This window comes from Salmo trutta, chromosome 2, assembly GCF_901001165.1.
Source record: "Salmo trutta chromosome 2, fSalTru1.1, whole genome shotgun sequence".
Classification (NCBI taxonomy): domain Eukaryota; kingdom Metazoa; phylum Chordata; class Actinopteri; order Salmoniformes; family Salmonidae; genus Salmo; species Salmo trutta.
Genome location: NC_042958.1, coordinates 34,903,249 through 34,964,196, shown reverse-complemented (window position 1 = coordinate 34,964,196; position 60,948 = coordinate 34,903,249). Strand labels below are relative to the sequence as shown.

The 60,948-nt window shown below is 41.3% G+C and overlaps 1 protein-coding gene and 10 non-coding genes across 15 annotated transcripts in view; all 11 read right to left on the bottom strand.

The window, feature by feature from the left end:
• Positions 1-694: 694 nt before the first annotated feature.
• On the bottom strand, positions 695-767 carry trnar-ccg (transfer RNA arginine (anticodon CCG)). The gene has a single exon. It is a non-coding gene; the product is annotated as a tRNA-Arg (tRNA).
• Positions 768-3,187: 2,420 nt separating this feature from the next.
• Positions 3,188-3,260, bottom strand: trnar-ccg (transfer RNA arginine (anticodon CCG)). The gene has a single exon. It is a non-coding gene; the product is annotated as a tRNA-Arg (tRNA).
• Positions 3,261-9,677: 6,417 nt separating this feature from the next.
• On the bottom strand, positions 9,678-9,750 carry trnar-ccg (transfer RNA arginine (anticodon CCG)). The gene has a single exon. It is a non-coding gene; the product is annotated as a tRNA-Arg (tRNA).
• A 2,456-nt stretch (positions 9,751-12,206) lies between these two features.
• Positions 12,207-12,279, bottom strand: trnar-ccg (transfer RNA arginine (anticodon CCG)). The gene has a single exon. It is a non-coding gene; the product is annotated as a tRNA-Arg (tRNA).
• Positions 12,280-14,735: 2,456 nt separating this feature from the next.
• Positions 14,736-14,808, bottom strand: trnar-ccg (transfer RNA arginine (anticodon CCG)). The gene has a single exon. It is a non-coding gene; the product is annotated as a tRNA-Arg (tRNA).
• Positions 14,809-17,264: 2,456 nt separating this feature from the next.
• trnar-ccg (transfer RNA arginine (anticodon CCG)) lies at positions 17,265-17,337 on the bottom strand. The gene has a single exon. It is a non-coding gene; the product is annotated as a tRNA-Arg (tRNA).
• A 2,453-nt stretch (positions 17,338-19,790) lies between these two features.
• On the bottom strand, positions 19,791-19,863 carry trnar-ccg (transfer RNA arginine (anticodon CCG)). The gene has a single exon. It is a non-coding gene; the product is annotated as a tRNA-Arg (tRNA).
• A 2,456-nt stretch (positions 19,864-22,319) lies between these two features.
• Positions 22,320-22,392, bottom strand: trnaq-cug (transfer RNA glutamine (anticodon CUG)). The gene has a single exon. It is a non-coding gene; the product is annotated as a tRNA-Gln (tRNA).
• Positions 22,393-29,919: 7,527 nt separating this feature from the next.
• Positions 29,920-29,992, bottom strand: trnar-ccg (transfer RNA arginine (anticodon CCG)). Its single transcript has one exon. It is a non-coding gene; the product is annotated as a tRNA-Arg (tRNA).
• A 2,456-nt stretch (positions 29,993-32,448) lies between these two features.
• On the bottom strand, positions 32,449-32,521 carry trnaw-cca (transfer RNA tryptophan (anticodon CCA)). The gene has a single exon. It is a non-coding gene; the product is annotated as a tRNA-Trp (tRNA).
• Positions 32,522-46,712: 14,191 nt separating this feature from the next.
• The window catches only part of LOC115154425 (rab effector MyRIP-like), a 171,998-nt gene continuing 157,762 nt past the window's right edge, over positions 46,713-60,948 (bottom strand). For 3 of the 5 annotated variants that reach the window (XM_029700621.1, XM_029700638.1, XM_029700629.1), the window contains exons 10-17: positions 60,313-60,948; positions 58,969-59,727; positions 58,411-58,473; positions 55,145-55,336; positions 51,655-51,816; positions 50,963-51,061; positions 50,823-50,883; positions 46,713-49,227 (exon numbers count right to left, since the gene is read on the bottom strand). The exon at positions 60,313-60,948 is cut by the window's right edge and continues 56 nt beyond it. In XM_029700621.1, coding sequence (XP_029556481.1) covers positions 49,187-49,227; positions 50,823-50,883; positions 50,963-51,061; positions 51,655-51,816; positions 55,145-55,336; positions 58,411-58,473; positions 58,969-59,727; positions 60,313-60,948 — 2,013 coding nt within the window. In that variant the 3' untranslated portion in view covers positions 46,713-49,186. Of the gene's footprint in view, positions 49,228-50,098; positions 50,368-50,822; positions 50,884-50,962; positions 51,062-51,654; positions 51,817-55,144; positions 55,337-58,410; positions 58,474-58,968; positions 59,728-60,312 lie in introns of those variants that run through there. The other 2 variants (XM_029700649.1, XM_029700657.1) reach the window with 2 other exon arrangements.

Here is a 60,948-nt window from a genome sequence, read left to right as displayed (position 1 = left end):
CTACATCTTATTATTTATTTTTTTCCAGACAGAGGTCCTTCCTTCCCAAAGAGGGCAAAGACTCCAGCCTGCCCATGTTCTTCTGTTCCAAGTGGAGTGTTGGAAAAGTAGAGGACTAAGCTGCCTCACTGGCCAGCCTCAAGAACAACAACAATGTACTAACAGCTAAGCTAAAAGAAAACAGCCACTAGCAGCAGGCTCCAAGTAGACAAACCTATTCTACTGTTATCATGATACAAATATGAATCAACATTCAAATCAACATTTATTATAATGTGTAGTTTCACAATCATGTTTGTCACAATACATTTGACAAAAAAAGGAGTCATGACTCACACACAGCACTGATTCTCTAGGTCTATTGGAGTCATTGGAATACTTTGAAGATGTTTTTATCTATTTATGACTTATAAAACTTTGATTTACAACAGTTTTACGTGCTCTTAATTTGCTTAGACAATAAATAGTAGATTGTTTTGTGAAGTACAGGGCTGGCAGTTTAGTCATGATCTGGAAGAAGGGTCACAATTGTCACTTTTCTGGTCTCCTACTATTGACTAATGTCTCTTTCATTTTGAATTCACTATTTGCATCAGGAATTTGGGAATTTAGTACTGATAGTGATTAAAGCTAACAAATTCATGCAAGCAGATCGTAGAATGAACTTTTGATCTAATGCTCAGCTGCTTTCAACAGACCCAGGTGGGACTTGAACCCACAATCCCCAGCTCCGGAGGCTGATGCCTTATCCATTAGGCCACTGGATCACTTTTTCACTAGAGAAAAATACATCTTGGTGGGGCAAACATTTTTACAAAGTTTTGATGCATGCCAGCAAAGCCATTACACAACACAATTGAACATTAAATAATACATTCATTGCACTATAACTGTGACAAACGGTACCCACATACAGTTAGGCCCTATATAAAGCTTTCCCAACAGCAGAGCTTTCTTTTCAGCACCATGGAGTGAATCCTTACCACTGCTACACCTGGCTATCAGAGGAGCCTTGTCTGGCAGCGAAACAGTTCATTCAGCCTCATTTACTGCCTTTTTTAAAAACAAACTGCAGCTGATATGGCTGACTTGCTTAAACAAATGTGGTTTCTACTGACAATTGAGATGTACAATCTATGCTGGGGACAATAAAAGGCCACTCTAAAATATGCCGTTTTTTCACACAACACAAAGCCACAGATGTCTCAAGTTTTGAAGGACAGTGCAACTAGAAGATTGTTTTGCTGACTGCAGGAATGTCCACCAGAGCTGTGGCCAGAGAATTGAATCTTCATTTCTCTACCATAAGCCACCTCCAATGTCGTTTTAGAGAATTTGCCAGTACTTCCAACCGGACTCACATACGCACGCTATGTGTAAACACGCCATCCCAGGACCTACACGTCCAGCTTCTTCACCTGCGGGATCGTGTGAGACCCACCAACCGGGCAGCTGATGAAACTGAGGAGTATTTCTGTCTGTAATAAAGACCTTTTGTAGGGAAAAATTCATTCTGATTGGCTGGACCTTGACCAGGGCCAAAAGGTCTCTGTTCAAAAGTTGTGAACTATATAGTAATAGGGTGCCATATGGGGCACATCAAGTATGTCTGAGGGTGTAGACATGAACTGTGATGGAGTTGTTCATAAATTGGGGTTGTGATATATAATGAAATGACCCAACAAGATAATACCTCATGCTGTTTTTTCCTTTGCTGTTAACAACAGCAGCTACTTATACTGTATGTCATTCTACACTGAGGCTTTCCAGCCAATTGTGTTGAAAATACATTATATAGAGTCGTGGCCAAAGGTTTTGAGAATGACACAAATATTCATTTTCACAAAGTCTGCTGCCTCAGTTTGTATGATGGCAATTTGCATATACTCCAGAATGTTATGAAGAGTGGTCAGATGAATTGCAATTCATTGCAAAGTCCCTCTTTGCCACGCAAATGAGCTGAATCCCTCCAAAAACATTTCCACTGCATTTCAGCCCTGCCACAGAAGGACCAGCTGACATCATGTCAGTGATTCTCTCATTAACACAGGTGTGAGTGTTGATGAGGACAAGGCTGGAGATCACTCTGTCATGCTGATTTAGTTTGAACAACAGACTGGAAGCTTCAAAAGGAGGGTGGTGCTTGGAATCATTGTTCATCCTCTGTCAACTATTGTTGCCTGCTATTTGTGTCATTCTCAAAACTTTTGGCCATGACTGTACAGTATAAAGCAAGGGTGCAACTTTGTTTTCGAAGTGGGGGGGACATAACTATTATTATAATTTTTTCCCCCCAGTTGGATAAACACTCCAAACAGCCTCCCCGACTGCTTGGAGGTGTCCGCATGGTCCTAAAGCACACCGTAGCCTCCTTTTCTATCACATTCCAAAGATAAAACTAAGGGGGACAAAAATGTAATTTCAAAATTTGGGGGGAGACATGTACTCCTCTGGTTTAAAGAATCAATGTCTTTTGGGGTGTTTTGCATTTTATTATATTTTATATACAAGTCTACATCTTATTATTTATTTTTTTCCAGACAGAGGTCCTTCCTTCCCAAAGAGGGCAAAGACTCCAGCCTGCCCATGTTCTTCTGTTCCAAGTGGAGTGTTGGAAAAGTAGAGGACTAAGCTGCCTCACTGGCCAGCCTCAAGAACAACAACAATGTACTAACAGCTAAGCTAAAAGAAAACAGCCACTAGCAGCAGGCTCCAAGTAGACAAACCTATTCTACTGTTATCATGATACAAATATGAATCAACATTCAAATCAACATTTATTATAACGTGTAGTTTCACAATCATGTTTGTCACAATACATTTGACAAAAAAAGGAGTCATGACTCACACACAGCACTGATTCTCTAGGTCTATTGGAGTCATTGGAATACTTTGAAGATGTTTTTATTTATTTATGACTAATAAAACTTTGATTTACAACAGTTTTACGTGCTCTTAATTTGCTTAGACAATAAATAGTAGATTGTTTTGTGAAGTACAGGGCTGGAAGACCGGTCACAATTGTCACTTTTCTGGTCTCCTACTATTGACTAATGTCTCTTTCATTTGGAATTCACTATTTGCATCAGGAAATTGGGAATTTAGTACTGATAGTGATTAAAGCTAACAAATTCATGCAAGCAGATCGTAGAATGAACTTTTGATCTAATGCTCAGCTGCTTTCAACAGACCCAGGTGGGACTTGAACCCACAATCCCCAGCTCCGGAGGCTGATGCCTTATCCATTAGGCCACTGGATCACTTATTCACTAGAGAAAAATACATCTTGGTGGGGCAAACATTTTTACAAAGTTTTGATGCATGCCAGCAAAGCCATTACACAACACAATTCAACATTAAATAATACATTCATTGCACTATAACTGTGACAAACGGTACCCACATACAGTTAGGCCCTATATAAAGCTTTCCCAACAGCAGAGCTTTCTTTTCAGCACCATGGAGTGAATCCTTACCACTGCTACACCTGGCTATCAGCGGAGCCTTGTCTGGCAGCGAAACAGTTCATTCAGCCTCATTTACTGCCTTTTTTAAAAACAAACTGCAGCTGATATGGCTGACTTGCTTAAACAAATGTGGTTTCTACTGACAATTGAGATGTACAATCTATGCTGGGGACAATAAAAGGCCACTCTAAAATATGCCGTTTTTCACACAACACAAAGCCACAGATGTCTCAAGTTTTGAAGGACAGTGCAACTAGAAGATTGTTTTGCTGACTGCAGGAATGTCCACCAGAGCTGTGGCCAGAGAATTGAATCTTCATTTCTCTACCATAAGCCACCTCCAATGTCGTTTTAGAGAATTTGCCAGTACTTCCAACCGGCCTCACATACGCACGCTATGTGTAAACACGCCATCCCAGGACCTACACGTCCAGCTTCTTCACCTGCGGGATCGTGTGAGACCCACCAACCGGGCAGCTGATGAAACTGAGGAGTATTTCTGTCTGTAATAAAGACCTTTTGTAGGGAAAAACTCATTCTGATTGGCTGGACCTTGACCAGGGCCAAAAGGTCTCTGTTCAAAAGTTGTAAACTTTATAGTAATAGGGTGCCATATGGGGCACATCAAGTATGTCTGAGGGTGTAGACATGAACTGTGATGGAGTTGTTCATAAATTGGGGTTGTGATATATAATGAAATGACCCAACAAGATAATACCTCATGCTGTTTTTTCCTTTGCTGTTAACAACAGCAGCTACTTATACTGTATGTCATTCTACACTGAGGCTTTCCAGCCAATTGTGTTGAAAATACATTATATACAGTCGTGGCCAAAAGTTTTGAGAATGACACAAATATTCATTTTCACAAAGTCTGCTGCCTCAGTTTGTATGATGGCAATTTGCATATACTCCAGAATGTTATGAAGAGTGGTCAGATGAATTGCAATTCATTGCAAAGTCCCTCTTTGCCACGCAAATGAGCTGAATCCCTCCAAAAACATTTCCACTGCATTTCAGCCCTGCCACAGAAGGACCAGCTGACATCATGTCAGTGATTCTCTCATTAACACAGGTGTGAGTGTTGATGAGGACAAGGCTGGAGATCACTCGGTCATGCTGATTTAGTTTGAACAACAGACTGGAAGCTTCAAAAGGAGGGTGGTGCTTGGAATCATTGTTCATCCTCTGTCAACTATTGTTGCCTGCTATTTGTGTCATTCTCAAAACTTTTGGCCATGACTGTACAGTATAAAGCAAGGGTGCAACTTTGTTTTTCGAAGTGGGGGGGACATAACTATTATTATAATTTTTTCCCCCCAGTTGGATAAACACTCCAAACAGCCTCCCCGACTGCTTGGAGGTGTCCGCATGGTCCTAAAGCACACCGTAGCCTCGTTTTCTATCACATTCCAATGATAAAACTAAGGGGGACAAAAATGTAATTTCAAAATTTGGGGGGAGACATGTACTCCTCTGGTTTAAAGAATCAATGTCTTTTGGGGTGTTTTGCATTTTATAATATTTTATATACAAGTCTACATCTTATTATTTATTTTTTTCCAGACAGAGGTCCTTCCTTCCCAAAGAGGGCAAAGACTCCAGCCTGCCCATGTTCTTCTGTTCCAAGTGGAGTGTTGGAAAAGTAGAGGACTAAGCTGCCTCACTGGCCAGCCTCAAGAACAACAACAATGTACTAACAGCTAAGCTAAAAGAAAACAGCCACTAGCAGCAGGCTCCAAGTAGACAAACCTATTCTACTGTTATCATGATACAAATATGAATCAACATTCAAATCAACATTTATTATAACGTGTAGTTTCACAATCATGTTTGTCACAATACATTTGACAAAAAAAGGAGTCATGACTCACACACAGCACTGATTCTCTAGGTCTATTGGAGTCATTGGAATACTTTGAAGATGTTTTTATTTATTTATGACTAATAAAACTTTGATTTACAACAGTTTTACGTGCTCTTAATTTGCTTAGACAATAAATAGTAGATTGTTTTGTGAAGTACAGGGCTGGCAGTTTAGTCATGATCTGGAAGACGGGCCACAATTGTCACTTTTCTTGTCTCCTACTATTGACTAATGTCTCTTTCATTTGGAATTCACTATTTGCATCAGGCAATTGGGAATTTAGTACTGATAGTGTTTAAAGCTAACAAATTCATGCAAGCAGATCGTAGAATGAACTTTTGATCTAATGCTCAGCTGTTTTCAACAGACACAGGTGGGACTTGAACCCACAATCCCCAGCTCCTGAGGCTTATGCCTTATCCATTAGGCCACTGGATCACTTATTCACTGGATCACTTATTCACTAGAGAAAAATACATCTTGGTGGGGCAAACATTTTTACAAAGTTTTGATGCATGCCAGCAAAGCCATTACACAACACAATTCAACATTAAATAATACATTCATTGCACTATAACTGTGACAAACGGTACCCACATACAGTTAGGCCCTATATAAAGCTTTCCCAACAGCAGAGCTTTCTTTTCAGCACCATGGAGTGAATCCTTACCACTGCTACACCTGGCTATCAGCGGAGCCTTGTCTGGCAGCGAAACAGTTCATTCAGCCTCATTTACTGCCTTTTTTAAAAACAAACTGCAGCTGATATGGCTGACTTGCTTAAACAAATGTGGTTTCTACTGACAATTGAGATGTACAATCTATGCTGGGGACAATAAAAGGCCACTCTAAAATATGCCGTTTTTCACACAACACAAAGCCACAGATGTCTCAAGTTTTGAAGGACAGTGCAACTAGAAGATTGTTTTGCTGACTGCAGGAATGTCCACCAGAGCTGTGGCCAGAGAATTGAATCTTCATTTCTCTACCATAAGCCAATGTCGTTTTAGAGAATTTGCCAGTACTTCCAACCGGCCTCACATACGCACGCTATGTGTAAACACGCCATCCCAGGACCTACACGTCCAGCTTCTTCACCTGCGGGATCGTGTGAGACCCACCAACCGGGCAGCTGATGAAACTGAGGAGTATTTCTGTCTGTAATAAAGACCTTTTGTAGGGAAAAACTCATTCTGATTGGCTGGACCTTGACCAGGGCCAAAAGGTCTCTGTTCAAAAGTTGTGAACTATATAGTAATAGGGTGCCATATGGGGCACATCAAGTATGTCTGAGGGTGTAGACATGAACTGTGATGGAGTTGTTCATAAATTGGGGTTGTGATATATAATGAAATGACCCAACAAGATAATACCTCATGCTGTTTTTTCCTTTGCTGTTAACAACAGCAGCTACTTATACTGTATGTCATTCTACACTGAGGCTTTCCAGCCAATTGTGTTGAAAATACATTATATAGAGTCGTGGCCAAAAGTTTTGAGAATGACACAAATATTCATTTTCACAAAGTCTGCTGCCTCAGTTTGTATGATGGCAATTTGCATATACTCCAGAATGTTATGAAGAGTGGTCAGATGAATTGCAATTCATTGCAAAGTCCCTCTTTGCCACGCAAATGAGCTGAATCCCTCCAAAAACATTTCCACTGCATTTCAGCCCTGCCACAGAAGGACCAGCTGACATCATGTCAGTGATTCTCTCATTAACACAGGTGTGAGTGTTGATGAGGACAAGGCTGGAGATCACTCTGTCATGCTGATTTAGTTTGAACAACAGACTGGAAGCTTCAAAAGGAGGGTGGTGCTTGGAATCATTGTTCATCCTCTGTCAACTATTGTTGCCTGCTATTTGTGTCATTCTCAAAACTTTTGGCCATGACTGTACAGTATAAAGCAAGGGTGCAACTTTGTTTTTCGAAGTGGGGGGGACATAACTATTATTATAATTTTTTCCCCCCAGTTGGATAAACACTCCAAACAGCCTCCCCGACTGCTTGGAGGTGTCCGCATGGTCCTAAAGCACACCGTAGCCTCGTTTTCTATCACATTCCAATGATAAAACTAAGGGGGACAAAAATGTAATTTCAAAATTTGGGGGGAGACATGTACTCCTCTGGTTTAAAGAATCAATGTCTTTTGGGGTGTTTTGCATTTTATTATATTTTATATACAAGTCTACATCTTATTATTTATTTTTTTCCAGACAGAGGTCCTTCCTTCCCAAAGAGGGCAAAGACTCCAGCCTGCCCATGTTCTTCTGTTCCAAGTGGAGTGTTGGAAAAGTAGAGGACTAAGCTGCCTTACTGGCCAGCCTCAAGAACAACAACAATGTACTAACAGCTAAGCTAAAAGAAAACAGCCACTAGCAGCAGGCTCCAAGTAGACAAACCTATTCTACTGTTATCATGATACAAATATGAATCAACATTCAAATCAACATTTATTATAACGTGTAGTTTCACAATCATGTTTGTCACAATACATTTGACAAAAAAAAGGAGTCATGACTCACACACAGCACTGATTCTCTAGGTCTATTGGAGTCATTGGAATACTTTGAAGATGTTTTTATTTATTTATGACTAATAAAACTTTGATTTACAACAGTTTTACGTGCTCTTAATTTGCTTAGACAATAAATAGTAGATTGTTTTGTGAAGTACAGGGCTGGCAGTTTAGCCTGTTTGGTATAGGGGGCAGTATTGAGAATTTTGGAAAAAATATGTTCCCATTTTTAACGGCCTCCTACACCAACTCAGAAGCTAGAATATGCATATTATTGTTCAGGTTTGGATAGAAAACACTCTGAATTTTCTAAAACTGTTTGAATGGTGTCTGTGAGTATAACAGAACTCCTATGGCAGGCAAAAACCTGACAAGGTTTCAAGCAGGAAGTACCCTGTCTGACAAGGAGTCGTGCGTCTTACCTCTTTTTATTGAAAAGTAAGGATCTTAGCTGTAACGTGACAATTCCCAGGGCTCCAATAGGCTCTCAGAGCCCGCGAAATAACTGAAGGTTTACGAGGGAACCTCAGGTTGAAATATATTATCGCCTTTTGTAAGTGGATGCTCGGAGGACCTTTCAATGATGCGCGTGCATGAGTCGCTTCTGAGGAGAAATTTTATTCGGCTGTTTAGGCTCAATGCATACTCCCGGTCGGAATATTAACACTTCTCTATGACATAAATGGCATAAAAATTGGTTTTAAACAGCGGTTGACATGCTTCGAAGTACGGTAATGGAATATTTAGACATTTTTGACACGCCAATGCGCCATGCGCGACACCGCGAAAAAGCATTCTAGAACTCACGAACAAAACGTCGCTGTTGGAACATAACGATGGATTATTTGGGACCAAACCAACATTTGTTATTGAAGTAGAAGTCCTGGCAGTGTATTCTGATGAAGAACAAGCAAGGTAAGAACATTTTTCTTATAGGAAATGTGATTTTGGTGGAGGCTGAACTGGGTGGGTATCTAAATAGCTAGCCCTGTAACGCCGGGCTATGTACTTACATTATTGCAAAATGTGCTTCATCCGAAAAGCTATTTTAAAATCGGACATATCGAGTGCATAGAGGGGTAATGTATCTATAATTCTTAAAATAATTGTTATGCTTTTTGTGAACGTTTATCGTGAGTAATTTAGCAAACTGTTAGTAAATTCACCGGAAGTTTGCGGTGGTTATGCTTTTTCTGAACGTCACATGCTAATGTAAAAAGCTGGTTTTTGATATAAATATGAACTTGATTGAACAGACATGCATGTATTGTATAACACAATGTCCTAGGTGTGTCATCTGATGAAGATTATAAAAGGTTAGTGCTGCATTTAGCTGTGGTTTGGGTTTATGTGACATGATATGCTAGCTTGAAAAATGGCTGTGTGATTATTTCTGGCTGGGTACTCTGCTAACATAATCTAATGTTTTGCTTTTGTTGTAAAGCCTTTTTGAAATCGGACAGTGGGGTTAGATTAACGAGATTCTTGTCTTTAAATAGCTGTGAAATAGTCATATGTTTGAGAAATTGAAGTTATAGCATTTCTAACGATTCAAAAATCGCGCCACTGGATTTCAGTAGCTGTTACGTAGGTGGGACGAGTTCGTCCCACATGTACTAGAGAGGTTAATCATGATCTGGAAGACGGGTCACAATTGTCACTTTTCTTGTCTCCTACTATTGACTAATGTCTCTTTCATTTGGAATTCACTATTTGCATCAGGCAATTGGGAATTTAGTACTGATAGTGTTTAAAGCTAACAAATTCATGCAAGCAGATCATAGAATGAACTTTTGATGTAATGCTCAGCTGTTTTCAACAGACCCAGGTGGGACTTGAACCCACAATCCCCAGCTCCGGAGGCTGATGCCTTATCCATTAGGCCACTGGATCACTTATTCACTGGATCACTTATTCACTAGAGAAAAATACATCTTGGTGGGGCAAACATTTTTACAAAGTTTTGATGCATGCCAGCAAAGCCATTACACAACACAATTCAACATTAAATAATACATTCATTGCACTATAACTGTGACAAACGGTACCCACATACAGTTAGGCCCTATATAAAGCTTTCCCAACAGCAGAGCTTTCTTTTCAGCACCATGGAGTGAATCCTTACCACTGCTACACCTGGCTATCAGCGGAGCCTTGTCTGGCAGCGAAACAGTTCATTCAGCCTCATTTACTGCCTTTTTTAAAAACAAACTGCAGCTGATATGGCTGACTTGCTTAAACAAATGTGGTTTCTACTGACAATTGAGATGTACAATCTATGCTGGGGACAATAAAAGGCCACTCTAAAATATGCCGTTTTTCACACAACACAAAGCCACAGATGTCTCAAGTTTTGAAGGACAGTGCAACTAGAAGATTGTTTTGCTGACTGCAGGAATGTCCACCAGAGCTGTGGCCAGAGAATTGAATCTTCATTTCTCTACCATAAGCCACCTCCAATGTCGTTTTAGAGAATTTGCCAGTACTTCCAACCGGCCTCACATACGCACGCTATGTGTAAACACGCCATCCCAGGACCTACACGTCCAGCTTCTTCACCTGCGGGATCGTGTGAGACCCACCAACCGGGCAGCTGATGAAACTGAGGAGTATTTCTGTCTGTAATAAAGACCTTTTGTAGGGAAAAACTCATTCTGATTGGCTGGACCTTGACCAGGGCCAAAAGGTCTCTGTTCAAAAGTTGTAAACTTTATAGTAATAGGGTGCCATATGGGGCACATCAAGTATGTCTGAGGGTGTAGACATGAACTGTGATGGAGTTGTTCATAAATTGGGGTTGTGATATATAATGAAATGACCCAACAAGATAATACCTCATGCTGTTTTTTCCTTTGCTGTTAACAACAGCAGCTACTTATACTGTATGTCATTCTACACTGAGGCTTTCCAGCCAATTGTGTTGAAAATACATTATATAGAGTCGTGGCCAAAAGTTTTGAGAATGACACAAATATTCATTTTCACAAAGTCTGCTGCCTCAGTTTGTATGATGGCAATTTGCATATACTCCAGAATGTTATGAAGAGTGGTCAGATGAATTGCAATTCATTGCAAAGTCCCTCTTTGCCACGCAAATGAGCTGAATCCCTCCAAAAACATTTCCACTGCATTTCAGCCCTGCCACAGAAGGACCAGCTGACATCATGTCAGTGATTCTCTCATTAACACAGGTGTGAGTGTTGATGAGGACAAGGCTGGAGATCACTCTGTCATGCTGATTTAGTTTGAACAACAGACTGGAAGCTTCAAAAGGAGGGTGGTGCTTGGAATCATTGTTCATCCTCTGTCAACTATTGTTGCCTGCTATTTGTGTCATTCTCAAAACTTTTGGCCATGACTGTACAGTATAAAGCAAGGGTGCAACTTTGTTTTTCGAAGTGGGGGGGACATAACTATTATTATAATTTTTTCCCCCCAGTTGGATAAACACTCCAAACAGCCTCCCCGACTGCTTGGAGGTGTCCGCATGGTCCTAAAGCACACCGTAGCCTCGTTTTCTATCACATTCCAATGATAAAACTAAGGGGGACAAAAATGTAATTTTAAAATTTGGGGGGAGACATGTACTCCTCTGGTTTAAAGAATCAATGTCTTTTGGGGTGTTTTGCATTTTATAATATTTTATATACAAGTCTACATCTTATTATTTATTTTTTTCCAGACAGAGGTCCTTCCTTCCCAAAGAGGGCAAAGACTCCAGCCTGCCCATGTTCTTCTGTTCCAAGTGGAGTGTTGGAAAAGTAGAGGACTAAGCTGCCTTACTGGCCAGCCTCAAGAACAACAACAATGTACTAACAGCTAAGCTAAAAGAAAACAGCCACTAGCAGCAGGCTCCAAGTAGACAAACCTATTCTACTGTTATCATGATACAAATATGAATCAACATTCAAATCAACATTTATTATAACGTGTAGTTTCACAATCATGTTTGTCACAATACATTTGACAAAAAAAAGGAGTCATGACTCACACACAGCACTGATTCTCTAGGTCTATTGGAGTCATTGGAATACTTTGAAGATGTTATTATTTATTTATGACTAATAAAACTTTGATTTACAACAGTTTTACGTGCTCTTAGTTTGCTTAGACAATAAATAGTAGATTGTTTTGTGAAGTACAGGGCTGGCAGTTTAGTCATGATCTGGAAGACGGGTCACAATTGTCACTTTTCTTGTCTCCTACTATTGACTAATGTCTCTTTCATTTGGAATTCACTATTTGCATCAGGCAATTGGGAATTTAGTACTGATAGTGTTTAAAGCTAACAAATTCATGCAAGCAGATCGTAGAATGAACTTTTGATCTAATGCTCAGCTGTTTTCAACAGACCCAGGTGGGACTTGAACCCACAATCCCCAGCTCCGGAGGCTGATGCCTTATCCATTAGGCCACTGGATCACTTATTCACTGGATCACTTATTCACTAGAGAAAAATACATCTTGGTGGGGCAAACATTTTTACAAAGTTTTGATGCATGCCAGCAAAGCCATTACACAACACAATTCAACATTAAATAATACATTCATTGCACTATAACTGTGACAAACGGTACCCACATACAGTTAGGCCCTATATAAAGCTTTCCCAACAGCAGAGCTTTCTTTTCAGCACCATGGAGTGAATCCTTACCACTGCTACACCTGGCTATCAGCGGAGCCTTGTCTGGCAGCGAAACAGTTCATTCAGCCTCATTTACTGCCTTTTTTAAAAACAAACTGCAGCTGATATGGCTGACTTGCTTAAACAAATGTGGTTTCTACTGACAATTGAGATGTACAATCTATGCTGGGGACAATAAAAGGCCACTCTAAAATATGCCGTTTTTCACACAACACAAAGCCACAGATGTCTCAAGTTTTGAAGGACAGTGCAACTAGAAGATTGTTTTGCTGACTGCAGGAATGTCCACCAGAGCTGTGGCCAGAGAATTGAATCTTCATTTCTCTACCATAAGCCACCTCCAATGTCGTTTTAGAGAATTTGCCAGTACTTCCAACCGGCCTCACATACGCACGCTATGTGTAAACACGCCATCCCAGGACCTACACGTCCAGCTTCTTCACCTGCGGGATCGTGTGAGACCCACCAACCGGGCAGCTGATGAAACTGAGGAGTATTTCTGTCTGTAATAAAGACCTTTTGTAGGGAAAAACTCATTCTGATTGGCTGGACCTTGACCAGGGCCAAAAGGTCTCTGTTCAAAAGTTGTGAACTATATAGTAATAGGGTGCCATATGGGGCACATCAAGTATGTCTGAGGGTGTAGACATGAACTGTGATGGAGTTGTTCATAAATTGGGGTTGTGATATATAATGAAATGACCCAACAAGATAATACCTCATGCTGTTTTTTCCTTTGCTGTTAACAACAGCAGCTACTTATACTGTATGTCATTCTACACTGAGGCTTTCCAGCCAATTGTGTTGAAAATACATTATATAGAGTCGTGGCCAAAAGTTTTGAGAATGACACAAATATTCATTTTCACAAAGTCTGCTGCCTCAGTTTGTATGATGGCAATTTGCATATACTCCAGAATGTTATGAAGAGTGGTCAGATGAATTGCAATTCATTGCAAAGTCCCTCTTTGCCACGCAAATGAGCTGAATCCCTCCAAAAACATTTCCACTGCATTTCAGCCCTGCCACAGAAGGACCAGCTGACATCATGTCAGTGATTCTCTCATTAACACAGGTGTGAGTGTTGATGAGGACAAGGCTGGAGATCACTCTGTCATGCTGATTTAGTTTGAACAACAGACTGGAAGCTTCAAAAGGAGGGTGGTGCTTGGAATCATTGTTCATCCTCTGTCAACTATTGTTGCCTGCTATTTGTGTCATTCTCAAAACTTTTGGCCATGACTGTACAGTATAAAGCAAGGGTGCAACTTTGTTTTTCGAAGTGGGGGGGACATAACTATTATTATAATTTTTTCCCCCCAGTTGGATAAACACTCCAAACAGCCTCCCCGACTGCTTGGAGGTGTCCGCATGGTCCTAAAGCACACCGTAGCCTCGTTTTCTATCACATTCCAATGATAAAACTAAGGGGGACAAAAATGTAATTTCAAAATTTGGGGGGAGACATGTACTCCTCTGGTTTAAAGAATCAATGTCTTTTGGGGTGTTTTGCATTTTATAATATTTTATATACAAGTCTACATCTTATTATTTATTTTTTTCCAGACAGAGGTCCTTCCTTCCCAAAGAGGGCAAAGACTCCAGCCTGCCCATGTTCTTCTGTTCCAAGTGGAGTGTTGGAAAAGTAGAGGACTAAGCTGCCTTACTGGCCAGCCTCAAGAACAACAACAATGTACTAACAGCTAAGCTAAAAGAAAACAGCCACTAGCAGCAGGCTCCAAGTAGACAAACCTATTCTACTGTTATCATGATACAAATATGAATCAACATTCAAATCAACATTTATTATAACGTGTAGTTTCACAATCATGTTTGTCACAATACATTTGACAAAAAAAAGGAGTCATGACTCACACACATCACTGATTCTCTAGGTCTATTGGAGTCATTGGAATACTTTGAAGATGTTATTATTTATTTATGACTAATAAAACTTTGATTTACAACAGTTTTACGTGCTCTTAGTTTGCTTAGACAATAAATAGTAGATTGTTTTGTGAAGTACAGGGCTGGCAGTTTAGTCATGATCTGGAAGACAGGCCACAATTGTCACTTTTCTTGTCTCCTACTATTGACTAATGTCTCTTTCATTTGGAATTCACTATTTGCATCAGGCAATTGGGAATTTAGTACTGATAGTGTTTAAAATTAACAAATTCATGCAAGCAGATCGTAGAATGAACTTTTGATCTAATGCTCAGCTGTTTTCAACAGACCCAGGTGGGACTTGAACCCACAATCCCCAGCTCCGGAGGCTGATGCCTTATCCATTAGGCCACTGGATCACTTATTCACTGGATCACTTATTCACTAGAGAAAAATACATCTTGGTGGGGCAAACATTTTTACAAAGTTTTGATGCATGCCAGCAAAGCCATTACACAACACAATTCAACATTAAATAATACATTCATTGCACTATAACTGTGACAAACGGTACCCACATACAGTTAGGCCCTATATAAAGCTTTCCCAACAGCAGAGCTTTCTTTTCAGCACCATGGAGTGAATCCTTACCACTGCTACACCTGGCTATCAGCGGAGCCTTGTCTGGCAGCGAAACAGTTCATTCAGCCTCATTTACTGCCTTTTTTAAAAACAAACTGCAGCTGATATGGCTGACTTGCTTAAACAAATGTGGTTTCTACTGACAATTGAGATGTACAATCTATGCTGGGGACAATAAAAGGCCACTCTAAAATATGCCGTTTTTCACACAACACAAAGCCACAGATGTCTCAAGTTTTGAAGGACAGTGCAACTAGAAGATTGTTTTGCTGACTGCAGGAATGTCCACCAGAGCTGTGGCCAGAGAATTGAATCTTCATTTCTCTACCATAAGCCACCTCCAATGTCGTTTTAGAGAATTTGCCAGTACTTCCAACCGGCCTCACATACGCACGCTATGTGTAAACACGCCATCCCAGGACCTACACGTCCAGCTTCTTCACCTGCGGGATCGTGTGAGACCCACCAACCGGGCAGCTGATGAAACTGAGGAGTATTTCTGTCTGTAATAAAGACCTTTTGTAGGGAAAAACTCATTCTGATTGGCTGGACCTTGACCAGGGCCAAAAGGTCTCTGTTCAAAAGTTGTGAACTATATAGTAATAGGGTGCCATATGGGGCACATCAAGTATGTCTGAGGGTGTAGACATGAACTGTGATGGAGTTGTTCATAAATTGGGGTTGTGATATATAATGAAATGACCCAACAAGATAATACCTCATGCTGTTTTTTCCTTTGCTGTTAACAACAGCAGCTACTTATACTGTATGTCATTCTACACTGAGGCTTTCCAGCCAATTGTGTTGAAAATACATTATATAGAGTCGTGGCCAAAAGTTTTGAGAATGACACAAATATTCATTTTCACAAAGTCTGCTGCCTCAGTTTGTATGATGGCAATTTGCATATACTCCAGAATGTTATGAAGAGTGGTCAGATGAATTGCAATTCATTGCAAAGTCCCTCTTTGCCACGCAAATGAGCTGAATCCCTCCAAAAACATTTCCACTGCATTTCAGCCCTGCCACAGAAGGACCAGCTGACATCATGTCAGTGATTCTCTCATTAACACAGGTGTGAGTGTTGATGAGGACAAGGCTGGAGATCACTCTGTCATGCTGATTTAGTTTGAACAACAGACTGGAAGCTTCAAAAGGAGGGTGGTGCTTGGAATCATTGTTCATCCTCTGTCAACTATTGTTGCCTGCTATTTGTGTCATTCTCAAAACTTTTGGCCATGACTGTACAGTATAAAGGAAGGGTGCAACTTTGTTTTTCGAAGTGGGGGGGACATAACTATTATTATAATTTTTTCCCCCCAGTTGGATAAACACTCCAAACAGCCTCCCCGACTGCTTGGAGGTGTCCGCATGGTCCTAAAGCACACCGTAGCCTCGTTTTCTATCACATTCCAATGATAAAACTAAGGGGGACAAAAATGTAATTTCAAAATTTGGGGGGAGACATGTACTCCTCTGGTTTAAAGAATCAATGTCTTTTGGGGTGTTTTGCATTTTATTATATTTTATATACAAGTCTACATCTTATTATTTATTTTTTTCCAGACAGAGGTCCTTCCTTCCCAAAGAGGGCAAAGACTCCAGCCTGCCCATGTTCTTCTGTTCCAAGTGGAGTGTTGGAAAAGTAGAGGACTAAGCTGCCTCACTGGCCAGCCTCAAGAACAACAACAATGTACTAACAGCTAAGCTAAAAGAAAACAGCCACTAGCAGCAGGCTCCAAGTAGACAAACCTATTCTACTGTTATCATGATACAAATATGAATCAACATTCAAATCAACATTTATTATAACGTGTAGTTTCACAATCATGTTTGTCACAATACATTTGACAAAAAAAAGGAGTCATGACTCACACACAGCACTGATTCTCTAGGTCTATTGGAGTCATTGGAATACTTTGAAGATGTTTTTATTTATTTATGACTAATAAAACTTTGATTTACAACAGTTTTACGTGCTCTTAATTTGCTTAGACAATAAATAGTAGATTGTTTTGTGAAGTACAGGGCTGGCAGTTTAGTCATGATCTGGAAGACGGGTCACAATTGTCACTTTTCTTGTCTCCTACTATTGACTAATGTCTCTTTCATTTGGAATTCACTATTTGCATCAGGCAATTGGGAATTTAGTACTGATAGTGTTTAAAGCTAACAAATTCATGCAAGCAGATCATAGAATGAACTTTTGATGTAATGCTCAGCTGTTTTCAACAGACCCAGGTGGGACTTGAACCCACAATCCCCAGCTCCGGAGGCTGATGCCTTATCCATTAGGCCACTGGATCACTTATTCACTGGATCACTTATTCACTAGAGAAAAATACATCTTGGTGGGGCAAACATTTTTACAAAGTTTTGATGCATGCCAGCAAAGCCATTACACAACACAATTCAACATTAAATAATACATTCATTGCACTATAACTGTGACAAACGGTACCCACATACAGTTAGGCCCTATATAAAGCTTTCCCAACAGCAGAGCTTTCTTTTCAGCACCATGGAGTGAATCCTTACCACTGCTACACCTGGCTATCAGCGGAGCCTTGTCTGGCAGCGAAACAGTTCATTCAGCCTCATTTACTGCCTTTTTTAAAAACAAACTGCAGCTGATATGGCTGACTTGCTTAAACAAATGTGGTTTCTACTGACAATTGAGATGTACAATCTATGCTGGGGACAATAAAAGGCCACTCTAAAATATGCCGTTTTTCACACAACACAAAGCCACAGATGTCTCAAGTTTTGAAGGACAGTGCAACTAGAAGATTGTTTTGCTGACTGCAGGAATGTCCACCAGAGCTGTGGCCAGAGAATTGAATCTTCATTTCTCTACCATAAGCCACCTCCAATGTCGTTTTAGAGAATTTGCCAGTACTTCCAACCGGCCTCACATACGCACGCTATGTGTAAACACGCCATCCCAGGACCTACACGTCCAGCTTCTTCACCTGCGGGATCGTGTGAGACCCACCAACCGGGCAGCTGATGAACTGAGGAGTATTTCTGTCTGTAATAAAGACCTTTTGTAGGGAAAACTCATTCTGATTGGCTGGACCTTGACCAGGGCCAAAAGGTCTCTGTTCAAAAGTTGTAAACTTTATAGGATAGGGTGCCATATGGGGCACATCAAGTATGTCTGAGGGTGTAGACATGAACTGTGATGGAGTTGTTCATAAATTGGGGTTGTGATATATAATGAAATGACCCAACAAGATAATACCTCATGCTGTTTTTTCCTTTGCTGTTAACAACAGCAGCTACTTATACTGTATGTCATTCTACACTGAGGCTTTCCAGCCAATTGTGTTGAAAATACATTATATAGAGTCGTGGCCAAAAGTTTTGAGAATGACACAAATATTCATTTTCACAAAGTCTGCTGCCTCAGTTTGTATGATGGCAATTTGCATATACTCCAGAATGTTATGAAGAGTGGTCAGATGAATTGCAATTCATTGCAAAGTCCCTCTTTGCCACGCAAATGAGCTGAATCCCTCCAAAAACATTTCCACTGCATTTCAGCCCTGCCACAGAAGGACCAGCTGACATCATGTCAGTGATTCTCTCATTAACACAGGTGTGAGTGTTGATGAGGACAAGGCTGGAGATCACTCTGTCATGCTGATTTAGTTTGAACAACAGACTGGAAGCTTCAAAAGGAGGGTGGTGCTTGGAATCATTGTTCATCCTCTGTCAACTATTGTTGCCTGCTATTTGTGTCATTCTCAAAACTTTTGGCCATGACTGTACAGTATAAAGCAAGGGTGCAACTTTGTTTTTCGAAGTGGGGGGGACATAACTATTATTATAATTTTTTCCCCCCAGTTGGATAAACACTCCAAACAGCCTCCCCGACTGCTTGGAGGTGTCCGCATGGTCCTAAAGCACACCGTAGCCTCGTTTTCTATCACATTCCAATGATAAAACTAAGGGGGACAAAAATGTAATTTCAAAATTTGGGGGGAGACATGTACTCCTCTGGTTTAAAGAATCAATGTCTTTTGGGGTGTTTTGCATTTTATTATATTTTATATACAAGTCTACATCTTATTATTTATTTTTTTCCAGACAGAGGTCCTTCCTTCCCAAAGAGGGCAAAGACTCCAGCCTGCCCATGTTCTTCTGTTCCAAGTGGAGTGTTGGAAAAGTAGAGGACTAAGCTGCCTTACTGGCCAGCCTCAAGAACAACAACAATGTACTAACAGCTAAGCTAAAAGAAAACAGCCACTAGCAGCAGGCTCCAAGTAGACAAACCTATTCTACTGTTATCATGATACAAATATGAATCAACATTCAAATCAACATTTATTATAACGTGTAGTTTCACAATCATGTTTGTCACAATACATTTGACAAAAAAAAGGAGTCATGACTCACACACAGCACTGATTCTCTAGGTCTATTGGAGTCATTGGAATACTTTGAAGATGTTATTATTTATTTATGACTAATAAAACTTTGATTTACAACAGTTTTACGTGCTCTTAGTTTGCTTAGACAATAAATAGTAGATTGTTTTGTGAAGTACAGGGCTGGCAGTTTAGTCATGATCTGGAAGACGGGTCACAATTGTCACTTTTCTTGTCTCCTACTATTGACTAATGTCTCTTTCATTTGGAATTCACTATTTGCATCAGGCAATTGGGAATTTAGTACTGATAGTGTTTAAAGCTAACAAATTCATGCAAGCAGATCGTAGAATGAACTTTTGATCTAATGCTCAGCTGTTTTCAACAGACCCAGGTGGGACTTGAACCCACAATCCCCAGCTCCGGAGGCTGATGCCTTATCCATTAGGCCACTGGATCACTTATTCACTGGATCACTTATTCACTAGAGAAAAATACATCTTGGTGGGGCAAACATTTTTACAAAGTTTTGATGCATGCCAGCAAAGCCATTACACAACACAATTCAACATTAAATAATACATTCATTGCACTATAACTGTGACAAACGGTACCCACATACAGTTAGGCCCTATATAAAGCTTTCCCAACAGCAGAGCTTTCTTTTCAGCACCATGGAGTGAATCCTTACCACTGCTACACCTGGCTATCAGCGGAGCCTTGTCTGGCAGCGAAACAGTTCATTCAGCCTCATTTACTGCCTTTTTTAAAAACAAACTGCAGCTGATATGGCTGACTTGCTTAAACAAATGTGGTTTCTACTGACAATTGAGATGTACAATCTATGCTGGGGACAATAAAAGGCCACTCTAAAATATGCCGTTTTTCACACAACACAAAGCCACAGATGTCTCAAGTTTTGAAGGACAGTGCAACTAGAAGATTGTTTTGCTGACTGCAGGAATGTCCACCAGAGCTGTGGCCAGAGAATTGAATCTTCATTTCTCTACCATAAGCCACCTCCAATGTCGTTTTAGAGAATTTGCCAGTACTTCCAACCGGCCTCACATACGCACGCTATGTGTAAACACGCCATCCCAGGACCTACACGTCCAGCTTCTTCACCTGCGGGATCGTGTGAGACCCACCAACCGGGCAGCTGATGAAACTGAGGAGTATTTCTGTCTGTAATAAAGACCTTTTGTAGGGAAAAACTCATTCTGATTGGCTGGACCTTGACCAGGGCCAAAAGGTCTCTGTTCAAAAGTTGTGAACTATATAGTAATAGGGTGCCATATGGGGCACATCAAGTATGTCTGAGGGTGTAGACATGAACTGTGATGGAGTTGTTCATAAATTGGGGTTGTGATATATAATGAAATGACCCAACAAGATAATACCTCATGCTGTTTTTTCCTTTGCTGTTAACAACAGCAGCTACTTATACTGTATGTCATTCTACACTGAGGCTTTCCAGCCAATTGTGTTGAAAATACATTATATAGAGTCGTGGCCAAAAGTTTTGAGAATGACACAAATATTCATTTTCACAAAGTCTGCTGCCTCAGTTTGTATGATGGCAATTTGCATATACTCCAGAATGTTATGAAGAGTGGTCAGATGAATTGCAATTCATTGCAAAGTCCCTCTTTGCCACGCAAATGAGCTGAATCCCTCCAAAAACATTTCCACTGCATTTCAGCCCTGCCACAGAAGGACCAGCTGACATCATGTCAGTGATTCTCTCATTAACACAGGTGTGAGTGTTGATGAGGACAAGGCTGGAGATCACTCTGTCATGCTGATTTAGTTTGAACAACAGACTGGAAGCTTCAAAAGGAGGGTGGTGCTTGGAATCATTGTTCATCCTCTGTCAACTATTGTTGCCTGCTATTTGTGTCATTCTCAAAACTTTTGGCCATGACTGTACAGTATAAAGGAAGGGTGCAACTTTGTTTTTCGAAGTGGGGGGGACATAACTATTATTATAATTTTTTCCCCCCAGTTGGATAAACACTCCAAACAGCCTCCCCGACTGCTTGGAGGTGTCCGCATGGTCCTAAAGCACACCGTAGCCTCGTTTTCTATCACATTCCAATGATAAAACTAAGGGGGACAAAAATGTAATTTCAAAATTTGGGGGGAGACATGTACTCCTCTGGTTTAAAGAATCAATGTCTTTTGGGGTGTTTTGCATTTTATTATATTTTATATACAAGTCTACATCTTATTATTTATTTTTTTCCAGACAGAGGTCCTTCCTTACCAAAGAGGGCAAAGACTCCAGCCTGCCCATGTTCTTCTGTTCCAAGTGGAGTGTTGGAAAAGTAGAGGACTAAGCTGCCTCACTGGCCAGCCTCAAGAACAACAACAATGTACTAACAGCTAAGCTAAAAGAAAACAGCCACTAGCAGCAGGCTCCAAGTAGACAAACCTATTCTACTGTTATCATGATACAAATATGAATCAACATTCAAATCAACATTTATTATAACGTGTAGTTTCACAATCATGTTTGTCACAATACATTTGACAAAAAAAAGGAGTCATGACTCACACACAGCACTGATTCTCTAGGTCTATTGGAGTCATTGGAATACTTTGAAGATGTTATTATTTATTTATGACTAATAAAACTTTGATTTACAACAGTTTTACGTGCTCTTAATTTGCTTAGACAATAAATAGTAGATTGTTTTGTGAAGTACAGGGCTGGCAGTTTAGTCATGATCTGGAAGACAGGTCACAATTGTCACTTTTCTTGTCTCCTACTATTGACTAATGTCTCTTTCATTTGGAATTCACTATTTGCATCAGGCAATTGGGAATTTAGTACTGATAGTGTTTAAAGCTAACAAATTCATGCAAGCAGATCGTAGAATGAACTTTTGATCTAATGCTCAGCTGTTTTCAACAGACCCAGGTGGGACTTGAACCCACAATCCCCAGCTCCAGAGGCTGATGCCTTATCCATTAGGCCACTGGATCACTTATTCACTGGATCACTTATTCACTAGAGAAAAATGCATCTTGGTGGGGCAAACATTTTTACAAAGTTTTGATGCATGCCAGCAAAGCCATTACACAACACAATTCAACATTAAATAATACATTCATTGCACTATAACTGTGACAAACGGTACCCACATACAGATAGGCCCTATATAAAGCTTTCCCAACAGCAGAGCTTTCTTTTCAGCACCATGGAGTGAATCCTTACCACTGCTACACCTGGCTATCAGCGGAGCCTTGTCTGGCAGCGAAACAGTTCATTCAGCCTCATTTACTGCCTTTTTTAAAAACAAACTGCAGCTGATATGGCTGACTTGCTTAAACAAATGTGGTTTCTACTGACAATTGAGATGTACAATCTATGCTGGGGACAATAAAAGGCCACTCTAAAATATGCCGTTTTTCACACAACACAAAGCCACAGATGTCTCAAGTTTTGAAGGACAGTGCAACTAGAAGATTGTTTTGCTGACTGCAGGAATGTCCACCAGAGCTGTGGCCAGAGAATTGAATCTTCATTTCTCTACCATAAGCCACCTCCAATGTCGTTTTAGAGAATTTGCCAGTACTTCCAACCGGCCTCACATACGCACGCTATGTGTAAACACGCCATCCCAGGACCTACACGTCCAGCTTCTTCACCTGCGGGATCGTGTGAGACCCACCAACCGGGCAGCTGATGAAACTGAGGAGTATTTCTGTCTGTAATAAAGACCTTTTGTAGGGAAAAACTCATTCTGATTGGCTGGACCTTGACCAGGGCCAAAAGGTCTCTGTTCAAAAGTTGTGAACTATATAGTAATAGGGTGCCATATGGGGCACATCAAGTATGTCTGAGGGTGTAGACATGAACTGTGATGGAGTTGTTCATAAATTGGGGTTGTGATATATAATGAAATGACCCAACAAGATAATACCTCATGCTGTTTTTTCCTTTGCTGTTAACAACAGCAGCTACTTATACTGTATGTCATTCTACACTGAGGCTTTCCAGCCAATTGTGTTGAAAATACATTATATAGAGTCGTGGCCAAAAGTTTTGAGAATGACACAAATATTCATTTTCACAAAGTCTGCTGCCTCAGTTTGTATGATGGCAATTTGCATATACTCCAGAATGTTATGAAGAGTGGTCAGATGAATTGCAATTCATTGCAAAGTCCCTCTTTGCCACGCAAATGAGCTGAATCCCTCCAAAAACATTTCCACTGCATTTCAGCCCTGCCACAGAAGGACCAGCTGACATCATGTCAGTGATTCTCTCATTAACACAGGTGTGAGTGTTGATGAGGACAAGGCTGGAGATCACTCTGTCATGCTGATTTAGTTTGAACAACAGACTGGAAGCTTCAAAAGGAGGGTGGTGCTTGGAATCATTGTTCATCCTCTGTCAACTATTGTTGCCTGCTATTTGTGTCATTCTCAAAACTTTTGGCCATGACTGTACAGTATAAAGGAAGGGTGCAACTTTGTTTTTCGAAGTGGGGGGGACATAACTATTATTATAATTTTTTCCCCCCAGTTGGATAAACACTCCAAACAGCCTCCCCGACTGCTTGGAGGTGTCCGCATGGTCCTAAAGCACACCGTAGCCTCGTTTTCTATCACATTCCAATGATAAAACTAAGGGGGACAAAAATGTAATTTCAAAATTTGGGGGGAGACATGTACTCCTCTGGTTTAAAGAATCAATGTCTTTTGGGGTGTTTTGCATTTTATTATATTTTATATACAAGTCTACATCTTATTATTTATTTTTTTCCAGACAGAGGTCCTTCCTTCCCAAAGAGGGCAAAGACTCCAGCCTGCCCATGTTCTTCTGTTCCAAGTGGAGTGTTGGAAAAGTAGAGGACTAAGCTGCCTCACTGGCCAGCCTCAAGAACAACAACAATGTACTAACAGCTAAGCTAAAAGAAAACAGCCACTAGCAGCAGGCTCCAAGTAGACAAACCTATTCTACTGTTATCATCATACAAATATGAATCAACATTCAAATCAACATTTATTATAACGTGTAGTTTCACAATCATGTTTGTCACAATACATTTGACAAAAAAAAGGAGTCATGACTCACACACAGCACTGATTCTCTAGGTCTATTGGAGTCATTGGAATACTTTGAAGATGTTTTTATTTATTTATGACTAATAAAACTTTTATTTACAACAGTTTTACGTGCTCTTAATTTGCTTAGACAATAAATAGTAGATTGTTTTGTGAAGTACAGGGCTGGCAGTTTAGTCATGATCTGGAAGACAGGTCACAATTGTCACTTTTCTTGTCTCCTACTATTGACTAATGTCTCTTTCATTTGGAATTCACTATTTGCATCAGGCAATTGGGAATTTAGTACTGATAGTGTTTAAAGCTAACAAATTCATGCAAGCAGATCGTAGAATGAACTTTTGATCTAATGCTCAGCTGTTTTCAACAGACCGAGGTGGGACTTGAACCCACAATCCCCAGCTCCGGAGGCTGATGCCTTATCCATTAGGCCACTGGATCACTTATTCACTGGATCACTTATTCACTAGAGAAAAATACATCTTGGTGGGGCAAACATTTTTACAAAGTTTTGATGCATGCCAGCAAAGCCATTACACAACACAATTCAACATTAAATAATACATTCATTGCACTATAACTGTGACAAACGGTACCCACATACAGTTAGGCCCTATATAAAGCTTTCCCAACAGCAGAGCTTTCTTTTCAGCACCATGGAGTGAATCCTTACCACTGCTACACCTGGCTATCAGCGGAGCCTTGTCTGGCAGCGAAACAGTTCATTCAGCCTCATTTACTGCCTTTTTTAAAAACAAACTGCAGCTGATATGGCTGACTTGCTTAAACAAATGTGGTTTCTACTGACAATTGAGATGTACAATCTATGCTGGGGACAATAAAAGGCCACTCTAAAATATGCCGTTTTTCACACAACACAAAGCCACAGATGTCTCAAGTTTTGAAGGACAGTGCAACTAGAAGATTGTTTTGCTGACTGCAGGAATGTCCACCAGAGCTGTGGCCAGAGAATTGAATCTTCATTTCTCTACCATAAGCCACCTCCAATGTCGTTTTAGAGAATTTGCCAGTACTTCCAACCGGCCTCACATACGCACGCTATGTGTAAACACGCCATCCCAGGACCTACACGTCCAGCTTCTTCACCTGCGGGATCGTGTGAGACCCACCAACCGGGCAGCTGATGAAACTGAGGAGTATTTCTGTCTGTAATAAAGACCTTTTGTAGGGAAAAACTCATTCTGATTGGCTGGACCTTGACCAGGGCCAAAAGGTCTCTGTTCAAAAGTTGTAAACTTTATAGTAATAGGGTGCCATATGGGGCACATCAAGTATGTCTGAGGGTGTAGACATGAACTGTGATGGAGTTGTTCATAAATTGGGGTTGTGATATATAATGAAATGACCCAACAAGATAATACCTCATGCTGTTTTTTCCTTTGCTGTTAACAACAGCAGCTACTTATACTGTATGTCATTCTACACTGAGGCTTTCCAGCCAATTGTGTTGAAAATACATTATATAGAGTCGTGGCCAAAAGTTTTGAGAATGACACAAATATTCATTTTCACAAAGTCTGCTGCCTCAGTTTGTATGATGGCAATTTGCATATACTCCAGAATGTTATGAAGAGTGGTCAGATGAATTGCAATTCATTGCAAAGTCCCTCTTTGCCACGCAAATGAGCTGAATCCCTCCAAAAACATTTCCACTGCATTTCAGCCCTGCCACAGAAGGACCAGCTGACATCATGTCAGTGATTCTCTCATTAACACAGGTGTGAGTGTTGATGAGGACAAGGCTGGAGATCACTCTGTCATGCTGATTTAGTTTGAACAACAGACTGGAAGCTTCAAAAGGAGGGTGGTGCTTGGAATCATTGTTCATCCTCTGTCAACTATTGTTGCCTGCTATTTGTGTCATTCTCAAAACTTTTGGCCATGACTGTACAGTATAAAGCAAGGGTGCAACTTTGTTTTTCGAAGTGGGGGGGACATAACTATTATTATAATTTTTTCCCCCCAGTTGGATAAACACTCCAAACAGCCTCCCCGACTGCTTGGAGGTGTCCGCATGGTCCTAAAGCACACCGTAGCCTCGTTTTCTATCACATTCCAATGATAAAACTAAGGGGGACAAAAATGTAATTTCAAAATTTGGGGGGAGACATGTACTCCTCTGGTTTAAAGAATCAATGTCTTTTGGGGTGTTTTGCATTTTATTATATTTTATATACAAGTCTACATCTTATTATTTATTTTTTTCCAGACAGAGGTCCTTCCTTCCCAAAGAGGGCAAAGACTCCAGCCTGCCCATGTTCTTCTGTTCCAAGTGGAGTGTTGGAAAAGTAGAGGACTAAGCTGCCTCACTGGCCAGCCTCAAGAACAACAACAATGTACTAACAGCTAAGCTAAAAGAAAACAGCCACTAGCAGCAGGCTCCAAGTAGACAAACCTATTCTACTGTTATCATGATACAAATATGAATCAACATTCAAATCAACATTTATTATAACGTGTAGTTTCACAATCATGTTTGTCACAATACATTTGACAAAAAAAAGGAGTCATGACTCACACACAGCACTGATTCTCTAGGTCTATTGGAGTCATTGGAATACTTTGAAGATGTTATTATTTATTTATGACTAATAAAACTTTGATTTACAACAGTTTTACGTGCTCTTAATTTGCTTAGACAATAAATAGTAGATTGTTTTGTGAAGTACAGGGCTGGCAGTTTAGTCATGATCTGGAAGACGGGTCACAATTGTCACTTTTCTTGTCTCCTACTATTGACTAATGTCTCTTTCATTTGGAATTCACTATTTGCATCAGGCAATTGGGAATTTAGTACTGATAGTGTTTAAAGCTAACAAATTCATGCAAGCAGATCATAGAATGAACTTTTGATGTAATGCTCAGCTGTTTTCAACAGACCCAGGTGGGACTTGAACCCACAATCCCCAGCTCCTGGAGGCTGATGCCTTATCCATTAGGCCACTGGATCACTTATTCACTGGATCACTTATTCACTAGAGAAAAATACATCTTGGTGGGGCAAACATTTTTACAAAGTTTTGATGCATGCCAGCAAAGCCATTACACAACACAATTCAACATTAAATAATACATTCATTGCACTATAACTGTGACAAACGGTACCCACATACAGTTAGGCCCTATATAAAGCTTTCCCAACAGCAGAGCTTTCTTTTCAGCACCATGGAGTGAATCCTTACCACTGCTACACCTGGCTATCAGCGGAGCCTTGTCTGGCAGCGAAACAGTTCATTCAGCCTCATTTACTGCCTTTTTTAAAAACAAACTGCAGCTGATATGGCTGACTTGCTTAAACAAATGTGGTTTCTACTGACAATTGAGATGTACAATCTATGCTGGGGACAATAAAAGGCCACTCTAAAATATGCCGTTTTTCACACAACACAAAGCCACAGATGTCTCAAGTTTTGAAGGACAGTGCAACTAGAAGATTGTTTTGCTGACTGCAGGAATGTCCACCAGAGCTGTGGCCAGAGAATTGAATCTTCATTTCTCTACCATAAGCCACCTCCAATGTCGTTTTAGAGAATTTGCCAGTACTTCCAACCGGCCTCACATACGCACGCTATGTGTAAACACGCCATCCCAGGACCTACACGTCCAGCTTCTTCACCTGCGGGATCGTGTGAGACCCACCAACCGGGCAGCTGATGAAACTGAGGAGTATTTCTGTCTGTAATAAAGACCTTTTGTAGGGAAAAACTCATTCTGATTGGCTGGACCTTGACCAGGGCCAAAAGGTCTCTGTTCAAAAGTTGTAAACTTTATAGTAATAGGGTGCCATATGGGGCACATCAAGTATGTCTGAGGGTGTAGACATGAACTGTGATGGAGTTGTTCATAAATTGGGGTTGTGATATATAATGAAATGACCCAACAAGATAATACCTCATGCTGTTTTTTCCTTTGCTGTTAACAACAGCAGCTACTTATACTGTATGTCATTCTACACTGAGGCTTTCCAGCCAATTGTGTTGAAAATACATTATATACAGTCGTGGCCAAAAGTTTTGAGAATGACACAAATATTCATTTTCACAAAGTCTGCTGCCTCAGTTTGTATGATGGCAATTTGCATATACTCCAGAATGTTATGAAGAGTGGTCAGATGAATTGCAATTCATTGCAAAGTCCCTCTTTGCCACGCAAATGAGCTGAATCCCTCCAAAAACATTTCCACTGCATTTCAGCCCTGCCACAGAAGGACCAGCTGACATCATGTCAGTGATTCTCTCATTAACACAGGTGTGAGTGTTGATGAGGACAAGGCTGGAGATCACTCTGTCATGCTGATTTAGTTTGAACAACAGACTGGAAGCTTCAAAAGGAGGGTGGTGCTTGGAATCATTGTTCATCCTCTGTCAACTATTGTTGCCTGCTATTTGTGTCATTCTCAAAACTTTTGGCCATGACTGTACAGTATAAAGGAAGGGTGCAACTTTGTTTTTCGAAGTGGGGGGGACATAACTATTATTATAATTTTTTCCCCCCAGTTGGATAAACACTCCAAACAGCCTCCCCGACTGCTTGGAGGTGTCCGCATGGTCCTAAAGCACACCGTAGCCTCGTTTTCTATCACATTCCAATGATAAAACTAAGGGGGACAAAAATGTAATTTCAAAATTTGGGGGGAGACATGTACTCCTCTGGTTTAAAGAATCAATGTCTTTTGGGGTGTTTTGCATTTTATTATATTTTATATACAAGTCTACATCTTATTATTTATTTTTTTCCAGACAGAGGTCCTATTTCAATGTCTTCCTTACCAAAGAGGGCAAAGACTCCAGCCTGCCCATGTTCTTCTGTTCCAAGTGGAGTGTTGGAAAAGTAGAGGACTAAGCTGCCTCACTGGCCAGCCTCAAGAACAACAACAATGTACTAACAGCTAAGCTAAAAGAAAACAGCCACTAGCAGCAGGCTCCAAGTAGACAAACCTATTCTACTGTTATCATCATACAAATATGAATCAACATTCAAATCAACATTTATTATAACGTGTAGTTTCACAATCATGTTTGTCACAATACATTTGACAAAAAAAAGGAGTCATGACTCACACACAGCACTGATTCTCTAGGTCTATTGGAGTCATTGGAATACTTTGAAGATGTTTTTATTTATTTATGACTAATAAAACTTTGATTTACAACAGTTTTACGTGCTCTTAATTTGCTTAGACAATAAATAGTAGATTGTTTTGTGAAGTACAGGGCTGGCAGTTTAGTCATGATCTGGAAGACAGGCCACAATTGTCACTTTTCTTGTCTCCTACTATTGACTAATGTCTCTTTCATTTGGAATTCACTATTTGCATCAGGCAATTGGGAATTTAGTACTGATAGTGTTTAAAGCTAACAAATTCATGCAAGCAGATCGTAGAATGAACTTTTGATCTAATGCTCAGCTGTTTTCAACAGACCCAGGTGGGACTTGAACCCACAATCCCCAGCTCCGGAGGCTGATGCCTTATCCATTAGGCCACTGGATCACTTATTCACTGGATCACTTATTCACTAGAGAAAAATACATCTTGGTGGGGCAAACATTTTTACAAAGTTTTGATGCATGCCAGCAAAGCCATTACACAACACAATTCAACATTAAATAATACATTCATTGCACTATAACTGTGACAAACGGTACCCACATACAGTTAGGCCCTATATAAAGCTTTCCCAACAGCAGAGCTTTCTTTTCAGCACCATGGAGTGAATCCTTACCACTGCTACACCTGGCTATCAGCGGAGCCTTGTCTGGCAGCGAAACAGTTCATTCAGCCTCATTTACTGCCTTTTTTAAAAACAAACTGCAGCTGATATGGCTGACTTGCTTAAACAAATGTGGTTTCTACTGACAATTGAGATGTACAATCTATGCTGGGGACAATAAAAGGCCACTCTAAAATATGCCGTTTTTCACACAACACAAAGCCACAGATGTCTCAAGTTTTGAAGGACAGTGCAACTAGAAGATTGTTTTGCTGACTGCAGGAATGTCCACCAGAGCTGTGGCCAGAGAATTGAATCTTCATTTCTCTACCATAAGCCACCTCCAATGTCGTTTTAGAGAATTTGCCAGTACTTCCAACCGGCCTCACATACGCACGCTATGTGTAAACACGCCATCCCAGGACCTACACGTCCAGCTTCTTCACCTGCGGGATCGTGTGAGACCCACCAACCGGGCAGCTGATGAAACTGAGGAGTATTTCTGTCTGTAATAAAGACCTTTTGTAGGGAAAAACTCATTCTGATTGGCTGGACCTTGACCAGGGCCAAAAGGTCTCTGTTCAAAAGTTGTAAACTTTATAGTAATAGGGTGCCATATGGGGCACATCAAGTATGTCTGAGGGTGTAGACATGAACTGTGATGGAGTTGTTCATAAATTGGGGTTGTGATATATAATGAAATGACCCAACAAGATAATACCTCATGCTGTTTTTTCCTTTGCTGTTAACAACAGCAGCTACTTATACTGTATGTCATTCTACACTGAGGCTTTCCAGCCAATTGTGTTGAAAATACATTATATACAGTCGTGGCCAAAAGTTTTGAGAATGACACAAATATTCATTTTCACAAAGTCTGCTGCCTCAGTTTGTATGATGGCAATTTGCATATACTCCAGAATGTTATGAAGAGTGGTCAGATGAATTGCAATTCATTGCAAAGTCCCTCTTTGCCACGCAAATGAGCTGAATCCCTCCAAAAACATTTCCACTGCATTTCAGCCCTGCCACAGAAGGACCAGCTGACATCATGTCAGTGATTCTCTCATTAACACAGGTGTGAGTGTTGATGAGGACAAGGCTGGAGATCACTCTGTCATGCTGATTTAGTTTGAACAACAGACTGGAAGCTTCAAAAGGAGGGTGGTGCTTGGAATCATTGTTCATCCTCTGTCAACTATTGTTGCCTGCTATTTGTGTCATTCTCAAAACTTTTGGCCATGACTGTACAGTATAAAGCAAGGGTGCAACTTTGTTTTTCGAAGTGGGGGGGACATAACTATTATTATAATTTTTTCCCCCCAGTTGGATAAACACTCCAAACAGCCTCCCCGACTGCTTGGAGGTGTCCGCATGGTCCTAAAGCACACCGTAGCCTCGTTTTCTATCACATTCCAATGATAAAACTAAGGGGGACAAAAATGTAATTTCAAAATATGGGGGGAGACATGTACTCCTCTGGTTTAAAGAATCAATGTCTTTTGGGGTGTTTTGCATTTTATTATATTTTATATACAAGTCTACATCTTATTATTTATTTTTTTCCAGACAGAGGTCCTTCCTTCCCAAAGAGGGCAAAGACTCCAGCCTGCCCATGTTCTTCTGTTCCAAGTGGAGTGTTGGAAAAGTAGAGGACTAAGCTGCCTCACTGGCCAGCCTCAAGAACAACAACAATGTACTAACAGCTAAGCTAAAAGAAAACAGCCACTAGCAGCAGGCTCCAAGTAGACAAACCTATTCTACTGTTATCATGATACAAATATGAATCAACATTCAAATCAACATTTATTATAACGTGTAGTTTCACAATCATGTTTGTCACAATACATTTGACAAAAAAAAGGAGTCATGACTCACACACAGCACTGATTCTCTAGGTCTATTGGAGTCATTGGAATACTTTGAAGATGTTATTATTTATTTATGACTAATAAAACTTTGATTTACAACAGTTTTACGTGCTCTTAATTTGCTTAGACAATAAATAGTAGATTGTTTTGTGAAGTACAGGGCTGGCAGTTTAGTCATGATCTGGAAGACGGGTCACAATTGTCACTTTTCTTGTCTCCTACTATTGACTAATGTCTCTTTCATTTGGAATTCACTATTTGCATCAGGCAATTGGGAATTTAGTACTGATAGTGTTTAAAGCTAACAAATTCATGCAAGCAGATCGTAGAATGAACTTTTGATCTAATGCTCAGCTGTTTTCAACAGACCCAGGTGGGACTTGAACCCACAATCCCCAGCTCTGGAGGCTGATGCCTTATCCATTAGGCCACTGGATCACTTATTCACTAGAGAAAAATACATCTTGGTGGGGCAAACATTTTTACAAAGTTTTGATGCATGCCAGCAAAGCCATTACACAACACAATTCAACATTAAATAATACATTCATTGCACTATAACTGTGACAAACGGTACCCACATACAGTTAGGCCCTATATAAAGCTTTCCCAACAGCAGAGCTTTCTTTTCAGCACCATGGAGTGAATCCTTACCACTGCTACACCTGGCTATCAGCGGAGCCTTGTCTGGCAGCGAAACAGTTCATTCAGCCTCATTTACTGCCTTTTTTAAAAACAAACTGCAGCTGATATGGCTGACTTGCTTAAACAAATGTGGTTTCTACTGACAATTGAGATGTACAGTCTATGCTGGGGACAATAAAAGGCCACTCTAAAATATGCCGTTTTTCACACAACACAAAGCCACAGATGTCTCAAGTTTTGAAGGACAGTGCAACTAGAAGATTGTTTTGCTGACTGCAGGAATGTCCACCAGAGCTGTGGCCAGAGAATTGAATCTTCATTTCTCTACCATAAGCCACCTCCAATGTCGTTTTAGAGAATTTGCCAGTACTTCCAACCGGCCTCACATACGCACGCTATGTGTAAACACGCCATCCCAGGACCTACACGTCCAGCTTCTTCACCTGCGGGATCGTGTGAGACCCACCAACCGGGCAGCTGATGAAACTGAGGAGTATTTCTGTCTGTAATAAAGACCTTTTGTAGGGAAAAACTCATTCTGATTGGCTGGACCTTGACCAGGGCCAAAAGGTCTCTGTTCAAAAGTTGTAAACTTTATAGTAATAGGGTGCCATATGGGGCACATCAAGTATGTCTGAGGGTGTAGACATGAACTGTGATGGAGTTGTTCATAAATTGGGGTTGTGATATATAATGAAATGACCCAACAAGATAATACCTCATGCTGTTTTTTCCTTTGCTGTTAACAACAGCAGCTACTTATACTGTATGTCATTCTACACTGAGGCTTTCCAGCCAATTGTGTTGAAAATACATTATATAGAGTCGTGGCCAAAAGTTTTGAGAATGACACAAATATTCATTTTCACAAAGTCTGCTGCCTCAGTTTGTATGATGGCAATTTGCATATACTCCAGAATGTTATGAAGAGTGGTCAGATGAATTGCAATTCATTGCAAAGTCCCTCTTTGCCACGCAAATGAGCTGAATCCCTCCAAAAACATTTCCACTGCATTTCAGCCCTGCCACAGAAGGACCAGCTGACATCATGTCAGTGATTCTCTCATTAACACAGGTGTGAGTGTTGATGAGGACAAGGCTGGAGATCACTCTGTCATGCTGATTTAGTTTGAACAACAGACTGGAAGCTTCAAAAGGAGGGTGGTGCTTGGAATCATTGTTCATCCTCTGTCAACTATTGTTGCCTGCTATTTGTGTCATTCTCAAAACTTTTGGCCATGACTGTACAGTATAAAGCAAGGGTGCAACTTTGTTTTTCGAAGTGGGGGGGACATAACTATTATTATAATTTTTTCCCCCCAGTTGGATAAACACTCCAAACAGCCTCCCCGACTGCTTGGAGGTGTCCGCATGGTCCTAAAGCACACCGTAGCCTCGTTTTCTATCACATTCCAATGATAAAACTAAGGGGGACAAAAATGTAATTTCAAAATTTGGGGGGAGACATGTACTCCTCTGGTTTAAAGAATCAATGTCTTTTGGGGTGTTTTGCATTTTATTATATTTTATATACAAGTCTACATCTTATTATTTATTTTTTTCCAGACAGAGGTCCTATTTCAATGTCTTCCTTACCAAAGAGGGCAAAGACTCCAGCCTGCCCATGTTCTTCTGTTCCAAGTGGAGTGTTGGAAAAGTAGAGGACTAAGCTGCCTCACTGGCCAGCCTCAAGAACAACAACAATGTACTAACAGCTAAGCTAAAAGAAAACAGCCACTAGCAGCAGGCTCCAAGTAGACAAACCTATTCTACTGTTATCATCATACAAATATGAATCAACATTCAAATCAACATTTATTATAACGTGTAGTTTCACAATCATGTTTGTCACAATACATTTGACAAAAAAAAGGAGTCATGACTCACACACAGCACTGATTCTCTAGGTCTATTGGAGTCATTGGAATACTTTGAAGATGTTTTTATTTATTTATGACTAATAAAACTTTGATTTACAACAGTTTTACGTGCTCTTAATTTGCTTAGACAATAAATAGTAGATTGTTTTGTGAAATACAGGGCTGGCAGTTTAGTCATGATCTGGAAGACGGGTCACAATTGTCACTTTTCTGGTCTCCTACTATTGACTAATGTCTCTTTCATTTGGAATTCACTATTTGCATCAGGCAATTGGGAATTTAGTACTAATAGTGATTAAAGCTAACAAATTCATGTAAGCAGATCTTAGAAATAACTTTTGATCTAATGCTCAGCTGCTTTCAACAGACCCAGGTGGGACTTGAACCCACACTCCCCAGGCTGATGCCTTATCCATTAGGCCACTGGATCACTTATTCACTAGAGAAAAATACATCTTGGTTGGGCAAACATTTTTTCCAAAGTTTTGATGCATGCCAGCAAAGCCATTGCACAACACAATTCAACATTAAATAATACATTCATTGCACTATAACTGTGACAAACGGTACCCACATACAGTTAGGCCCTATATAAAGCTTTCCCAACAGCAGAGCTTTCTTTTCAGCACCATGGAGTGAATCCTTACCGCTGCTACACCTGGCTATCAGCGGAGCCTTGTCTGGCAGCGAAACAGTTCATTCAGCCTTGTTTACTACCTGTAGCAGCTACATACTGTAGCTGATATGGCTGACTTGGTTAAACAAATGTGGTTTCTACTAACAATTGAGATGTAGAATCTATGGCATAAGGAAACGACAAGCGGATAAAAAGCAATCCGTAATTTCAATTAAGACATTAATGAGCGAGCTAGGATTGATGTAGTTAATATAACTATTTCTTCAGCAGTTTTGAAATGTACAGAACTCAGAACATTGGCCGTTCATACAGTATTCTCCCTGTACACCAAGTCAGAACCGTAGGATAAATAAAGGGGGATACAAGCAGACAATGAAAGCTCTTACAATATTCAATGATTACATTTCTCTAAAACAGGCTATAGGCTACATGTGCACCACCAATTCAGAACAGTGGGCTAAGTTATGAGGTGGGGAAGGGACCAAATGATTAGGGTGAGGCACATGAGCCACTAACAGCTTACTACACAGCATACACTTAGTATTACTTTCTTAGCTACAGTATACATATCTTCCTGGCATATTACATAATTTATGCAGCAGCATACAAGACATTATTGGACTCATCTTGTTGTGCTGTGCTCACTTGAACAGGAAGGTGGCGCGGCCGTCCTTGTTGTGGGCTCTAAAAAGAGGCCCGAGTTCCCAACTTGGAATCCTGAGTTGGATGACCATTCAAAATTATTTTTTGTATTTTCCCAGTCGGAGCTAGTTTTTTCCCCGTACCAGTGGTCTTGAACTCACTGAAGTCTGAGATTTCCCAGTTCCAAGTTTCCAGTTGTTTTGAATGCGGCAGAAGTAATGCTGGTTTGACAGCCAATCACGGCGCAACTAGAGAACATTACCAACCCCTACACTCCGTATTTTCCGTTAGCTTCCCCACCACCACAGAAAGCACTGAGCTATGCTGAAATTTTGGAGCTAACTTACTCAAGAAAGCAAAAAATAGACCATGTTTACATGCAGCTTTCTTAACTCAATGATTATTATTATTTTTTACATTGTTTGCAAACTGATATGCATCACATTTTAATCCCAAAATAACATGCAAAACAGGCACACTAAAAAAATATACATATATTTTAAGATAAACAGGTGGGGCTCAAAACTGAATGATGCATCGCCACTGGGTACATCAATGCATGATCCTTGTAAAAGCAGGTACATTCTCAGTCCCTGTTCAGACTGATCTAATTTCCAACAGTATTTTCATCCATCAAGCAAACTAATTACACTGTTTTGTCATTTAAAAAAAATATTCTTACATTTATGTTTTTTTGAGCTGTTCTAGATTAGTTGACCCCTACATTTATTACATTGTGCCCATGAAACATTAGGTTCCTGGAACAACTTGGTCAAATTCAGAAGGATAATAATACCAACACCAGCTCTAGGGGGGTGCAGGTTTGCCCACCCCAAAATATCATGTTGCCCTAAAAATGTATTATGTCTGAATCATGTTAAATCGCTAAAATTGTAGTAAGCAAGCTTTGAAACAGTGAAAAAGACATATCATCCCTTAACAAGTCCCGATTATTAATACTAATTTCTAACGTTGTGTTCGCACATCCAATAACTTGCAGGTACTGGGTACAAAGAATAAAGTTATGAAATAAAGATCGATACCTGCAAACTGAAGCTGCAGTTTATCTATGCTGGTGTCTATATTTATTTCTTAAGGATATTAATAATACTACATGGAGTTGTGGTGTTCCATCCATCTTTATATTTGTAATAGTTTTAATACATCAATAAACTGTATGTTTTCCATCTTCCTGATTTAACCTACAGATATGACACACAAATGTACATTCCAGTAATCTGTCAGCTATTTTTGTGTATTTAGGCCGGGATTCAATCCGATTCACGCTTTGTCGAAAACCACACCATTTATAGGGAATTTCTGATTGAGCTGACATATGCAGCATTTAACGGGAATGTGGACTCCGCGAACACGGGAACATTGTACCTCTTAATTCCCATCCTGCATGCCCTATCCCAGCCACCATCCTAGGAGGACTTAGGCCGGGATTCGATTCGATCCGCCCTTTTAGGTTATTAACATTTTAAATGTGATTTTCCTGCATTTTGTAGACCGATTTAACTGTAAATGGTGCAAATGTCAGCAAAAAATGAAATGACCTTTAAATGTCAAGTGCACTATTACGCAGATCTATCGCTGATCGGATTGAATCCCGGCCTTAGCAACATGACTTTCAATCACACCAGACCATATACTCTAGTAGTGTTTCCGTAGCATTTAATATCCTGTTCAATCTGACCCACCAGCACCCCCACTAAACAAACAACACCTACTTCAGTTAGCAGCAAATAATTGGTAATTGAACTGATTGGAGGAAAGCTGCCATTCTAGACTGGGGAAACCAGAGAAGATCAATGGTGGACCCCTTCCCACTCTCTGTGTAGGCCACGATTTATGATCAGTCTCATTAACAAAAACACCATGGCACAAACGGTCAACACTGTTAATCATCCTGCAAGCAAGATTTCCTCAGTCAACTAAGAAATGTACGGTGTCCATATTAGGACAGCCTGCCTCACACCATAATAGTGCAACTCAACAACAGCTTTAGATTCCTTAGATGATTTCTTGGAGTGGACGTTCTGATCACTGATCTTGAAAATGACAAGATGAGTCTTAACGTGGATTTGTATGTCTCTCCTTCTCTGTCTCACCGCACATACAGAAAAGTAGATGGAGGGAGCCAATAGCATGTTCATGTTCATCTCATACTTGTTGACATGACACTAATGGGCAAAGAGTCCCTATGGGCTCTGGTCAACGGTAGTGCACTATAAAGGGAATAGGTTTCCATTTTCACTATCCTTCCACAGCTGTAGCCTCTCCTATAGCGTTGTCAGACACACAGCATAGGTTAATGTGACGTTTTGACTTAATTCGTGTGAAATGAGTGTGTGGTAAAACTTTGAGGATTTCACCAAACGTTGAGAAAGGCCTATGACGTCTTTAGCCCAGATTGTGAGAGGAGAAGGCCAGTGGTTCTGGATGATCAGGGATCAGACTCAATATCGATCTGATCTAATGTTTTTATGCTAAAGGGGCCCAACATAATCTACAGGGCACAACATGTGTTCTCATTATACGTGCATATGTTCTTTTTAGCTATTTGTGTGGTTAATGTTTTTGGATATACCGTATAAAAACATATTCTGCTGCTCTTCTTATCTGACATAATAGTTAAGTCTTATTATTTTTGTAAAATGATGGCCTCATATTTTGGAAGCAAAAAAATATGAATTATTAACAACAGTTCAAATACATTTTGGACATGACTGCACAGTTGCTCAAACATTGGGCAAAATCTGATAGTGGTTGAGCATCTGGTGGAAGCTTATATTTGTTCTGTTGCAAATGAGATCTCCTTGTCAGAAATCAATAATATGCAATATGCATATTCAAGCATTAAGCCACACCTGAGCCATGATTACACATCCTCCGGTAGTAATTTGGTCATTATCACAGCCATCCTCTCTTGTTGGGTGAACTCTTACTTACATCATAGCATCTGATCCCCTTCAACAGGGCAATAATGGCTGTCCTAATCTATGGAGGAGAACCAAACTGCCTTCCCCCAAAGTGAATAGTGCATCACCCATACTAAACAGGCCAATGAAGTACTACAATATCCAACAAGAGCTTTGAATTAAGAGCTTAGAATTATAGATAATGCCACTGTCTCAATTATGTGCTTATGAATTCTGACATTTTTTAAACATTTTTTTGTGGGGATAGATTTTTTCTTACAAACCACACCAATAATATTTAATCAAGGGGTGACCAGGCCCTCTTTTGAATCTAATCTTTATTTAGACATGTCCTCTCACTGGACCTACTGTAGTCATGGGCCTGAGGCCAAAACTACCATCACATTTTTGACATTTCAGTTTTACTCTGAACATCTCCTCAACCGGACTGCCACCTGTGACTCATCTCTTTCACCTAGCTGTGCTTTTGTCACCACATTATGTCATCATGTTTGAACACTATGTTTGGACCTTTGCAAACTCATTGACACCACACTCAATAGAGAGGTGAAGATGGCGCCGGAGGGTAGGCCTGCCGTCTTATCGGCTCTTAACCAACCATGCTATTTTGTTTGTTTTTTCGCGTTGTTTGTAACTTGTTTTGTACATAATGTTGCTGCAACCGTCTTTTATGACCGAAAAGAGCTTCTGGACCTCAAATTGGACGAGGAGTTCTTCTTCAATGAGTCGGACGCGAGGGATATACTACGGACACCCGACAAGGCCCAGATCCCCGTAATTCGCTGGAAAAGGAAACGTAGGTTTCGCAGAAAGAGATCAGGATGCCTTGTGTGGATCAGGCAACGAGTAGCTAATCTGCCCTTGCCTTCCGTTCTACTAGCTAACGTTCAATCACTGGAAAATAAATGTGATGAACTGAAAGCACGTATATCCTACCAACGGGACATTAAGAACTGTAATATCTTATGTTTCACCGAGTCGTGGCTGAACGACGACATTAAGAACATACAGCTGGCGGGTTATACACACTATCGGCAGGACAGAACAGCAGCCTCTGGTAAGACACGGGGCGGGGGCTTATGCATATTTGTAAACAATAGCTGGTGTACGATATCTAAGGAAGTCTCAGGATTTTGCTCGCCTGAGGAAGAGTAACCCATGATAAGCTGTAGACCACACTATCTACCTAGAGAGTTTTCATCTGTATTTTAGTAGCTGTCTACATACAAACACAGACCGAGGCTGGCACTAAAACCGCACTCAATCAGCTGTATTCCGCCATAAACAAACAGGAAAATGTTCATCCATAGGCGGTGCTCCTAGTGGCTGGGGACTTTAATGCAGGGAAACTTAAATCAGTTTTACCTAATATCTATCAGCATGTTAAATGTGCAACCAGAGGGAAAATAATTCTATACCACCTTTACTCCACACACAGAGACGAGTACAAATCTCTTCCTCGCCTTCCATTTGGCAAATCTGACCATAACTCTTTCCTCCTGATTCCTGCTTACAAGCAAAAATTAAAGCAGGAAGCACCAGTGACACGGTCTACAAAAAACTGGTCAGATGAAGCAGATGCTAAACTACAGGACAGTTTTGCAAGCAAAGACTGGAATATGTTCCAGGATTCTTCACTTGGCATTGAGGAGTACACCACATCAGTGACAAGCTTTATCAATAAGTGCATCGAGGACGTTGTCCCCACAGTGACCGTGCGTACATACCCGAACCAGAAGCCATGGATTGGAGTCAACATTCGCACTGATCTAAAGGGTAGAGCTGCCGCTTTCAAGGAGCGGGACTCTAACCCGGAAGCTTATAAGAAATCCCGCTATGCCCTCTGACGAACCATCTAACAGGTAAAACGTCAATACAGGACTAAGATCGAATCGTACTACAACGGCTCCGATGCTTGTCGGATGTGGCAGGGCTTGCAAACTATTACAGACTACAAAGGGAAGCACAGCTGAGAGCTGCCCAGTGACACGAGCAACGCAGATGAACTAAACTACTTCTATGCTCACTTCGAGGCAAGTAACACTGAAACATGCATGAGGGCATCAGCTGTTCTGGACGACTGTGTGATCACGCTCTCCGCAGCCGATGTGAGTAAGACCTTTAAACAGGTCAACATTCACAAGGACGCTGGGCCAGAAGGATTACCAGGAAGTGTACTTCGAGCATGCACTGACCAACTGCCAAATGTTTTCACTGACTTTTTCAACCTCTCCCTGTGTGAATCTGTAATACCAACATGTTTCAAGCAGACCACCATAGTCCCTGTGCCTAAGAACACTAAATGACTACCGACCCGTAGCACTCACATCTGTAACCATGAAATGCCTTGAAAGGCTGGTCATGGCTCACGTCAACACCATTATCCCAGAAATCCTAGACCCACTCCAATTTGCATACCGCACCAACAGATCCACAGATGATGCAATCTCTATTGTACTCCACACTGCCCTTTCCCACCTGGACAAAAGGAACACCTATGTGAGAATGCTAATCATTGACGACAGCTCAGCATTCAACACCATCGTGCCCTCAAAGCTCAGCACTAAGCTAAGGACCCTGGGACTAAACACCTCCCTCCGCAACTGGATCCTGGACTTCCTGATGGGCCGCCCCCAGGTGGTAAGGGTAGGTAACAACACATCCGCCATGCGGATCCTCAACACTGGGGCCCCTCAGGGGTGTGTGCTCAGTCCCCTCCTGTACTCCCTGTTCACTCATGACTGCATGGCCAGGTACGACTCCAACACCATCATTAAGTTTGCTGATGACACAATAGTGGTAAATCTGATCACTGACAACGATGAGACAGCCTATAGGGAGTAGGTCAGAGACAAGACCATGTGGTGCCAGGACAACAACCTCTCCCTCAATGTGATCAAGACAAAGGAGATGATTGTGGACTACAGGAAAAGGAGGACCGGGCACACCCACATTCTCATCAACGGGGCTGTAGTGGAGCAGGTTGAGAGATTCAAGTTCCTTGGCAACCACATCACCAACAAACTAACATGGTCCAAGCACACCAAGACAGTTGTGAAGAGGGTCAAGACAAAACCTATTCCCCCCAAGAGACTGAAAAGATTTGGCATGGGTCCTCAGATCCTCAAAGGGTTTTACAGCTGCACCATCGAGAGCATCCTGATGGGTTGCATCACTGCCTGGTATGGAAACTGTTCGGCCTCCAACTGCAAGGCACTACAGAGGGTAGTGTGAACGGTCCAGTACATCACCAGGGCCAAGCTTCCTGCCATCCAGGACCTCTATACCAGGCGGTGTCAGAGGAAGGCCCTAAAAATTGGCAAAGACTTCAGCCAACTTAGTCATAGACTGTTCTTTCTGCTACCGCACGGCAAAGCGGTACCGGAGAGCCAAGTCTAGGTCCAAGAGGCTTCTAAACAGCTTCTAACCCCAAGCCATAAGACTCCCGAACAGATAATCACATGGCTACCCAGACTATTTGCATCACCCCCCCCATACGCTGCTGCTACTCTCTGTTATTACTATGCACAGCCACTTTAATAACTCTACCTACATGTACATAATTACCTCAATTACCTCGACACCGGTGCCCCCTGCACATTGGTACATTGGCTCTGTACCGGTACCCCCTGTATACAGCCCCGCTATTGTTATTTACTGCTGCTCTTTAATTATTTATTCTTATCTCTTACTTTTTTAGGGATTTTCTTAAAACTGCATTTTTGGTTAAGGGCTTGTAAGTAAGCATTTCACTGTAAGGTCTACACCTGTTGTATTTTCGCATGTGACAAATAACATTTGATTTGAATATCACTTTATTGATCACTCACGTGTTGCATTGATCAATTTGATAATGTACATATGTGAATCATGCACATCACCATAGAATGTAGGCCTATGACAGGATATAACCATTTACCATGTTACATTGAAGTAACTGCCCAGTGCTCCAGATTTCAGTTACCTATAATGAATTACAATAGGAGTGAATTTTATTAGACATACACAAGTTTATTTATTGAAAATGATACTCATTGATCAGTTTTCCACTATATGGTTGGTGCTATGACAACGAAAGGACTTGTCGATACTAATCAAGATGATTGACGCATACCCGCCTCCACAACTCTGGGCCACTGTCTTGTACTTGAAGTGAAGGTCCCCAAAGGGCAGTCTACTAAGTTAATGTTGTCCACATGTCATTGACTACTTGATGGAGTGCATCGCGGCGTGCCATGACCGAGGAAAACTCCAACTCATAAGACCCATTAAATTACTTTTTTATTCTTAAAGGAAAGAAGAGGAAAGGAGTGGACGAGGAGGAAGTGGTGGGGTGACTTTATCCACCGGAGTATCCTATGTGACGTTCTTGATACATCATCTAATATGGGCAGTCCGGGAATATATAAACTCCCGCTCACACCCTTCCCGCCAATGAAGAACCCCAAACGAGGAAACCGTCCACCGACAAAACCCCTACAAAGCTACACAAGTTTACAGTAAGTTTAAGCTAGTTGTGTGCCGTCCACAAACCGCTAGACTTTTATATATAAAAGGTGAACACATATTTAGGATTGTAAATTATTTATTTAGTTATTAGGTAACCTTGTGTCAGAGTAGATAATTCATTGGTAGACATATCTGTCTTTTTTAAGATTACGCAATCGTGCGCAATTACGCGTGAAACAGGCAAATTGAAAAGTTAGGACAAGATGACATTGATACAAGTCTAAAGTCGGGTTCAACCATTTATCTTTACCTTTATGTCGTTTTAAAACAAAACGGTCCACGTGCAGTGCCTTGCTGTCCATCTACAATGATTCCTGAGACTAGAGTGGCGTGCCCGGTGACGGTGAGAGAGTGCGTCCTGGGGACTCGCTGGCTGACGGCTGCGCTCACTGTGCTGCTGCTGCTCTCCACGACGGTCACCTGTGTACACAGTACCACAGTGGAGCACGACTTTCATATCGTCCACAATGTCGACAATAGAAGTAAGTTGACACTCGTTTTATTTTCGAATAAAAGTGAATGATTTGTCTCCTATAAGCTTTTAATCTTGAAAGGTGACATTGGTGACTATATGGATATTACACATGGATTGCACATTTTATTTAATAACATTCCATTTTTGTATGTTAATTAATATAAATAATATTTCAGATTTCTAACCTATTAGAAATGGTTTATAAAGGGTGGGGTAAAATGTGATTAATAAACGAATACAATCATAATAAACAAATGTAATATCACACTGATAACGTGATATGATCTATAATGATTCTATAAATACATTTTGTTATATCATAATATTATCTAAGGTTTTTAACATTATTGATATGGGGTTTATAAATTAAATAACCACAGTGTAACTGTCTTATAAACCCTAAAATCCAGTAAATGGACCTCCACTGCCTGATGAAAAGGTGACATCTACTTTCTGGTTATTGTTCATAGCCTAAATGGTATTGTTCATACCAGGTTATTGTTCATAGCCTAAATAGTATTGTTCATACCAAGTTATTGTTCATAGCCTAAATGGTATTGTTCATACCAGGTTATTGTTCATAGCCTAAATGGTATTGTTCATACCAGGTTATTGTTCATAGCCTAAATGGTATTGTTCATACCAGGTTATTGTTCATAGCCTAAATGGTATTGTTCATACCAGGATATTGTTTGTAGCCTAAATAGTATTGTTCATACCATATCACTTTATTGTTTATACATGTTATTGTTCATACCACATTATTGTTCATATCACGTTATTGTTCATACCATGTTATTGTTCATACCACGGTATTGTTCATACCACATTATTGTACATATCACGTTATTGTTCATATTACGTTAATGTTCATACCACGTTATTGTTCATACCCGGGTTATTGTTCATACCACGTTATTGTTCATATCACGTTATTGTTCATACCGCGTTATTGTTCATACCCGGGTTATTGTTCATACCACGTTATTGTTCATACCACATTATTGTACATATCACGTTATTGTTCATACCATGTTATTGTTCATACCACGTTATTGTTCATACCACATTATTGTACATATCACGTTATTGTTCATATTACGTTAATGTTCATACCACGTTATTGTTCATACCCGGGTTATTGTTCATACCACGTTATTGTTCATATCACGTTATTGTTCATACCGCGTTATTGTTCATACCCGGGTTATTGTTCATACCACGTTATTGTTCATATTACGTTAATGTTCATACCATGTTATTGTTCATACCGGGTTATTGTTCATACCGGGTTATTGTTCATATCACGTTATTGTTCATACCCGGGTTATTGTTCATACCACGTTATTGTTCACATCACGTTAATGTTCATACCGGGTTATTGTTCATACCACGTTATTGTTCACATCACGTTAATGTTCATACCGGGTTATTGTTCATACCACGTTATTGTTCATACCACGTTATTGTTCATACCGGGTTATTGTTCATACCACATTATTGTTCATATTACGTTATTGTTCACATCACGTTAATGTTCATACCCGGGTTATTGTTCATACCACGTTATTGTTCACATCACGTTAATGTTCATACCGGGTTATTGTTCATACCACGTTATTGTTCATACCCGGGTTATTGTTCATACCGGGTTATTGTTCATACCACATTATTGTTCATATTACGTTAATGTTCATACCACGTTAATGTTCATATCAGGTTATTGTTCGTACCGGGTTATTGTTGATATCACGTTATTGTTCATACCGCGTTATTGTTCATATCACGTTATTGTTCATACCGCGTTATTGTTCATACCGCGTTATTGTTCATACCACATTAGTGCTCATACCAATACCAAAACATTGTGTCCTTTACAACATTACTACTAATTATGGAATAGCAATATGAAGGGTTATTAGGTCTAACTATCAAATGTGACATACTGTTTAGGCATAACATAACTATGTAGGCTACTTTATGGACAGGCATTTGTGTGTGCTTGTCAGAGAGTTTGAGTGTGTGTGTTTCTGTCTGTCTGTGATTGCGAGCACATGCTTGTATATACTGTGTGTGTATATATACACACTGTGTGTGTATATATACTGTGTGCGGGATGAGTGGAAGCATCAACTTAAGGTTTGAATATATATATATATTGCTTCCACTCATCCCGCGTCTTTTCTTTGACAGGTCCAGAGATAGATCCATTGTGGTACGTGGGGCGTGGGGTGAGGCCCATCGGGCGCTTTGGGAAGAGGCAGAGCAGAGGAGGGGGCAGCGGTGGGCTCAGACACCCTGAATATGTGATAAACACCCTGGAGCTTCTCCTCAACACCATCAGGAACCAGGAGAGCCTCGGGAAGACACTGGGAGGGGAGGACACCGACTGGTTACCGTGACAACATGCTCGCCACCCACCGTCTGTGTCTGTGAATGTGTCTTTTTTTTATTTAATCAAGGATTGTCCCCCTTTCTCGGTCTCTTTCTCATTTTCTTTCTTCCTTCCTGTCTTTCTTCTTCTCAAGGTTCTCTCAAGCCTATGTCTTAGTCGAAGGGACCTCTAAACTGGCTGACCCAAAAAACAAGTTGTATTCTGTACATACTGAGAAATGCAATCTATATTGATTAATAAATGAAGATGTCTCTAACTATGTTTTTGGTAGATTGGTGCTGTTACCGATTATTGTTTAATGAAAATCGGGACGTAAATCAAGAGAAATGAAAAGATGCTCAAATTCCGATATGAATCTTTCTGCGAATTAGCGGATTCGTATTTTTTTTTACCATGAGGTAAATAGGTATGAATATTGCTGATAAAGGGATTTTCTTTCTAACATAAGATAAGTAATACGTTATTAATTCCCAAAGGTTAGAAATGACAGGAAACTCCAGAGACCATTCAGGTATGCAAACTTTTATTCATTTAGTATTACACTTTTTCTCATTCAGAGCAATTTGGCACAGAGAGAATACATTTTTTGCTTCTTAATATTTTTCCCCAACACATGATATGGATTGCAACAAACGATTGCACATGAGTGAATAGTCCATCAAAGCTGTGCATAGTGAACTTCACTGCAGTCATTCAGTCATGATGACAGATAGATCTCCCACAGACAACACAGAAGGATCAAGTTTATGATTGGGCAATTATATCTTATATGTCATATCCATGTCATATATATATATAAACAAATTCTGAGGTGAGATCACTTTTTTTTTTTTTTACAATATAAAAATACAGGACATTGATAATAATGAACCCCTTGGCTGTGCTTCTCATGAGAATTTTGTACATCTATTTAACATGCGTTTATACACAACACACCTCCAGGAACAACGACAACATACAGGAACGATCTGCAAAACCTGCAAAATGCGATCATAGGATGAATAGATGGACTCACCAGTGGACAGTGTTCAAATAGAACCTAATAGAATCAAATATCACCTAAAAACAACAGAAGTCCCAGCAGTCCAGAAGTATGGGAATAACCTGTTATCAAAGGACAACTAGATGACACTTTATACTAGTTCTGGTCCAGGGTGTTATGTGTGACCTGAAAAAAGGCTGCACATAACACCATGGACCAAAGCAAACGTCATACTATTTTACCTGTCATTACCGAGCAGTAGATACGAACAGAAACCCTACGCAACCTTGTGTTTGATATCCTCTATATTAATACTTTCTGACTTTCTCAATATAAAGAGCAAGGCCTGTATTTGTAGATCACAATGAATTCAGTTACATGGACAGGGAAGATCTGATCCTAGATCAGTACTCCTACAATGAGACACTTGATAAAAACAGGCAGAGCACTCAAGACTCTTTGGAGTAATGTCACACACTGCATCAACTACTATTTATAGCATCTCCCATTTTATCATGAATATGAATACCATTAGCAACTTTAAAAATCACACGTTTTTAGACAATTAATGCAGCCATACATGTAAAGCACTTTGAAGACGGAAACATGACACGCTTTCAGACATAACTGATGAGAAAAGCTTTCAGAAGGGGAGAAAGCTTACACCATTTTCCGCTCACTTTGTTTTAGTGAAAATGATAACAATCTTGAAAAGTAAAAAAAATTCAATTTGCTTGTAATAAAATCATGGTTTTCATGGCATTTTGTCATACAGCCCATTAAACTTCATAATGTATAAATCTTTACAAGATATTTAACGCAATGTACAATTCATTACTGGAGCCATAGAGCACAGGTGACAAATCAGGATCTATGTCAAATAAAGGCCACAAAGCTGAAATAAATGAAATATAAAAATAACAACAACTAACGGCTTAGAATGGTGACAATTTCATACACAGGTGTTTTTATCTGGTAAGAAACACGTGTTCATTTCATCAATTCATGGCTTCTTTGGGTTCACAAATGCTTTACAGATAGGTAGCCTACTTGTGTGATAAATGCTTCTTTATTTGTAAATGCAATTAAAATGTAAATATTTCATTACATTACTAACAATATAGCAAAAACGTTCTCCAAATATGGTAACTAAGCACGAGAGTAATTAGGAAATCACAAAATCACCTCCTTCAAAAGGTTGAGGTGTGTTCACTTGTTACCTTAACGACAATTCTTAATTAAAGAACAGGAGAAGACACCAGATGTTTTTTCAAGTAATCTTCTTTTGTAAAATTTGAAAAACATCAGACCATATCTTAGTGAATGAGGATTGTTATTTGCTAGTTTCAGGGAAATGATTACTTTTGCTCTACAATTCATCAAGACATTTCATCGGTGAGAGAAAGTAAAACGGTAGTATAAAACAAGGTTTTGCCTCTATAGGGACACATACCACAGAAGTATTTCACGTGTTTTTTTCACATCTTCATTGTACATTAGTTCAAACACCTACAACACTCTTGCAAACAGTTATAAAAAAGTCTGACACTGACAGAGGTTTTTTTATTTTCTGTACTACAATGACTCTGAAGTGACGTCTTCTTTTGATAGTAAGACAGTGAGTTGTCTCGGTGAGGAGTGTTCGTATGCTGATTTTAAGGCAGAGACACGCCATCTATCAACCCACCACGTTATGGGTGTCGTGGTGTGGTGGTTACAGTGAGTGAGGCCCAGGGGGGGCGGATGGAGTAGGATGGGACAGGAGTTGGGTCAATCCTGGCCTGGGGAGGCAGGGTATGGGTTGTTTTAAGGGTGTGACAGGATGGGGAAGTGCCTGGCTGAGGAGAACGCTGGGTGGGGTGCACAGGGCAGGTGTTAGTCCCTGCGTAGCCCGAAGCGGACGCTGGATCAAGGCACTGGATTGGAGAGGCCCCGCGAGGGTCCACGGGTGCTGGGGTGCCCTCGAGGGACTTTTTGTGCTGTCGGTATGTCACTACGGCTGAAGTGCTCTCACCTGCTGCTCAGACTCCTTATCTGGAAGAAGACCAGGAAATACATATAGACATATACTTGAGCTATTTAGGTAAGGAAAGTATTCAATAGTCAAAATGACAAATGAAGCTATTACATAGTAAAACGTAAATGTAGTTTACATTGCATATACACTGAGTGCACCAAACATTAAGAACACCGTCCTAATATTGCACCCCCCCATCCTTTGCCCTCAGAACAGCCTCAATTCGTCGGTGCATGGACTCTACAAGGTGTCGAAAGCATTCCACACGGATGCTGGCCCATGTTGACTCCAATGCTTCCCACAGTGGTGTCAAGTTGGCTGGGTGTCCTTTGGTTGGTGGACCATTCATGATACACCTGGGAAACTGTTGAGCGTGAAAAACCCAGCAGCATTGCAATTCTTGACACAAACCAGTGCGCCAGGCACCTACTACCATACCCTGTTCAAAGACACCTAAATATTTTGCCTTGCCCAGTCACCCTCTAAATGGCACACATACACAATCCATGTCTCAATTGTCTCAAGATAATTGTCTCCTTCTTTAACTAACTTGTGTCCTCCCCTTCATCTACACTGATTGAAGTGGATTTAGCAAGTGACATCAATAAGGGATCGTAGCTTTTCACCTGGTCAGTCTATGGAAAGGAAAGAGCAGGTGTCCTTTAAGTTTTTGTTACACTATTTGGTCGTATTTAATCAGAATTGGGCATGAAATTCAGAAGTTCCCCCAGACAGAGAGAGAAACAGTAAAACATGCATCCCTTCCTGAAAGAATACTTACATCAGCTCTAATCTAACGACGATCTCTTTAAAAGACGCTCTGTCGATCTCTTTCTGAAATCAACACTATATGACTATGAGACTTCTTCTTTGATCTTGCCTCTGTTGTGTTGTGCTTTTCTTTGAGACTAAAGCTAAAAACAGAGTGAATCACTGACACAGTGAGGCTGCTTGATGGTGCCAAACAGAAACAAAACCACCATTAATAATTAATGAAATAATTACTAACATGAAAAGGAGTGTGTCCCATTGGTTGATGACGCAGCAGTCCGATTCGTCTCTGATTCTCTGTGCTCTGTCTCTCTTTCCTAATGGAACCTTTCTCTTTCTTCCCTCTCTAGCTGGTGCATTTAGTCTGGCGTCCATTCAATCTTTTCCTTTAGATCCAAATGTGTGATGTTAGCCTTCCAAGTGTGAATACAAGTTTTTTTCCCCCCCAATCCAACATCCACACACTAAAAAGGGTGCGTTACTCTGCGGAGCGGACAACATTGTGTTGCCACAGTGATGTGAGCCAAGATCGATGTAAAACACACATGAACGCATTAAGAGGGTGTGTGTGTGTGTTTTACGACTGTTAAAAGGCAAAACTTGCTCCTTGAGACAGTGTGACATTACACAGTCTGAAAGATTTGAGATTTTATGAAGTGACAAGGTTTGGGTCATTTTGCGCCCTGGTACTTTTTCAATCAACAAGGGGAGTCAACCCTATAAACTTAATTAAACAAAAGTAGGAAATGGAAATGGAGGCGTCAATAGATTAAATAGAACTAAACAAATTGTTCAGAAGCAAACCAGGTTTTCTTTGTGAGCATTTCAACAAGTCCTTTACCTTTGGCTGGAGGGGCAGGTAGCTTTCTCCTCTGTTGACGTGACGTATCGAGGGTTTGAGGCTGCAGAGAAACGGTATATGAGTACAGTGGCCATTAGGCTGTGTATGTGTGTAAGAATTGTAAGGTGGAAAAATACTACCTTAGGTTTTGGCTTGGGGAACTTGGAGAAACGATTGCAGGCGGTGACGTTCAGTCCAGCTGTTTTTAAAGATAATATCCTCACCTCGATGTCTGATATCTGGAGGGAAAAGACGAAAAACAATTCAGAAAAAGGATATCAGACCTGAAGTAAAACTATTTTTGCTGTACATGTAGTGTAGATCAAGGCTCAGGCAAGCAGATCACTTCAATTCACTTTGCTACTGAAGGACAATTTAGAAGACACCAGTGGAATACAATTACATATCCTTCACACTCTCTCCAGTCTCCACATTTAAGCCTGCGTTCTAACAGGACCATCAGACCTTGGTCGCGTTCCAGGCCGGCCACACTGTAGACGTGCCACGTCATCGACTGCACAGTTGGGCATCAAATTGCTCTATCATAACATCTGGTTGATAGCCTAGGGTGATCTAGTGGTCTAAGACACAGCGTCCAGGGCACATGCCAACCAACTTCCCTTCATCCACTCTCTCTTTTTGCTCAATAAATTCAGAAAATACCTTAAACATACAGTATACTGTATATGACAAAAGATGATTTGATTGGCTCATATGTCATATGCTCACACCTACACAAGTGCTGTGAAATCTGACATTCATCTGCAATGTAATCAGCATGGAACACAGCCAATGAAACAACTGGGCGTTTGGATATGAATGGACCCCCTACCTGAAGCTCAGACTGCTGCACCTGGGTGGCGGCAGTGGCCACCTGGTCCTCCAGGAAGGCCAGCTCTCTGTCTGAGGTGTCACTGCTGATGTCCCGGGCCACCTCCTCCAGGTCCCCCAGTGCCCCCTCCAGGCCGTACACCGCCCCCGCAGCCAGGTACACCTGCAGGGACAAGTCACATGTTACAGAAGAGCTCAATGGGCACAGGTGCTGAGCATAACAATGTTGGGATCCCACAGGGCTCTATCCTAGGGCCTGTCTTGGTTAGCCTCTACATTAAATAATACAGGTTGTAGTCACTATATGGTCATGCTAAGATGGACAAAAGTGGCTCAGATAGTGACTTCCAATGGGCAAGTACACATAGGTTATCAATTCTTTTGATCTAGGGTCATGGTTGAGGTTAGGGTAAGGATTATGTTTTGGGTTTACAAAGCGCTGCACTTTGGTCCTTTCTAGAGTGGCCAGATAGTGACAACCACCAACATTCAGATGTATGTAGAGTTGAAGTCGGAAGTTTACATACACTTAGGTTGGAGTCATTAAAAGTCATTTTTCAACAACTCCACAAATGTCTTGTTAACAAACTATAGTTTTGGCAAGTCGGTAAGGACATATACTTTGTACATGACACAAGTAATTTTTCCAACAAAAGACAGATTATTTCACTTATAATTCACTGTATCATAATTCCAGTGGGTCAGAAGTTTACATACACTAAATTGACTGTGCCTTTAAACAGCTTGGAAAATTCCAGAAAATGATGTCATGGCTATAGAAGCTTCTGATAGGCTAATTGACATCATTTGTGTCAATTGGAGGTGTACCTGTGGATGTATTTCAAGGCCTACCTTCAAACTCAGTGCGTCTTTGCTTGACATCATAGAAAAATCAAAAGAAATCAGCCAAGACCTCAGAAAAAAATTGTGGACCTCCAGACATCCTTGGGAGCAATTTCCAAATGCCGTACGCAAGTATAAACACCATGCAGCCGTCATACCGCTCAGGAAGGAGACGCGTTCTGTCTCCGAAAGATGAACGTATTTGGTGCGAAAAGTGCAAATCAATCCCAAAATAACAGCAAATGACCTTGTGAAGATGCAGGAGGAAACAGGTGCACAAGTATCTATATCCACAGTAAAACAAGTCCTATATCAACATAACCTGAAAGGCCACTCAGCAAGGAAGAAGCCACTGCTCCAAAACTGCTATAAAAAAGCCAGACAGATTGCAACTGCACATGGGGACAAAGATCATACTTTTTGGAGAAATGTCCTCTGGTCTGATGAAACAAAAATAGAACTGTTTGGACATAATGACCATCGTTATGTTTGGAGGAAAAAGGGGGAGGCTTGCAAGCCGAAGAACACCATCCCAACCATGAAGGACGGGGGTGGCAACATCATGTTGTGGGGGTGCTTTGCTGCAGGAGCGACTAGTGCACTTCACAAAATAGATGGCATCATGAGGATGGAAAATTATGTGGATATATTGAAGCAACATCTCAAGACATCAGTCAGGAAGTTAAAGCTTGGTCGCAAATGGGTCTTCCAAATGGACAACGACCCCAAGCATACTTCCAAAGTTGTGGCAAAATGGCTTAAGGACAACAAAGTCAAGGTATTTGGAGTGGCCATCACAAAGCCCTAACCTCAATCCTATAGAAAATGTGTGGGCAGAACTGAAAAAGTGTGTGCGAGCAAGGAGGCCTACAAACCTGACTCAGTTACACTAGCTCTGTCAGGTAGAACGGGCCAAAATTCACCCAACTTATTGCGGGAAGCTTGTGGAAGGCTACCCGAAACATTTGACCCAAGTTAAACAATTTAAAGGAAATGCTACCAAATACACTGCTCAAAAAATAAAGGGAACACTAAAATAACACATCCTAGATCTGAATGAATGAAATAATCTTATTAAATACTTTTTTCTTTACATACTTGAATGTGCTGACAACAAAATCACACAAAAATAATCAATGGAAATCCAATTTATCAACCCATGGAGGTCTGGATTTGGAGTCACATCCAAAATTAAAGTGGAAAACCACCCTACAGGCTGATCCAACTTTGATGTAATGTCCTTAAAACAAGTCAAAATGAGGCTCAGTAGTGTGTGTGGCCTCCACGTGCCTGTATGACCTCTCTACAATGCCTGGGCATGCTTTTGATGAGGTTGCGGATGGTCTCCTGAGAGATCTCCTCCCAGACCTGGACTAAAGCATCCGCCAACTCCTGGACAGTCTGTGGTGCAATGTGGCGTTGGTGGATGGAGCGAGACATGATGTCCCAGATGTGCTCAATTGGATTCAGGTCTGGGGAACGGGCGGGCCAGTCCATAGCATCAATGCCTTCCTCTTGCAGGAACTGCTGACACACTCCAGCCACATGAGGTCTAGCATTGTCTTGCATTAGGAGGAACCCAGGGCCAACTGCACCAGCATATGGTCTCACAACGGGTCTGAGGATCTCATCTCGGTACCTAATGGCAGTCAGGCTACCTCTGGCGAGCACATGGAGGGCTGTGCAGCCCCCCCAAAAAATGCCACCCCACACCATGACTGACCCACCGCCAAACCGGTCATGCTGGAGGATGTTGCAGGCAGCAGAACGATCTCCACGGCGTCTCCAGACTCTGTCGCCTCTGTCACATGTGCTCAGTGTGAACCTGCTTTCATCTGTGAAGAGCACAGGGCGCCAGTGGCGAATTTGCCAATCTTGCTGTTCTCTGGCAAATGCCAAACGTCCTGCACGGTGTTGGGCTGTAAGCACAACCCCCACCTGTGGACGTCGGGCCCTCATTCCACCCACCCTCCTGGTAGCGCCTCCATGCTCTGGACACTACGCTGACAGACACAGCAAACGTTCTTGCGACAGCTCGCATTGATGTGCCATCCTGGATGAGCTGCACTACCTGAGCCACTTGTGTGGGTTGTAGACTCCGTCTCATGCTACCACTAGAGTGAAAGCACCGCCAGCATTCAAAAGTGACCAAAACATCAGCCAGGAAGCATAGGAACTGAGAAGTGGTCTGTGGTCACCATCTGCAGAACCACTCCTTTATTGGGGGTGTCTTGCTAATTGCCTATAATTTCCACCTGTTCCATTTGCACAACAGCATGTGAAATTTATTGTCAATCAGTGTTGCTTCCTAAGTGGACAGTTTGATTTCACAGAAGTTTGATTGACTTGGAGTTACATTGTGTTGTTTAAGTGTTCCCTTTATTTTTTTGAGCAGTGTACTAATTGAGTGTATGTAAACTTCTGACCCACTGGGAATGTGATGAAAGAGATAAAAGCTGAAATAAATCATTTTCTCCTCTATTGTTCTGACATTTCACATTCTTAAAATAAAGTGGTGATCCTAAATGACCTAAGACAGGGAATTTTTACTAGGATTAAATGGCAGGAATTGTGAAAAACTGAGTTTAAATGTATTTGGCTAAGGTGTATGTAAACTTCTGACTTCAACTGTAGGCTGTGGTTCTTACGTTTTCCTCCATTTTTGTGAGTTTCTGGTCCAGCTCCCTGGTCTCTAAGCTACTGGAGAAGGATTCAGACGCGCTCATGCACTCTGAGGGAGTGACGCTATCGCCCCCCGCCTCACCAATCAGCTCCTCGGTAGCGTTGAGCACCTTCAGGACCTCTGTGGTGATACTGCACAGAGATGCGGCCGAGTACTTCTGTTCAACACACACACACAGAGATACGAGTCATAGGCACAAAGATGACTACCATTAGTGAGTAAAAAACATATATCAAACAGTGAAGAGGAGGGTCCGAATGAGATGTTTACAGCATGGTCCTCAATGACAATGACAGACGAAGTCAGCTTTTACACCTCCAATCAACACACACACAGACACACATCACGACTCACGCTCGACCTGCACGGAGCGATCAGGTGGGAGGAAAAACAGTGTGAGGATGAAGAGTCTCAGGTTTCGGGTGGAAGCGGAGGAGAGCTGTTGACCTTTTCTGTTAGTAGATTCTGCTATTTAATAGGTTTAAGTTATAGAGGTCACTTTACCTTTGATGTTTTTACTTTTACTCCACTACATTTGTAAAGAAAATATTGACATTTTACTCCATACATTTTACCTGACATCCAAAATGTACTCGTTACATTGACAGCGGACCTAACATGAGGCAAATGAAAGTGCAGTCTCGGCTTGAACCTACACGACTTAACAAGCCACACTCCAACTGTACAGTACAAACAAGAACGGTACATCTGAAAAGATGACAAGGAGAGAGGGAAGAGAGAGAAGGAGAGAGATAGATGTAATTCAATATTGAGTTAATCGTTGGCTTGAAGCTTTGATCTGTGGGACTAATGAGTGCATTGATCCACCCGCTTTCTTTCTCTCTAAGACACGTTAGCTGGCTAGCGACGTGTATAGGCTTTGAAAGGAAAGGTACAGTGTGGGTGTTAGGGGGTGTTAGTGGGTGGCACTTGAGTCGGAGATGAGACGAGATGAGAGACGGCTCCTTCTGAACACTCGGCGGTGACTTTGAGAGCAAAGAGTTACGGTACTGACTGAGTAGGTAAATGGAGAATGGGAGCCGGAGTGAGAGTCTTGGCCATCACCCCCATTACAAAGAGACATCATTACCACATGGCTCCATTTCCTACTGCGACATTTGTGTTTAGAAAGCACTTTAGAAAGTCCATCCACACTCGCATTCCTGAGATACCATGCAGCGTGTGCTTGTGCAAAGGATGTCAACGCTGCTTGCTTATCAGCGAGTAACATTTCCTCCCAAATTGGGCCCATACCTGGCGCAAACTCGTGACCTCTGCCTCACAAACACACGTGACCGTGCTCCTGCAAGCGTCTCAGTCGACCGTGCCACCTCAAGAGCAAGTTAATGAAGCGACGCAAGATGGAAACTTACAGCTGAGGAGTAAGTTTCACACGTCCCCATGTGTTCCACTGGGGCTTTATGAACATGCCACAGATCTATACTTTTGACACTTAGTCATATCTCAAACAAGTGGAGAGTTGTGCAGATATACTTCAGTGTCCTTGTTATTCCAAAAGAGGAAAGGTGACAGCAACTTCCACAAATGGCCGCAACAGCAACGTTTTTAAATTCATGATGCTCTTATTTATACAAAATGAATATGTCAGCTTTTAAAAAATATATAAACACGAGCAACATGATTTTAAAACGTTCTCGTTGCGGTCATTTGTGGAAGAAGATGCTGTCACTTTTAATCTTTAGGAATACAAATGGACATGACTTTACCCAGATGAGCACCCCATTCCAGAGAAGCCTTTTAGTAGTGTGTGGGATACCATGGTATATAAATCCATCCATATTTATCTCTTGACATACTGTACCTCAAATGGAGAGCTGTGGTTTCCAGTTGTGGAAAAAGTACTCAATTGTCATACTTGAGTAAAAGTAAAGATATCTTAATAGAAAATGACTCACGTAAAAGTGAAAGTCACCCAGTAAAATACTACTTGAGTAAAGGTCTAACAGTATCTGGTTTTAAATATACTTAAGTACAGTGGTGGAAAAAGTACTAAATTGTCATACTTGAGTAAAAATAATAAATGAAAGTAAATGCTATACATCAAATTCCTTATATTAAACAAAATAGACGAAATGATTTTCTTGTTTTTGTACATTTACGGACAGACAGGGGCACACCCCAAGACTCAGACATAATTTACAAACGCAGCATTTGTGTTCAGTGAGCGCCAGATCAGAGGCAGTAGGAATGACAACACGTTATATTGATAGGTGCGTGAATTGGACCATATTGCTGTCCTGCCTGAGCCTTCGAAATGTAACGAGTACATTTTGGATGTCAGGTAAAATGTATGGAGTAAAATGTCAATATTTTCTTTACAAATGTAGTGGAGTAAAAGTAAAAATATCAAAGGTAAAGTACAGATACCCCCCAAAAATACTTATTAGTACTTTAAAGTATTTATACTTGAGTACTTTACACCCCTGGTGGTTTCACACCTTTTATGTAACTGCCATTCATACCCCAGCCTCTGCCCTTTACAAATGCCTAAAATGTATTGAAGGAAGAATAAAAGAGAAAAGCACTAGAAAGGAAACACGTATATTAGCTAATGCAATCGGCTTCGTAGGTCTGAATTGAATCCAGCACCATCAGCTTTTCACTCAGTTATTTCACTCCCCATCTATCCTTAGCGGCTTTGAATAACATTTAGAAGTGTCCAGAAGTCCCTAAAATAGGCTACATCTAGATAAGAACAAATTGGCGTCACAAATGGTACCCTATACCCTACATTTAGCGCACTTACATAAGGAATAGGGTGCTATTTGGGACACAAACAACTGAAGTAGAGCAGAGAGAGAGAGAGAGAGAGAGTGACTAATACCATTATGGTCCCTGACAAAACAACCATGTCTCACTTGATGATGCCTTACTTGTGACAGTGTGTGTGAGTAAGCATTGTAAAAGGAGGAATCATCAGATAGGTGCACGTGTGCATGGCTGTGTGTGTGTGTTCGTGTGTGCTGTCTACGTCCAGTAGTTTGATAGTTTTGGTGTTGTATCATGTGAATGTTAAGTTTGGGACTGTTAGTCATGACTCATGTTGCATAGAAGGTCTATATATATGTGTGTGTGTGTGTGTGTGTGTGTGTGTGTGTGTGTGTGTGTGTGTGTGTGTGTGTGTGTGTGTGAGTGAGTGTGTGTGTGCCCATGTGTGTGTGTCTGTGATGTCCTGACCGGGGCCTGTGTTATAGAGACAGTAGATCTCACCTGCTGTAAGAGAGAGGAGAGCAACTGTAGCCTCTGCTGTAGTTCCAGCCAATTCTGCCCCTCCTGACAGACAAGACAGACACGCATGGACGGACGGACGGACGGAGAGACAGACAGGAGAAAGGGAGAAGGAGAGAGGTGGGACATGGATGGCACAGCAAAATATAGATGCGAAGAGTTGAGAAGAGGTAGGCGAGATGGGAGAAATAGGTTAGGGATGAGAAGAAGGTACAGACAGAAGAAAGGCAGGGGAAATAAAGGAGTGAATGAGAGAAATGAGACGTAGGAGTACGATACAGAGACAGTCTAAGATCAGATTGAAAGATAACTAAGGGTAGCCCCCTGCCGTGTTTAGGTGAGGACAAACAGGACATTGATGGTAGGCTAAAGCCATAGATGTACTAGAGAGCTCATCTATCTTAACCCATGGTAAAACAGACTTTGGCCCAAGTATCCCTATCCTTGTATGCATATCTCCAAATTCCATCCCTCTATCCAACTCTATGGTTAAAGTGAAATATGAAACAATGAGTTCCTGTTCTGCCTCTCTCTGCTCACCTGTCCGTCACACAGCACCTCCTCCTGGACAGATGGGGTAATAACAAGCGAGATGGGCGTGGATACGGACTTTTCATTTTGGTCTTCCACTTGTTCCCCCTTTTTCTCGGTCTTTCTGTCCACCTCTTTTCTCTGTGGTCTCTTACTTTGCCTGTTCTTCTCCACTCTCTTCTCTTCTCTGTCATCTACTTTCTCTTCCAAACTCTTTCCTCCTCTCCCCAACCTCCTCTCCTTCACTCTCTCCTCCTCTCTTAATGTCTGCCTTTCCATTAGTCTCTCTCTATTTTCCAGTTCCGGCCCTTCCACGGACTCGATTGTCTCTCTCTTCGCCCCATCCTGACTTTTACTGCTCGGTCTGTCTCTCGGTCTCTCACTCTGTCTCTGCCGATCTCCTTCTCTCGCATTCTGCCTCAGCTTCTCTTTCGGTCTGTCACTTTCTCGGTCTCTCCCTCCAGGACTTTTGATTGGCTCGTCCTCAGATGAGCTCACTACTTCTTTGCTGTTGGCTCGTCCAACCAGCTGGCTCAGTTTGGAGCTGAACTTCTGTTCCAGTGTGTCTCCAGAGCCGGGCCCAGTGCTGCTGGTGGACAGGGGGTCAGGGGTCATGGGGTTACGGGCCGCAGAGTTAGGGCCCACAGTGTCCTGGTCCTCGGGGGTCATGGCCTCAGAGGAGGCTTTGGGGATGGGCACCACATCAGGGGCGGCCATCTCCTCACTCATGCCCCTCTTCAACAGGCCGTTCAGCAGGAAACTGTTCTCCTAAGGATGTAGAGAGAAAGAGAGTGACAGAGACAGAGCGAGAGCGCGGAAGAGAGAGAGAGCAAGAGAGAGAAAGAGAGAGAATAAAGAGAGTATTAGGGAGAGAGACCTAAAAGCGTATTTCTTTCTTTATGATAGTGTTGTAGTGCCACATAGTGTTGTGGTAATGTTTCTCAATGGTCTTACGAGGGTTGACCAATGACTTTACACATTTTTTCAGACATTTATAACAACTAGAATGTGGTGGAGTAAAGATTGGTGTAGAGAACAAGATTGAGAACAAGATTGGTGTAGCTGCTACACGCTCCATATCTTCACATTTGAGTCATTTTGAGTAATTTAACACAGGGTTTTCCTGGGCACGTTTTTGTTGTAGCCGTATCACTACACAGTGAGTGTAGTGCTAGGGCAAAAAACGTGGACCCTAGTGGGGGCCCCAGGACCGAGTTTGGGAAACCCTGATTTAGCAGACACTGTCAGCAGAGTGACTTCCTGTCAGTGCGTTCAATTAAGGTAAGACAACCACATATCACAGTCATTGCAAGTGAAACCGTCCTCAAGTCTTTGTGAGTGTCGTCCTCCCACCTGTACAGATTGTGCGTAGAGGGGCTGTGTGTGTGTCTGTGTGTGGGCCTGGTTCCCCGCCGCTTCCCTCTTGTTCTTCCTGCGTCTCCGAGACCTCCTGACCTGGTCGCTCTGCATGCTGTCCTCTGCCTCGCTACTATCCCCAGTCACCTTGGGGTTAAAGTTCACATCCAGCGCCTCCGGGTGGAGCGGGTACGAGGGGAAGTTCTGGTGTTGATGATGATGATGGTGGTGGTACTGAGCCTGCTGGGGATGAAGATGCGGGTCCGAGTTAGGACCTTTTTTTCCCATCACGTTATGGAGGAGTTTGCGGGGGCGGGAGGAGGGTACCGACGAGGACTCTGAGTCAGAGTTGATGGTCTCAGTGTTGGTGTACTGGCCCGAGGAGGGCGAGGTGACCGGGAGGTGGACAGGGGTGTACGTCCACTCCGGGTCGTGTTGGGAGTCCGTGTAGTACGTCTCGTCTGAGAGTTTCCGCCGGAACTGGCGGAGTGCGGACCCCCAGCCCCCCTCGTCGTTCTCCTGATCGGAATCAGAGCCCATCTCGTCATAGGCCAAGACCACGCCAGACTCTTTCTCCAGGACGCTGAACACCAACGACTTTCTCTTGGCCAGCAGGCTGGGACGGGAGTGCTG